Source organism: Nerophis ophidion, linkage group LG17, assembly GCF_033978795.1.
Source record: "Nerophis ophidion isolate RoL-2023_Sa linkage group LG17, RoL_Noph_v1.0, whole genome shotgun sequence".
NCBI classification, from domain to species: Eukaryota; Metazoa; Chordata; class Actinopteri; order Syngnathiformes; family Syngnathidae; genus Nerophis; species Nerophis ophidion.
Genome location: NC_084627.1, coordinates 20,892,942 through 20,965,030, shown reverse-complemented (window position 1 = coordinate 20,965,030; position 72,089 = coordinate 20,892,942). Strand labels below are relative to the sequence as shown.

Sequence of the window (72,089 nt, the reverse complement as noted above, 5' to 3'; positions counted from 1 at the left end):
GTTCAGAGAATCTGGAGAAATCACTCAACGTAAGCGGCATGGCCGGAAACCAACATTGAATGACCGTGACCTTCGATCCCTCAGGCGGCACTGTATCAAAAACTGACTTCAATCTTTAAAGGATATCACCACATGGGCTCAGGAACACTTCAGAAAACCACTGTCACTAAATACAGTTTGTCGTTACATCTGTAAGTGCAAGTTAAAGCTCTACTATGCAAAGCAAAAGCCATTTATCAACAACATCCAGAAACGCCACCGGCTTCTCTGGGCCTGAGATTGTCTAAGATGGACTGATGCAAAGTGGAAAAGTGTTCTGTGGTCTGACAAGTCCACATTTCAAATCGTTTTTGGAAATATTCGACATCGTGTCATCCGGACCAAAGGGGAAGCGAACCATCCCGACTGTTATCGACGCAAAGTTCAAAAGCCAGCATCTGTGATGTATGGGAGTGCATTAGTGCCCAAGGCATGGGTAACTTACACATATGTGAAGGCACCATTAATGCTGAAAGGTACATACAGGTTTTGGAACAACATATGTTGTCATCTAAGCGCCGTCTTTTTCATGGACGCCCCTGCTTATTTCAGCAAGACAATGCCAAGCCACATTCAGCACGTGTTACAACAGTGTGGCTTCGTAAAAAAAACAGTACGGGTACTTTCCTGGCCCGCCTGCAGTCCAGATCTGTCTCCCATCGAAAATGTGTGGCGCATTATGAAGCGTAAAATACGACAGAGGAGACCCCGGACTGATGAACGACTGAAGCTCAACATAAAACAAGAATGGGAAAGAATTCCACTTCCAAAGCTTCAACAATTAGTTTCCTCAGTTCCCAAACACTTATTGAGTGTTGTTAAAAGAAAAGGTGATGTAACACAGTGGTGAACATGCCCTTTCCCAACTACTTTGGCACGTGTTGCAGCCATGAAATTCTAAGTTAATTATTATTTGCAAAAAAAAGTAAAGTTTATGAGTTTAAACACCAAATATCTTGTCGTTGTAGTGCATTCAACTGAATATGGGTTGAAAAGGATTTGAAAATCATTGTATTTTGTTTATGTTTACATCTAACACAATTTCTCAACTCATATGGAAACAGGGTTTGTATTTATTGAATAATACCTCAGCAAAATATGAATGTAAGTTCATAAACTGTGAAAAGAAATGCATCAATGCAATATTCACTGTTGACAGCTAAATTTTTTTGGACATGTTCCATAATTATTGATGTTAAAGATTTATTTATGTGTGAAGAAATGTTTCGAATGAAGTTGATGAATCCAGATGGATCTCTATTACAATCCCCAAAGAGGGCACTTTAAGTTGATGATTACTTCTATGTATAGAAATCTTTATTTATAATTGAATCACTTGTTTATTTTTCAACAAGTTTTTAGTTATTTTTATATATTTGTTTCCAAAATACAATTTCATAAATCAGAAACCAATGACATTTTTTTTTACGTCTTTATTTCTTTTTTATCAACCAAAAATGCTTTGCTCTGATTAGAGGGTACATGAATTTAAAAAAAATTCACAGGGGGTACATCACTGAAAAAAGGTTGAGAACCACTGGTGTACACAATACCTCCAGGCCACCGTATTAAACATGACATCACTGCTTGTCTCCTAATGAGCCCACTTTCCGAGCATATGTTAGATTGAAAAGACGGCCCCTTAACAAGCTCAGATCATCATTAGATGGCGCTGTGTTTTCCTGCAAATCTCTTCTGGAAGTAATTAATCGCCGTCCAACGGAGGGTTAGATTGCAAATATTTACCCAAGTGGCCCCTTGGTGTTAATTATATCTCCCGGGCCCCCCCCCCCCTTCTGGATATTTAGAAGAAGCCCTTAAAAAGATGCAGCCTCCTGAATGGGGAAAATTAGTGTTTAGCCAATTCATTAATTAATGCATTAGTGTGGGCGGGAAATTAACCGCCCCCAAAAAATGTCTCCATTCAGGGAGGATTATGACGGGGGTGGTGGGTACGGGTGGAAAAAAATAAAAAAAAGACATTGTTGCCCTCCGATGTAATTACAAGACAGTGCAAATGCTCTTGTAATGAGGTGAAAGGCAGCCCCTTAACATCCATCCCTTTTAGTCCCCCCTCCCCGAGTTGAAAGCAGCACTGACAACAATGATAAGAGACGCAGGTAAAGAGGATTGAATGGCTCTCTTTCTGGGACTCCTGGGGGGCCGGCCTTCCCAGCACAACAACACTTGGCCCCCGATGAGAGAAGGGGGGCCGGCGTACTGAAAAGGACCCACGTTGTGAAAGTTTTGCAACAGTGATTGCAAACACACACACACGCACACACACACTCATTGAGTTATCTTTACTCGGGCTTTGTGCGGCCTAATTGGAGCTGATGAGCTCCTAATTGGTAGCTGTCTTACAAGGCCGGCCACTTAAAGCAATGGCGAGCTGAGGGAGGCAGCATGAGCAGAGTTAATGAGAGGCTTTGCCACAAAAAAAAAAAAAGCTTTCAAATGCGCCTCTTTTACCCAATAGGAGAAAAGGGAAAGTTGAGGATATCTTTTTTTTTTTTTTTTTTTTTTTTTTGTGCCGGTATCTGAAAGGACCCGGAGGAGGAGGCGGCACTTGTGTGCATAAAGGGGGGGGGGGGGGTCCGTGCGCTATTGTCGCGCTCGTTGCAAATAATGAGAGAGAGAGAGCTCCTCAAATGAATGTGCTTAAGGGGTAGGGGGGGAGAGGGGAGAGACAACAACTACGAGTGGTCCTTTCCAGGAACGGACCACACTGGACCGTGTTGAGGCGACGCACCCCCCATTGAGGTCGGACCCCTGGCGCTTTGTGAAGCCTGGAGCATGTTGGACTTGTGTGCACACTCCAGAGCCAGCGTCTGCTCATCATTGTTGCCGTCTTTCTAATGGGAAGGACTGGGGATACGCGGTCGGTAGACGACCACGACGCATCCTGCATGGCGGCTTCTCGCGCATTCCAACGCAAACGGAATCGGGCCACGATTCAGTTTGCCATTCCCGATCCCGCTCGAGGGACGTTTTGTTGAAGGGGAACATCATCAGCAGACCTATGTAAGCGTCAATATATACCTTGATGTTGCAGAAAAAAGACCATATGTTTTTTTTTAACCGATTTCCGAACTCTAAAAGGGTGAATTTTGGCGGATGAAACGCCTTTCAATTGTTCGCTGTCGGAGCGATGACCTTTCACCCGTGACATCAAAACAGGAAGCAATCCGCCATTTTTTCAAGCACATTATCAGAAGCAGAATCAGAAAAGTTTTTATTGCCATTGTTTGAGAACGGGTTCACAAACTAGGAATTTTACCTGCCGCAATCATGCAACATAAAAGACAGAATAGAGTAACATGAGCTGTAACTGAGCTATCAGATCCTGTTATTGTAGGGGAAGAACTGTTTAGATGGCGGGAGGTGTGGGTCTGGATGGACCGTAGTCTCCTGCCTGAGGGAAGAGGGGAGAATATTTTGTGTCCAGGGTGAGAAGAGTCAGCTGTGATCCGACCCACACGTCTCCTGGTCCTGGAGGAGAACAGGTCCTGGAGGGGTTGGAGTTTGCAGCCAATCACTTTCTCAGGTGCTTGGCTGCAATCGATGCTTATCCCGGACTGTGGCGCCGGGTAACCACACGGTGATGGAGGAGGTGAGGATGGACTCGATGATGGCTGAGTAGAACTGCCAGGAGCACCGCTAGGGATTTTGGGCCCCATGAAAAGAATCTTTCCAGGGCCCCCAACACATAATTTCATATAATTTTATCATCATTAGGAGCCTCTCTGGGCCCCCCTCTATCATGGGCCCCTAGAATCCGTTTCCTTTACCCCCCCTTTTCGGCACCCCTGAGAACTGCACCAGCATCTGAGTCGGCACTTTCAGTTTTTTCAGTTGCCGCAGGAAGTACATCCTCTGCTGCGCCTTCTTGATGAGGGAGCTGATGGTGGGCTCTCACTTGAGGTCCTGGGTGATGGTGGTGCCCAGGAAACGGATGGAGTCCACAGTGAAGACGGGGGTGGGAGAGTCAATCAGGGTGAGGGGGGATGGTGGGGCTGTGACTTTCCTGAAGTCCATGATCATCTCCACTGTTTTCTGGGCGTTCAGCTCCAGGTTGTTGAGGCTGCACCAGGACGCCAGCCGGTCCACCTCTTTCCTGTAGGCAGACTCGTCGTCATCCGAGATTACACACACCAAGTCAAGTTATTTTCCGTTTTTTCGACTGTTTTCCGTACCGTGGAGACATCATGCCTCGTCGGTGTGTTGTCAAAGGGTGTAACAACACGATCAGGGACTGATTCAAGTTGACTTACGTGGAGTGTGCTAATCACACATGTCAATGGTCACGGCATGCTAATCGATGCTAACATGCTATCTAGGCTAGCTATATGTACATATTGCATCATTATGCCTCATTTATAAGCTATATTTGCATCCAGCCTTTCCCTCCACCCACATTTAATGCCAAACAAACGCATACCAATCGACGGATTCAAGTTTCACCAGTGATCAAAAGATGCGAAAGTCTCTCATTTGTTCTGCACACTTTACCGACGATAGCGATGCTACGACAGAGATGGCACAGAGATGTGTGGATAACCTGCGACACTCAAAGCAGATACATTTCCAACGATAAAGTCAACGAAATCACAAAGGTGAGTTTTGTTGATGTTATTGACTTATGTGCTAATCAGACATATTTGATCATGGCATGACTGCAAGCCAATCGATGCTAACATGCTATTTAAGCTAGCTGTATGTGCATATTGCATCATTATGAATCATTTGTAGCTACATTTGCATCCAGCCTTTCCCTCCACCCACATTTAATGCCAAACAAACACTTGCCAATCGACGGATTCAAGTTGCACCAGTGGTCAAAAGATGCAATCGTTCGTTAGAAGGCGTTCGCCGAATTCGTCCTCGTTGCCGCTGTCTGTCATGATATGGCTCAATAGCTTCCCTTTCTTCTTCAATTTCGTTTTCGCTACCTGCCTCCACACTCCAACCATCCGTTTGAATACATGCGTAATCTGTTGAATCGCTTAAACCGCTGAAATCCGAGTCTGAATCCGAGCTAATGTCGCTATATCTTTCTGTTCTATCCGCCATGTTAGTTTGTATTGGTGTCACGCAGTGATGTCACAGGAAAATGGACGGGTGGATATAGCGATGGTGAAAATCAGGCACTTTTAAGCCATTTTTAAGGGATATTGCGTGATGGGTAAAATTTTGAAAAAAACTTCGAAAAATAAAATAAGCAACTGGGAACTGATTTTTATTGGTTTTAACCCTTCTGATATTGTGATAATGTTCCCTTTTAACCCCCCTGGGCAGGTTTTTGTTTGTGGCCCCATTACGGTCTTAAACATTGTCGAGAGGGCTTTCTTTGGCCATGTCTACACTAAGTCGTTTAACCCCTTATAAAAAAAATATTTAGCCCAGGGGTCACCAACGCGGTGCCCGCGGGCACCAGTTAGCCCGTAAGGACCAGATGAGTAGCCCGCTGGCCTGTTCTAAAAATAGCTCAAATAGCAGCACTTACCAGTGAGCTGCCTCTATTTTTTACATTTTATTTATTTACTAGCCAGCTGGTCTCGCTACGCTCGACATTTTTAATTCTAAGAGAGACAAAACTCAAATAGAATTCGAAAATCCAAGAAAATATTTTAAAGACTTGGTCTTCACTTGTTTAAATAAATTCATTTATTTTTTTACTTTGCTTCTAGAAACTTTCAGAAAGACAATTTTAGAGAAAAAATACAACCTTAAAAATGATTCTGGGATTTTTAAACACATATACCTTTTTACCTTTTAAATTCTTTCCTCTTCTTTCCTGACAATTTAAATCAATGTCCAAGTAATTTTTTTTGTTATTATTGTAAAGAATAATACATACATTTTAATTTAATTCTTCATTTTAGCTTCTGTTTTTTCAACAAATAATATTTGTAAAATATTTCTTCAAACTTATGATTACATTTCAAAAAAATTATTCTGGCAAATCTAAAAAATCTGCAGAATCAAATTTAAATCTTATTTCAAAGTCTTTTGAATTTCTTTTAAAATTTTTGTTCCGGAAAATCTAGAAGAAATAATGATTTGTCTTTGTTAGAAATATAGCTTGGTCCAATTTGTTATATATTCTAACAAAGTGCAGATTGGATTTTAACCTATTTAAAACATGTCATCAAAATTCTAAAATTAATATTAATCAGGAAAAATTATTAATGATCCATCCATTCATTTTCTACCGCTTATTAATGATTTTCCATAAATTATTTTTTACATTTTTTCAAAAAGATTCGAATAAGCTAGTTTTTCTCTTCATTTTTTTCGGTTGAATTTTGAATTTTAAAGAGTCGAAATTGAAGATAACTATGTTTCAAAACTTAATTTTAATTTTTTTCGTGTTTTCTCCTCTTTTAAACCGTTCAATTAAGTGTTTTTTCATCATTTATTCTGTACAAAAAACCTTCCATAAAGGAAAAAAAATGTACGACGGAATGACGGACAGAAATACCCATTTTTATATATATATATTTATTAAAGGTAAATTGAGCAAATTGGCTATTTCTGGCAATTTATTTAAGTGTGTATCAAACGGGTAGCCCTTCGCATTAATCAGTACCCAAGAAGTAGCTCTTGGTTTCAAAAATGTTGGTGACCCCTAGTTTAGCCTATGGCCCGTTTCAGCCACAATAAACCATCGTTTAAGGTCCCCCTCCTCGGACAATTTTTTACACGGGTAAGTGCGTCGTGTATTTCGTGAATCTCCGGCTCTTAGCTTTGTATGCAGTGACTTGTTATAGTGTCATAACATGGACTTTGGGGTTTGTTTTTCCGGAATGCAAAGGAAAGTTGGCGCGGGCAAGGCGTGAAGGTAGGGACGTATTTATTAAATGCTATAAAAAAAGGAAATAAAGGCACACAAAGGCGGAAGTAGAAAAACTTGGCTAATGAACAAAAACTTGCACAAAGGCAGAAACTATGAACATGAAACAAAACTCGATAACTGTGACATGAAGAAACATTTAAACGTGGCATAGCAAGAAGGATAACTTTGGAGTGTATTAGAGGTAAAGTCGCCAGGCTGACTACCCGGCAACTGCGGCTTGAATAATGCTGTGGTGATTAGTGAAAACAGGTGCGTGACATGGGGACAAGGTGAAAACTAATGAGTTGACATGGAAACAAAGCAAACAAGGAAGTGCAAAAACAGACTTAAACAAAACAGAACATAACTAAACCAAACATGATCACAAGACATGACATATAGCTGGTGAGGCAGTGACGTAATCAGAATCAGATTTACACAATATACAGAATGCGCGCTGCGCAGATTATTCGATTGGCAGCAGTTTATGGGTTATGTTTCATTTCTGCATTCTTGACACATACAAATTGTCGCCCACAAAATGTGCATTTCATTAAAAACGAAACAACCTTTTTGTGGAGAGACACAGCCGACGGGCCGACAACGGGCAGAAAGCAGCAGCGCGGGCCCACCTAGAGGGCAGGAGGCGGGGCATGCGGCGGCGAGGAGAGGCGTGACACATGCGGAGCAACACTGGAGCGGCAATCTGAGCCAGGTGCATATATTCCACACCTGCTCACAATCTGTCTATCTGCTGCTAGAGTACAGAAAGGGCGAGGGAGGAACGAGCGAGAGAGCAGCACGGAGGAGGAAACGACGGCCACCCGACCACGAGCACGACGATCGATCCACCCCGAGATGACAAACCCCCGCAGCGGACGCAAGCACCGGACACCGAAAGGCGTGCAACGGCGACAAGCAGGCAGAACTCGCGCACTGAAAAGTGGTGTGACCAACGGCAGTGCCGGCGCACTAGAAATGGGCGCGCCCGACTGGTCAGAAGACAGATTTAATGAGGAAATAAATCTGAATCACTACGATGAGGTGGCGACTTGTCCAGGGCGTACCCTGCCTTCCGCCCGATTGTAGCTGAGATAGGCGCCAGCGCCCCCCGCGACCCCAAAAGGGAACAATCAGTAGAAAATGGATGGATGGATGGAAATCTGAATCAATGCTCCTATGATGCGTCGTGTTCTGCCCTCACTGTATGTGTTGTGGTTATACAGCTTGGCAGACAGCTAACAGCCAATCCAAGACGTTCTACTAAAGTTCCAAAGCAGATGAATCCATTTAAATAAATGATAAATGGGTTGTACTTGTATAGCGCTTTTCTACCTTCAAGGTACTCAAAGCGCTTTGACACTACTTCCACATGTATCCATTCACACACACATTCACACACTGATGGAGGGAGCTGCCATGCAAGGCGCCAACCAGCACCCATCAGGAGCAAGGGTGAAGTGTCTTGCTCAGGACACAACGGACGTGACGAGGTTGGTACTAGGTGGGAATTGAATCAGGGATGCTCGGGTTCCGCACGGCCACTCTCCCCACTGCGCCACGCCATCCCATTTAGGCTCTTTATTGTTGTTGATCTTGCTTTGTCTTGCACTGGACTTTTATTTTTACAATTATCATTATTATTATTATTGTAAATTTGAAATACACACAATGACAATGTATAAGATGTATGATTCAATTAACAAACTGAAATGTAATGCACAATATGTAAACATTAGCTTTACACAAATATACAGCATTATTACCAAACAAATACTGCTGAGTGTTGAAACTATTTCGATGGTGGAAATATGCGACCGGCAGCCATTTTAAATCCTCAAACATTCATTGAAATAGTGTACAAAAATCGTTTTTCAATACACATCTTACTATCAAATTTAGCCACTTTCCACCTTAGTATGGAGTTACATAAACAAGTTAAACAGTTTACTTACAGACTTACCTTTTACAAGGCTTGTTAGAGTTAACACAACTCGTCTACTTCTCATTTTTTATGAACTAAACTAACATCGTAAAGCGGCAGAACCGGAAGTGCCAAACTATTGACGCGCAGCATTTCCCATCGCCACAAGGTGTCAGTAATGGTCCACAATCAAACGGGCATAACACGTCGTGTGTCAAGTGTCCCCGCAACCCACACGAGGACGGCTGGGAGTCCTTCACAATTTTTTTTTGTTTCGTCTTACCTTCACTTATAGATGAAGTCCATGCGCCGGTCCTTCTGGATAAAAATAGCCGTCTCTTTCTGGTAAAAGTCCTTCTTCACTTCCTTCAGTTTTAAAAGTCTTATAAGAGTTCAACATAGTTGTGTGATTAGCAGAGCTCCTACTCTCATCATTTCCACGAAATGCGAGCTGCTGTTTGGCGAGGAAGCAGGTCGCATTGATGACATCTTTTAAAATCTCTCGGTTCTCTTTTACTTTAGCCTTGTGGACACTAATGTTGAGTCGCCGCTGTTCATCCAAAGCCAAGTCTATCCTTGTCATCCCAAACGTTTTTAGCGCAATCTAGCTTTGAATATGAGCAGCCGACCGCTCATGTTTGGTGAGGCTTCTTTGGAAATTCTTTAGGTCACAAAATCCCATTTGAGTCCACACAGTTCCACAGGTTGAAAAAAGAAGGCAAGGAAAGCAGAAAAGGCGGTTTCTTGCAGAACATCCACAAAGCCAGTCATTTCAGGTATAAGTAACTTTCCGTCCTTCTGATTGAAACAAACCATTCAGCTCCGGCGTTGCTCTTCCTTTAGTAATTATCTCCTGCTTCGCTTGAAAGTCCACTTTAAAAAACTGTTTAAGTGCAGAAATGTAGTCATCCTTGTTGAAAGTCGGGGTGCACGAGACAGAAAAAATAAGTCGCTGCGGCACTTACCTGCTGAGGCCACCGTATGTCTGGGATCATCAGCGCCCCTATCTTAAGGCACGGGAACTGTTTGCCTCACCTCATACTTTTTTCAAAATAATCTTACTTATCTCATCGTATGGATTAAAACTTATTTCACAAATTATTTATTTATTTATTTTTATTGTGACTACTTATGGAGTATATTGTGAATTGAGAACAGGAAGCATACAAAAGTTTTAGCAACTGTTGTGTAAAATAAAAGGGGTGGGATTAAATAAGCTCTGCTTCTTCCTACTCCTTTTCAAACATGTTGAAAAGAGAAACCGAAAATTGTGATGTATCATGTTGTATGTTTGCATATTCCAAATAAACTCAAACTGGGCGTAGTGGGTAGAGCGGCCGTGTCAGAAACCTGAGGGTTGCAAGTTCACTTCCCACCTATTGACATCCAAAAAAAAAAAAAAAGCGCTGCCGTTGTGTCCTTGGGCAGGACACTTCACCCTTTGCCGCCGGTGCCGCTCACACTGGTGAATGAATGACTGGCAACGCTTCCATCAGTCTATGCCAGGGCAGCTGTTGCTATTGATGTAGCTTACCACCACCAGGTGTGAATGAATGAAGGGTTCCCACTTCAATGTGAGCGCTTTGAGTATCTAACAATAGAAAAGCGCGATATAAATCTAATCCATTATTATAAACTCAACTCAACTCAACTCAACTCAACTCAAGGGGCACTGCCATGCTAATGACCAATGTGGCCATAATGGTTCATGTGACTGCAACCGTTTACATAACAAAAGGAGGGCCTTCCAGCCGATCGGCTGACCTGTGGGCTTTATAGGTAGAAAAGCCAAATGGCTGCTCTCTGGGAGTTCTATTGTTAAAAAAACTCCACCCGGACAGCCCCGCAAAAGAGGACATATCCGGTGAAAAGACGAGGTATGGTCAGTATATTGTAGCCGTGTGTTGTGCCTTGGTGTGCGTGCGGTACGCTACTTAATATGTCCGTGTAAACTATAAACTCGTTCGGTACACCTCCGAACTGAACCGAAACCCCCGTACCGAAACGTTCAATACAAATACACGTACCGTTACACCCCTACTCATGTGTAGCTATTACAATTGTGATTGCATCAGTTGTAAACAATAGTATTTAGGATATTTTTGTAAACAGTCAGGACGGTGTCATCCACCACTCTGTACAGAGCAGCAGCCACACTCAGTTTAATGTTACTGTGTACTTGGATGTCCCGTGGAATACATTGTAGTTTTCTACAAGCATGCATTCCTAGTTTAGGAGTTATTTTGTAAAGCGGTTGTATTAGCTCTGTCTCTCTCTCTCTCACTGTCGCCATTGAGTACATTAGGTGTGACACAACACTGGATTGACTGGCCAAATATTTGTGCTGACTACTGGGATGAGCTTTTCACAGGCCCGCTGACCCAGTAACGTCCTGCAGGTCGTCTTTGTGCGCCACTAAATTGATCCATTAGCATTGCTTTTGTTACTCAAATCCCACATTTGCCGACAGAAGAGTGCGATTTAACTCCCTAATGAGGACTTCCTGGCACAAAAGCACAGAGGACTCTATTTTGTCTGCTCCTTAAATCCACAGTTTTAAACGCGCTCCAAGAGATGACAAATAATTTACGATGACAGAGCTCCACCCTTCTTCTGTCACTTGAAGATGCTTCCTCCTACTTGCTGACATTTCTGTTCAGGTTATCCTTGACCGAACAGGCTTCATGTGACATTAGCATTACTTTTTCAACCACCTAAAAATGGTTAATCACACCCAAAAGCTATAATCATGCACTTATTTCAACAATATATTCATCAATGTGGTGACATTATAATATTCACGGTTTGATATAAAGGTGCAACACAAAACAAAGTGTCTTGTATGATCACGTTTAACACTTTGTGGGTAGTGTCCATGTCAGATTTATACATTTGTCCCAAAAAGGGCTTCAAAAACAGATTTAAAAAAAATAATTATTTGATTTTAATAATAGCAGGTAAAAATATGAACGTATAAAATCAATGTGAAAAACAACTGCACAAATCTCAAAATTGTATTGTTAAAAGAGTCAAAGTTAAAAAGTACCCCAATAAAAGTATTTTCAAATGGAGTGTATTCACTGGTTTTTTTTCTGCTTTCAAAATCAGCATGAATGTGAAAAATTTATAAAATACGTAAACAATGACTTAAAATATTTACGTTTGAAAAAAAATATATAATCAATGCATTTCACTACAGATTTTTTTTTAATTGTTGCTGTTAAAAAAACTAAGCAAACATCTCCAAATTTAGGTTTTTTAGTATTATGTATTTTATAAAATAATAATATGGAAAAATCGGGGTAGGTCACCATTTATTGATGTATTTATTTTTGATGCCATGAAAACAGTTAAAATCTCCCAAATGTGTGTTTTTATTCCTCATCTTATTATTAGTATATTTTATATATATGTATGTATATACATATATATATATAAATGTGTGTATGTTTATATATATTTATATACATATATATATATATATATGTATATATATATATATATATATGTATATATATATATATATATATATATATATATATATATATATATATATATATATGTGTGTGTGTATATATATGTATATATTTAAATATATATATGTGTATATGTATGTATATGTAAGTGTATATATGTATATATGTACATATATATGTGTGGATATATATGTAAATATGTATATACGTATATACATATTTACATATATACACATATATATCCATGTTTTTATGTACATATACATGTGCATATATATACATAAATGTGTATATATATATATACATATATATGTGTATATGTATATATATACATGTATATGTATAGATACATATATGTATATATACACATATAGATGTGTATATATGTATGTAAATGTGTGTATATATATGTGTGTGTATATATATGTGTATGTATATATATGTATATATATGTATATATATATATATATATATATATATATATATATATATATATATATATATATATATATATGAGCATACAGTATACCATTATAATTTCCAAATTAAAAATGTGTTATATTTTGAATCCAAAAATGGCATTCAAAAATACAATGACGCATTTCAACATTTATTGATGTTTTTTGTTGCTAATAAGATCAGAAGAACATCGCCAAAATATGTACTATTATTTTTCGGACAAATATTTCTTTATTCTTTTAAACATTTATTTGTAACTTCTTACAAACAGAATGTTTTTGATCACAACAAAAATATTAAAATAGTGTGATTTTTTTTCTGTTACGCTTTTAATCAAAAAATTACATAAAAAATTAAAATGTATATTTTATCATTCATTTATATTTACGTTTATGTGGTCAGTGTCAGAAAACCTTCATTAGGATTTTTAAATACATGTTACAACAAAAAAGTAAGTCAAAGTAATACATAAGTTAACATACAAAAACAATTTTAGAGATGTATGTACGGTGATAACATATTTATTCCATTTTGTTAGTAGACATATTTTTTTTATTTTCTATTTTAATTAGTTATCTTGTTTTTCTTCAGGTTAAAAGTGATTTGAAATGATAACCAAGCCTATACAGTCAGGTCAATTTATAAGAGGGTAGAAAAGAAAACCCACGTCTGTCATCCAAGTTTGTTTTTTTAACTAAAATCCTTGCCTTTTGCGTGAAATTACATCAGTAAAGTACTGTATATAAAAGTGTATCAGTGCAAAGCCCCGTAGATCACTTCTTGCCATTTGCTGATCATGTGACGGAAGAGTCCCAATCCCCAGATTAGTGTCCCTACAATAGCTTGTTTTGTTGTGGAGCCAGCAGGGCCGCGCTGATGCTGGGCCCCCGCCGCCACGCCGAGGAAGTCAGTGAAAGTAAATAGAAAGCGAGTGGGACATGAATTGTGTCATGTCGTTTCTCCCACTGAGGCTTTCACCTCGCGGCCAGGCTGATGTCGCCGCCAGGTCACCTGCACAGGCCTGATGACCCCCCTTTGCTTTTGGGCTTCTTTACAAAATACATCCACTCTTTGGATGGACACATCATTACATAAAGACTGTCACTGTCTTACATGTACAGTATATCATATTAAAACGTATTGTCATAAATTAAGACATTAAGACGTACTGTCATACAGTACAGTATATGATATTATAACTTATTGTCTTATTGTAAAAGTATATAAAATTTAAACTTATTGTCATAGATGTACAGTATATGACATTAAAACTGTTATTGTCATGCATGTACAGTATATGACATTAAAACTGGTATTGTCATAAGTATGACATTAAAACTGTTATTGTCATACATGTACAGTATATGACATTAAAACTGTTATTGTCATAAGTATGACATTAAAACTGTTATTGTCCTACATGTACAGTATATGATATTAAAACTGTTATTGTCATAAGTATTACCTTAAGACTGCTATTGTCATGCATGTACAGTATATGACATTAAAACTGTTATTGTCATACATGTACAGTATATGACATTAAAACTGTTATTGTCATAAGTATGACATTAAAACTGTTTTTTTCATACATGTACAGTATATGACATTAAAACTGTTACTGTCCTACATGTACAGTATATGATATTAAAACTGTTATTGTCATAAGTATGACCTTAAGACTTTTATTGTAATGCATGTACAGTATATGACATTAAAACTTTTTTCCTCATACATGTACAGTATATGACATTAAAACTGTTTTTTTCATACATGTACAGTATATGACATTAAAACTGTTATTGTCATACATGTACAGTATATGACATTAAAACTGTTATTGTCATAAGTATGACATTAAAACTGTTATTGTCCTACATGTACAGTATATGATATTAAAACTGTTATTGTCATAAGTATTACCTTAAGACTGCTATTGTCATGCATGTACAGTATATGACATTAAAACTGTTATTGTCATACATGTACAGTATATGACATTAAAACTGTTATTGTCATAAGTATGACATTAAAACTGTTTTTTTCATACATGTACAGTATATGACATTAAAACTGTTACTGTCCTACATGTACAGTATATGATATTAAAACTGTTATTGTCATAAGTATGACCTTAAGACTTTTATTGTAATGCATGTACAGTATATGACATTAAAACTGTTTTTTTCATACATGTACAGTATATGACATTAAAACTGTTTTTTTCATACATGTACAGTATATGACATTAAAACTGTTATTGTCATGCATGTACAGTATATGACATTAAAACTGTTATTGTCATAAGTATGACATAAAAATTGTTAATGTCATAAGTATGACGTTAAAACTGTTAATGTCATAAGTATGACATTAAAACTGTTTTTTTCATACATGTACAGTATATGACATTAAAACTGTCATTGTCCTATATGTACAGTATATGATATTAAAACTGTTATTGTCATAAATATAACCTTAAGACTGTTATTGTCATGCATGTACAGTATATGACATTAAAACTGTTATTGTCATAAGTATATGACATTAAAATTGTTATTGTCATACATGTGCAGTATATGACATTAAAACTGTTATTTTCATAAGTATATGACATTAAAATTGTTATTGTCATACATGTGCAGTATATGACATTAAAACTGTTATTTTCATAAGTATATGACATTAAAACTGTTATTGTCATACATGTACAGTATATGACATTAAAACTTTTATTGTCAGAAGTATATTACATTAAAACTGTTATTGTCATAAGTATGACACTAAAACTGTTATTGTCATGCATGTACAGTATATGACATTAAAACTGTTATCGTCATAAGTATGACACTAAAACTGTTATTGTCAAACATGTACAGTATATGACATTAAAATTATTATTTTCATGCATGTACACTATAAGATATTAAAACTGTTATTGTCATAAGTATAACATTAAAACTCTTATTTTCATACATGTACAGTATTTGACATTAAAGACATACTATCATACATGTACTGTATATGACATTACAATTGTTATTGTCATAAGTATATGATTTTAAGACTTTTATATGACATTAAAACTGTTATTGTCATATATGTACAGTATATGACAATTCAAACTTTTATTGTCATAAGTATATGACATTACAACGTACTGTCATACATGTACAGTATATGACATTAAAACAGTTATTGTCATAAGTATGACATTAAGACTGTTATCGTCATACATGTACAGTATATGACATTAAAACTGTTTTTGTCATAAGTATGACATTAAAACTGTTATTGTCATTTGCGGACTATAGTTACTGGTTTGCAAAACATTCTTTCAACCCAAATAAGTGAAATTAGATAATTTCCCACTGCACACCAGACTGTATCTCTGCGCAGTCCGCACACCAGTGTGCCGCGGCACAGTGGTTGAAAAAACACTGCATTAGATAATGCCTGCGTAACATTAGTGGTGTGTGTACGACATATCGTAGTAGAATGATCTATTCAACTTTAAAAAATATATTTTATTGACCTGAATATTTTAAAAAACTCAGATAGAAAAGTATTATTTAAGACACTTAACTTATTCTATGATGACATTTTTGTCAAAGTTAGTTGTTGACGAACCCCAAGATGCAGAGATGGAGGCAGGCATGGAGTGAGAAAACATGATTTAATAAAAATAATACAACTACAACAAACAAAAAGGTACTAACACAAAGCGCGTACAAGGCGGCTAACAAACTAAGGGAGCTAGCATGGGAGCTACAAAATAAAAGAAGCTTAACATGGAAGTTAGCAAAAACAAAAAGGGTCTAGCGTGGAAGCTAGCGGGTAGCGAGCAGGAAAACAGAAGTCCTAACGTGTAGTACAAAACAAACTGAAAGCAGGGAACAAAAAACAGTAAGCTACAAATATCTAACGGATATAGCTTACCGCTACGCTGCAAATACAAGACACGGCACGGCACGACACGACGCGACAGGAGTGACAAGAGCGACATCGACAAGACAATAATCCAACCACTACACGGAGGACAAAAGCAGGTACAAATAGGAGTGGGCTGATTGACACCAGGTGTGGCCAGGTGCCAATCAGCCACAGCTGAGAGGATACAGCACACAGGGAGACAAACAGGAAGCTGAACCAACATAACAGCGCTGACAGGAACCAAGGACAGGAAGTACTAAACACACACAGAGGAAAAACTAAAACACAAACAAACTGTCAGTGGCAAGCCTGACAATTTTCATTATATTTCATATGGACATCAGTAATGCCATGAGAACCATCTGGGAGATACACAGAATTGTGCCACTGTTGGCGATTGGTTGTTTGTTTTTGACAACTGTGACATGTCAGCTTGTCCTTTAATGGGTCATGAATTAGAGGTGGGCCACACCAAAAATGCCAGTATCGATCTGATACGGACACATATTGATATCGATATAGTCTATATTTGTGGGTCATGCCCACCTATCCCATATTTTTATTAGTATGTAGTCCTAAATGTGCTTGCTGTTTTTATTCAAATCAATAAGCGTTGCGTCACCATCGCCACCGTCCCCTGATAACCTGCTCAGTGGCCTTGTGGTTAGAGTGTCCGCCCTGAGATCAGCAGGTCTTGAGTTCAAACCCCGGCCGAGTCATACCAAAGACTATAAAAATGGGAATCATTACCTCCCTGCTTGGCACTCAGCATTAAGGGTTGGAATTGGGGGTTAAATCACCAAAAATGATTCCCCGGGCGCAGCCACCGCAGCTGCTCACTACTCCCCTCACCTCCCAGGGGGTGATGGGTCAAATGCAGAGAATTATTTCACCACACCTAATGTGTGTGTGACAATCATTGGTACTTTAACTTTTAACTTTATAAGCAGAGTAGAGATGTGACGTTCACGAACCAATCAAGTCTTTTGAGCTTTTCTTTTAGGGCTGGGGTCGGCAACATAATCTGTCTGGAGCCGCAAAAAAATTAAAAGCCTTTATAAGTGCTATAATGAAGGCAACACATGATGTAAGTGTCCATATTAGTTATATTAGCCTACTATCAAAGGCTGACGCACATCTTCGTTGACAAATATGTTGTATTTAAATTCTTATTCTGCACATTTTTGCAACATTGGAAATCATTAGTAAAACAAGTAATATAAATGCAGACAATATTACATACAGACAATGTGTCATGTGACATGCAAATATAAATTAAATACACAGAGGACATAAGTAAAGGAAATTAAATGAGCTTAAATATAGCTACAAACGAGGCATAATGATGCAATATGTACACACCGCTAGCCTATATAGCATGTTAACATCGATTAGCTTGCAGTCATGGATTGACCAAATATGCCTGAAAAGCACTCCAATAAATCAACAAAGCTCACCTTTGTGCATTCACGCACAGCTTAAAACGTTTGGTGGACAAAATGAGACAAAGAAGGAGTGGCATAAAACATGTCTTCCTTTGGTAGCATTGGAGAAAGTTGTAGATGTATACAAACTACGATGAGTTCAAGGATCACTCAAATTAGTAGGACAAAACGGTGCTTGCCAAATACTCTCATCAGTGAAGCATGTATAACATAAACAGTGGGATTTCTAACAATTAGGAAGCTTTGCGTCATGTTTGTTCGACAAAAACCATATTAAAACAAAATAATAATTTTTTTCTTCATCTTTTTCCATTTTCAGACATGTCTGAAAGAGGTCCAGGGAGCCACTAGGGCGGCGCTACAGAGCCACCAAGCGGGTTGCTGACCCCCTGTCTTTTAATGCCGGGGTTTTTAAAAGGTGTAAATCTCTATTGTTTTACAGTTCTCTTTTATGTATTTTAAAATGTAAGTCTTAGTGTATTACTTTTTATAAACTGCTCTGTGACATGTGCTGTTGACCTCTTAGCCAGGTCACCCTTGTGAAAGAGATCTTGATCTCAATGGGTTTCTTATCTGCTTAAATAACGGTTCTATTAGGTCAGGGGTAGGGAACCTATGGCTCTTGAGCTAGATGTGGCTCTTTTGATGACTACATATGGCTCTCAGATAATTATATTTATATAGCGCTTTACTCTAGTGACTCAAAGCGCTTTACAAAGTGACACCCAATATCCAAGTTACATTTAAACCAGTGTGGGTGGCACTGGGGGTAGGTGTGTAAAGTGTCTTGCCCAAGGACACAACGGCAGTGACTAGGATGGCGGAAGTGGGAATCGAACCTGGAACCCTCAGGTTGCTAGCACGGCCACTCTCCTAACCGAGCTATGCTGAGTAACCGTGTAATACTCTTCCATATCAGTAGGTGGCAGTCGGTAGCTAATTGCTTTGTAGATGTGGGAAACAGCGGGAGGCAGAGTGCAGGTAAAAAAGTTGTCTAATGCTTAAACCAGGGGTAGGGAACCTATGGCTCTGGAGCAGGATGACTGCATCTGGCTCTCAGATAAATCTAAGCTGACATTGCTTAACACGGTAAGTAATGAATAATTCCGCTGGTAATCACAGTTTCAAAAATAACGTTCAATTCATAAAATATTCTCATGCATTTTAATCCAACCATCCGTTTTCTACCGCACCTGTTCACGATGTCGCATTATTGGTAAGAAGTATTATATTTATTATTGGTTAACTTTTAGAATAACATTGTTGTTAAAAGAATAAGAGACTTATTATACTCTACAAATGTTGGTCATACTTAAAAATGCACAAATTTAGTTGTATTCAGTGTTGAAAAATGTTATATGGCTCCTATGGAAATACATTTTGAAATATTTGGCTTTCATGGCTCTCTCAGCCAAAAAGGTTCCCGACCCCTGTATTAGGTGAACGACAAGAACCAATTTAGGAGCCGTTTTTATGAACGTCCAAATAGACAAAACTGGCAACTGTTCTAAAAATGAAACTTTGAAAAAAATATTTCTACTTTTAAGTGAATTTTAAAATGTACTTTTTTGTTTGATTCACTTTTATGGTTCATTGATCTGATTAAGATCAACTGTGCACTCACTACCCAGCAGGCACGAGACGTTAAAACCACATTGAGAACTTGTATTCAAATATAACGTTGAAACAACATGCTTTTTGATGATGTTTAATCAATGTTGGGTTCTGACGTTGATTTGACCGTTGAAATTTGGTCATTTCCCAACCAACAACGCAGATCCAACATTGGACATCAACGTTGTCTCAATTTAATAATACAACTATTTTGCGACGTTGTTTCACATTCAATTTTAAAGGAGCCATATGTAGCAATGTGGCCAGAAATGGTACTGCAACCACGGTCCAAATTCTGTAGTCCCCTCCCACTCTCCATGACTGAGGTTCCCAGATACGCAGGCGAAACGGAATCCTACTCCAAGAAACTTCAAATGGCAAACGACGAGTCCTTTCTCTTGTTTATACTTCTTGCAAGATGCCTTACTAAGTAATTATGCCACATTTTACTGATGTTGATCAGCCGTTGTTACGCAGCAATATTTTTGTCGGGAGTCAGGACAGATTGTTAGCATTACCCTGCTAAAATGTCTAGTTTGACTGCACAGATCACTATCTAAATAATTATATATATTATATTATATATAGCCAATTTAGTGTTGCCAATCAACCTAGAGTTTAAATGTTGTCTGTCTATCTGTGTTGGCCCTGCGATGAGGTGGTGACTTGTCCAGGGTGTTCACCGCCTTCCGCCCGAATGCAGCTGAGAAAGGCTCCAGCACCCCCTGCAACCCCGAAAGGGACAAGCGGTAGAAAATGGATGGATTGGTGGATGTTATATCAATCAATCAATCAATGTTTATTTGTATAGCCCTAAATCACGAATGTCTCAAAGGGCTGCACAAGCCACAACGACATCCTCGGTTCAGATCCCACATAATAGCAAGGAAAAACTCACAACCCGGTGGGATGTCAATGTGAATGACTATGGGAAACAACCTTGGAGATGGAGAGGACCGCAGATGTGGGTGACACCCCCCCCCCCCCCCTTTCTAGGGGAGATCGGATGCAATGAATGCCGAGTGGGTCTAACATAATATTGTGAAGGTCCAGTCCATAGTGGATCCAACATAATAGTGAGAGTCCAGTCCAGTGACGTGCTGTCAGGTGGCTTAACCATGAGATGTTCCAAAAAGAAGTAATAAAATAAAATAAGTTTTGCTATTTCTCTTTTGGTTTATGATTTTTATGTGATTTTGGTGTGGTTCCTGTATATTTTGATAATTTTCATGGTAAAAATCGCGAAAATTCCATGTTTCCTGATCAAAACATTGCAGCAGATGAGAAGTGAGGCAGACACAGGCGGTGCCTCCACAGCTACACACAGTGTGTATTGGGCGTGTGCATGCGAGGGGGCACATGCTTGTTGCCACGTGGAAAAGGCAGGTCATGAGGCAGCAAGTACCTCTGCCTCAAGGTAGGGGGCGACATATTGTCAACTTGCAGTTCAATGCCTCAGCAGTACTCTGACTCGCCACACTGGGAGAAGTGGGGGCGCTCAAGCTAGCAGACACAGGTCTCCAGCTTAAGCCAGCCTTTTTTTCTTTTCTTTTTTGTAACTGTATTTATAACAAACATGGCATTTTTATTAGAGTAAGTCAGCGTTTGTGGGTGTTTTTTGTCAGATGCAAAAATATTGTTTAATTTCTTGGAATGAAATTGAATTAAATGAATGTTTCTGCCAATATGGAGGATTATATATTGTATCCAAGATTAAATACTTCTCTAAACTGGACTTTAAGACAAAATGAATGCGATCATACAAAGTACGTTTTCATGGAGGATAGCTATTGCTGCTTCAGATACAAATACAGAAAGGTAAATTACACTCACAATACTTGATTTATTTTGTTAAAAGCAAATGGGACCAAAAAGTATTTAATAACAACTTTATCAATTACTTTTTGGACCCATTTATCTTATCATAATATCATTATGATAACGTTTTATGAAAGCGAATAACTCATTTTTTCCCCTGTAACTCTAATGTGCAACCTAAATCAACAATGACTAGAGCTGCACATATGAATTTAAATAAAAAAAGAAAAAAGTATGTATTCCTCACCTGGTGTTTAGTTCACCGCACGTCATTGGTCCAGTCCATGGTGGGGCCAGCAGGAGACCATCTCAAGCAGAGACGGGTCAGCAGCGCAGAGATGTCCCCAACCGATGCACAGGCGAGCGGGCACTTCATCCATGGGCACCGGACCTGTGCCCCTCCTCCACAAGGGAGAGGGGGGCATTGGAGAAAAGAAAAGAAACGGCAGATCAACTGTTCTAAAAAGGGGGTCTATTAAAAAAAACGTCTGTAAATTAATGTATATATTTGTATACGCTCTGTAGTGGGAAAGGGGTAGGATTAAATAAGCTTTGCTTCTTCCTACTCCTTTTCGGACATGATGTAAAGTGAAATGATATGAATTTGTGCGATGTATTATGCTGTAAGTGTGTTCATGTTCAAAAATAAACAAAAGAAAGAAAGAAGGAAAGAAAGAAAGAACGAGCCCGTCTTTTCAACCAGTGGTCCCCAACCACCGGTTCGAGGACCGGTACCGGTCTGTGACGCATTTGCTACCGGGCCGCAGAGAAACATAAAACAATTTATAAATGGCTGAAAACGACTTTACTTTCTGTCCCACTAAACAGAAAGTAAAGTCAATATTGTTTCTGTAGGAGGACAAACATGACACAAACCTCCCTAATTGTTATAAAGCACACTGTTTTTATTAAACACGCTTCACTGATTCGAATATTTGGCAATCGCCGTTTTGTCCTACTCATTTTGGCGGTCCTTGAACTCACCTTAGTTTGTTTACATCAGGGGTCACCAACCTTTTTGAAACCAAGAGCTACTTCTTGGGTATTGATTAATGCGAAGGGCTACCAGTTTGATACACACTTAAATAAATTGCCAGAAATAGCCAATTTGCTCAATCTACCTTTAATAAATAAATCTACACACTCATATATATATATATATATATATATATATATATATATATATATATATATATATATATATATAAATGGGTATATCTGTCTGTCATTCCGTCGTACATTTTTTTCCTTTTAGGGAATGTTTTTTTGTAGAGAATGAATGATAAAAAAAAACACTTAATTGAACGGTTTAAAAGAGGAGAAAACAGGAAAAAAATGATAATCTAATTTTGAAACATAGTTTGTCTTAAATTTCGACTCTTTAAAATTCAAAATTCAACCGAAGAAAAGAAGAGAAAAACTAGCTGATTCGAATCTTTTTAAAAAACTTAAAAAAAGAATTTGTGGAACATCATTGGTACTTTTTCCTGATTAAGATTAAATTTATAATTTTGATGACATGTTTTAAATAGGTTAAAATCCAATCTGCATTTCGTTAGACTATATAACAAATTGGACCAAGCTATATTCATTACAAAGACAAATCATTATTTCTTCTAGATTTTCTAGAACAAAAATTTTAAAAGAAATTCAAAAGACTTTGAAATAAGATTTAAATTTGATTTAAAAGATTTTCTAGATTCGTCAAAATAATTTTTTTGAATTTTAATCATAATAAGTTTGAAGAAATATTTCACAAATATTCTTCGTCGAAAAAACAGAAGATAAAATGAAGAATTCAATTAAAATGTATTTATTATTCTTTACAATAAAAAAAAATACTTGAACATTGATTTAAATTGTCAGGAAGGACGAGGAAGGAAATTAAAAGGTAAAAAGGTATATGTGTTTAAAAATCCTGAAATCATTTTTAAGGTTGTATTTTTTCTCTAAAATTATCTTTCTGAAAGTTATAAGAAGCAAGGAAAAAAAATAATTAATTTATTTAAACAAGTGAAGACCATGTCTTTAAAATATTTTCTTGGCTTTTCCAATTCTATTTGAGTTTTGTCTCTCTTAGAATTAAAAATGTCGAGCAAAGCGAGACCAGCTTGCTAGTAATGAAAAAAAAAAAAAAAAAAAATAGACGCAGCTCACTGGTAAGTGCTGCTATTTGAGCCATTTTTAGAACAGGCCAGCAGGTTACTCATCTAGTCCTTACGGGCTACCTGGTGCCCGCATTGGTGACCCCTGGTTTACATGTACAACTTTCTCCGACTTTCTAAGACATGTTTTATGCCACTTCTTTATCCGTCTCATTTTGACCACCAAACTTTTAACGTTTTGCATGAATGCAAAAAGGTGAGTTTTGTTGATGTTATTGACTTGTGTGGAGCTATAATCAGACATATTTTTTCTCAGCATGACTGCAAGCTAATCGATGCTAACATGCTATTTAGGCTAGCTATGTGTACGTATTGCATCATTATGCTTAATTTGTAGGTACGTTTGAGCTCATATGGTTTCTTTTAAGTCCTCTTAATTCAATTTAAATCTCATGACAGACTATCTGTATGTAATATGGTTTTTGTTTTTTTGCGGCTCCAGACATATTTCTTTTTTTATTTTTGGTCCAATGTGGCTCTCTTTCAACATTTTAGGTTGCAGAACCCTGCACTAGACACATCAATAAGCTTGTTTATAGATCCATCCATCCATTTTCTTCCGCTTATCTGTGGTCAGGTCGCGGGGGCAGCAGCCTAAGCAGAGAAATATGTTTAGAGATGTACAGTAAAAATTCCTCATAGGAAGTTGCCTTTTGTTATATTTGTTATGACTTTGTGACATGATACAATGCATTTTGCTGAACATATACAATATAAATGTGACAGATTGTAGTCAAAGGCTGATTTCCATCAGCAGGTTGATGGTAACCTGCTGGCGATCTCATTGCAAAGAAACAATTCAGCGTCATAGTGAGTTGTATTTTTCATGCACTTATATTTGCTGTAGTGTGTGAATGTGAGTGTGAACATTGTCTGTCTATTTGTGTTGGCCCTGCGATGAGGTGGCAACTTGTCCAGGGTGTACCCCGCCTTTTGCCCAATTGTAGCTGAGATAGGCTCAAGCACCCCCCGCGACCCCGAAGGGAATAAGCGGTAGAAAATGGATGGATGGATTTGAGGGTTCCCGGTTCGATCTCCGCCTCCGCCATCCTAGTCACTGCCGTTGTGTCCTTCGGCAAGACACTTTGACCACCTGCTCCCAGGGCCACCCACACTGGTTTTAATGTAACTTAGATATTGGGTTTCACTATGTAAAATCAATCAATCAATCAATCAATGTTTATTTATATAGCCCTAAATCACCAGTGTCTCGAAGGGCTGCACAAACCACAACGACATCCTCGGTAGAGCCCACATAAGTGCAAGGAAAACTCACCCCAGTGGGACGTCAGTGACAGTGACTATGATGACTATGAGAAACCTTGGAGAGGACCCGGGCATATTTGGGCAACCCCCCCACCCCCTGCCTAGGGGACCGAAAGCAATGGATGTCGAGCGGGTCTAACATGATTCTGTAAAAGTTCGATCCATAGTGGATCCAACACAACCATGAGAGTCCAATCCAAAGTAAAAAGCGCTTTAAGTCACTAGAGAAAAGCACTATTTAAATATAATCCATCCCTCCATTTTCTACCGCGTATTATCTTTGGGGTGGCGGGGGGCTCTGGCGCCTATCTCAGCTACAATCAGGCGGAAGGCGGGATACACCCTGGACAAGTCGCCACCTCATCGCAGGGCCAACACAGATAGACAGACAACATTCACACTCACATTCACACACTAGGGACCATTTAGTGTTGCCAATCAACCTATCCCCAGGTGCATGTCTTCGGAGGTGGGAGGAAGCCGGAGTACCCGGAGGGAACCAACGCATTCACGGGGAGAACATGCAAATTCCACACAGAAAGATCCCGAGCCCGGGATTGAGCCCTTGACTACTCAGGATCTTAGTCTTGTGAGGCAGACGCACCAATCCCTATTCCACCGTGCTGTCCGCCTTTTAACATATCCGGGCCATTTAATGATGACTTCACATGAAATGATTACATATGGCACTTTTAAAGGACATGTATGTATAATCAAAGTTGTATCAATGTCTTGTGTCTGCTAGGTAGGTGGATTATGCAATTTTGTATTTACATTTTTAATATCCATTTATTCATCGTCAACCGCTAAAGTCCTGATTTTTATTCAAATTTTACTTGCACTTTTACATACATTTTATCCGTACTTGTTTTATGTAATTTTTATCTGTGTTATTAAAATGCTATTTAGGTTAGGGAAAATTCTAAATAATGATATTACTGTTAAAGCATTGGGAAATCGGACTACCATTTACAGTAGAAAAAATACAATTATTGCCAAAATAATTATTGCCTATAAATTTTACCAGTAAAATCATTTATGTCCCATCTTAAAACTCATTTGTATACTCTAGCCTTTAAATAGACCCACCTTTTAGACCAGTTGATCTACCTTTTAGACCAGTTGATCTGCCGTCTCTCCTTCGTGGAGAGGGGGAAGGGCAAATATTAGGTGACCACAGCTGTTCGAAGACCACTCATCTGTGCATCAGTTGGGGACGTCTCTGCGCTGCTGACTTATCCACACTCAAGATGATCCACAGCTGGCCCCACTATGGTCTGGACTCTCACACTATAAACTAGATCCACTCGGCGTCCATTGCAGTCCCCTCCAAGGTTTCTCATTGTATCCCGTTAAGTTGAGTTTTTCCTTGTATTGTGAAGCAGACGCACTAACCCCTCTGCCACCGTGAAGCCCTATAAATATAATTCACATGTTTTATTTTATTTTTTATTTTTTTTTAAACACATATAATTTTACAAAAATATTTATTTGGCACGAGTGGAAAGCCAGGTCCCTGAAAATAATACCTACATTAAAGCGGTCCGTGGTGCTAAAAAGGTTGGGGACCCCTGTTTTAAACGGTTCTTTTAAAAAGAACGGCTCCCTAAGATCCGGCTCCCTTCAAAGAGCCACGGCTCCCACCACGAAGGCCGAGAGCCGAGAGTTGAGAGCCGAGAGTCGAGAGCCGACGTGTTCGCGAGCCGTCCAATGAGAAGCCGCCCTGTTGGCCCTCCAGCCATCCCGTCATGCTTGTGGGCTCAGCAGCGCTACGTCAGCACTGACACGGAAACATGGCGGCGTCCGGAGCACGGCGGCGGGCTGCTGGCGGGATGTTGACGCTCCTGAAAAGCTTCCTCGTCGCGCTGCTGTGTCACCGCGCCGTGGCGGATGTGACAACCGACCACGGGGCCGCCGCCGCGGGAGACGGAGCCCCGCACCGTCGATTCGAGTACAAGTACAGCTTTAAAGGACCGCACCTGGCTCAGCCGGACGGCGGCGTTCCGTTCTGGATCCACTCCGGCAGTAAGTGCGCCGACACAGCTCTCATCTTCTGGCGTGCTTTGATGGAGCTGCCCGGCTCCAACGGGCCTTTGCTCCCATTGCACACCTCGTTATTAGCCCGCTGCCACCTGGTTAGAATCACCCTTTGGATTGTTGCGTCACAAACTGATTGTGAATGAGACCAGTGAAAGATATCGATTTGTTTTAACTATAAAACTTATTTTTTTTCCTTTTTTACTAAGTACCACCTCAGAAAACACTTGGCTCTCCATGCACCACCATGAGGACCAACATTAAAATACAGTAGCGCAGTAGGCCTAAGTATTCAATGGAACAAGGCAGAGGTTTTATTCCAACAAGTAGTTACTTTATGACATCACATAAGAAGTAATGAGAAACCTCATTCAACACTTTAAAATGGCATATGTTTTTAGTAGAGATGTCTGATAATGGCTTTTTTTGCCGATATAGTCCAACTCTTAATTACAGATTCCGATAACAACCGATACCGATATATACAGCCGTGGAGTTACTAACACATTATTATGCCCAATTTTGTTGTGATGCCCCGCTGGATACATTTAACATTGAACATTAGGACCAACATTGAAATACAGTAACGCAGTAGGCCTAAGTATTCAATAGAACAAGGCAGAGGTTTTATTCCAAGAAGTAGTTACTTTATGACATCACATAGAAAGTAATGAGGAACCTCAATCAACACTTTGAAATGGCATAGGTTCTTAGTAGAGATGTCCCATAATGGCTTTTTTGCCGATATCATGATATTGTCCAACTATTAATTACCAAATCCGATGTCAACCGATGCCCAACACATTATTATGCCTAATTTTGTTGTGATGCCCCGCTGGATCCATTTAACAATGAACCATTAGGACCAACATTAAAATACAGTAGCTTTAACAATAAACCATGAGGACCAACATTAAAATACAGTAGCGCAGTAGGCCCAAGTATTCAATAGAACAAGGCAGAAGGTTTTATTCCAACAAGTAGTTACTTTATGACATCACATCGGAAGTTATGAAGAACCTCATTCAACACTTTAAAATGGCATATGTTCTTAGTAGAGATGTTCGATAATAGCTTTTTTGCCGATTTACCGATTCCGATATCAACCGATATCAACCGATACCGATATATACAGTCATGGAATTAACACATTATTATGCATTATTTTGTTGTGATGCCCCGCTGGATGCATTAAACAATGAACCATGAGGACCAACATTCAAATACAGTAGCGCAGTAGGACTAAGTATTCAATAAAACAAGGTAGAGGTTTTATACCAACAAGTAGTTACTTTATGACATCACATATGAATTAATGAGGAACCTTATTCAACACTTTAAAATTGCATATGTTCTTAGTAGAGATGTACGATAATGGCTTTTTTGCCGATATTTGATATTGTCCAACTATTAATAAACCGATATCAACCAATATATACAGTCATGGAATTAACACATTATTTTGCCTAATTTTCTTGTGATGCCTAACTGGATGCATTAAACAATGAACCATTAGGACCAACATTAAAATACAGCGTAGTAGTTCTAAGTATTCAATAGAACAAGGCAGAGGTTTCCCAAAGTAGTTACTTTATGACATCACATAGAAAGTAATGAGGAACCTCATGCAACACTTAAAAATGGCATATGTTCTTAGTAGAGCTGTCCGATAATGGCTTTTTTGCCGATATTCCGATATTGTCCAACTATTAATTACAGATATCAACCGATATCAATATATACAGTCATAAAATTAACACATTATTATGCCTAATTTTGTTGTGATGCCCCGTTGGATGCATTAAACAATGAACCATTAGGACCAACATTAAAATACCGTAGCGCAGTAGGCTTAAGTATTCAATAGAACAAGGCAGAGGTTTTATTCCAACAAGTAGTTACTTTATGACATCACATAGGAAGTAAGGAGGAACCGCATTCAACACTTTAAATTGGCATATGTTCTTAGTAGAGATATTCGATAATGGCTTTTTTGCCGATTTACCGATACCGATATATACAGTCATGGAATTAAGACATTATTATGCGTAATTTTGTTGTGATGCCCCGCTGGATGCATTAAGCAATGAACCATGAGGACCAACAATAAAAAACAGTAGCGCAGTAGGCCTAAGTATTCAATAGAACAAAGCAGAGTTTTTTTTCCAACAAGTAGTTACTTTATGACATCATATAGGAAGTAATGAAGAACCTCACTCAACACTTTAAAATGGCATATGTTCTTAGTAGAGCTGTCCGATAATGGCTTTTTTTGCCGATATCCGATATTTCAATATTGTCCAACTATTAATTATCGTTATCAACCGATACCGATATATACAGTCATGTAATTAACACATTATTATGCCTAATTTTGTTGTGATGCCCCGCTGGATGCGTTGAATAATGAACCATGAGGACCAACTTTAAAATGCTGTAGCGCAGTAGGCCTAAGTATTCAATAGTACAAGGCAGAGGTTTTATACCAACTATTAATTACCGATTCCGATATCAACTGATACAGATATATAGTCGTGGAATCAACACATTATTATGCCCAATTTTGTTGTGATGCCCCGCTGGATGCATTAAACAATGAACCATGAAGACCAACATTAAAATACAGTAGCGCAGTAGACCTAAGTATTCAATAGAACAAGGCAGAGGTTTTATTCCAACAAGTAGTTACGGGGCAGATATGTGCCTTATGAAGTGTTCATGTGTGAGGAGTGTTCAAAAAGAGTCCCTTGGAGAAGTGGCTTACAAGTTAGCAAGTGTCGCTCGCATCGCTGACGGTGACGTCATCACCATCATTGTTTACTGAAGCAGAGATGCTGATTGTGCGTTATGATAAACACGCATGCGACGCCAGGCTCTGCTTTTTATTGATAATTTTTTATTATCTATAGCAAGGGTGTCAAAAGTGTGGTCCGGAGGCCATCGGCAGCCCTCAGCTAATGTTTTGAAGCCCCACAGCACATTTTAAAACACTATTAAAATAAACAAAAACATAAAAAAAGTGGAATAAAAAAGCTGAAAGGTGAAATGTTATTTAGAAAAAGTTGAAATGTTGACTTATAAAACAAAGCTGATTTGTTTTCTTTAATACTACCATTGCTCAAAACATAATATTGAATCAAAATCAATATTTTTATGAATTGTTGACCTATCCAAGGCTCCGATTACCTCACATAAAATATTCCACTTTGAAAAACAATTTTTGTGGAAGGTTTTGAACATTTTGTGTGTTTGGCATAACAAAAACATAGTTTTCTTTGACAAAAAGAGCAGAAAACAAACAAACTAACATAAAAAAAGAACCTTTTAGAATTGAGGGATAGATCTGAAGTTGATATAGACTCTAGAGATTAAGCGCTAATCTTCGGAGTATAAGGCGCACCTGCCGAAAATGCATAATAAAGAAGGAAAAAAACATCTATAAGTCGTACTGGAGTATAAGTCACATTTTTGGGGAAAATTTATTTGATAAAACCCAACACCAAGAAGAGACATTTGAAAGGCAAATTAAAATAAATAAAGAATAGTGAACAACAGGCTGAATAAGTGTACGTTATATGACGCATAAATAACCAACTGAGAAGGTGCCTGGTATGTTAACGTAACATATTATGGTAAGAGTCATTCAAATGACTAACATATAGAACATGCTATATGTTTACCAAACAATCTGTCACTCCTAATCGATAAATCCCATGAAATCTTATACGTCTAGTCTCTTACGTGAATGAGATAAATAATATTATTTGATATTTTACGGTAATGTGTTTATGGAGACGGCGTGGCGCAGTGGGGAGAGTGGCCGTGCGCAACCCGAGCGTCCCAGGTTCAATTCCCACCTAGTACCAACCTCGTCACGTCCGTTGTGTCCTGAGCAAGACACTTCACCCTTGCTCCTGATGGGTACTGTTTGGCGCCTTGCATGGCAGCTCCCTCCATCAGTGTGTGAATGTGTGTGAATGGGTAAATGTGGAAGTAATGTCAAAGCGCTTTGAGTACCTTGAAGGTAGAAAAGCGCTATACAAGTACAACCCATTTATCATTTATTTATTTATTTATAATTTCACACATAAGTCGCTCCTGAGTATAAGCCGCAGGCCCGGCCAAACTATGAAAAAAAAACTGCGATTTATAGTCCGAAAAATACGGTATGCCCTGGCACACCATTATCATCATTTCATGACCCAAGCAAAAAACTTTTTACACTTTTATACTGAAAAAAATACACCCATCCATCAATCCATCCATCCATTTTCTACCGGTTGTCCCTTTACAACTTCCATCCATCCGTCCACTTTCTACCGCGTTTCCCTATTGGGGTTGCGGGGGGTGCTGGAGCCTATCTCAGCTGCATTCGGGCGGAAGGCGGTGTACACCCTGGACAAGTCGCCATCTCATCACAGGGCCAACACAGATAGACAACATTCACACTCACATTCACACAGTAGGGCCAATTTGGTGTTGCCAATCCACCTATCCCCTGGTGCATGTCTTTGGAGGTGGGAGGAAGCCGGAGTACCCGGAGGGAACCCACGCAGTCACAGGGAGAACAGTGAACTCAAGACTACTCAATACCTCCGTATTGTGAGGCACACATGCACTAACCCCTGTACCACCGTGCTGCCCCCTTTACAACTTATTAAATACAAATATAGAAAAAAATACCAGCAGCAGTAAAGTTTTGATCCATGAAGGAAAGAATAAATGTTTCTAACTGAATACATATGGATATAAACGTATGCATAAAAATGTGTTTTCTTTTGTATTTTTTTTTTTAATGAATTAAGTAACGTTAATGACAAACTTTATCCAAAACACAATATAGACTGTGAGATATAACAGGATAATGGATACATGTATTATCTGTTTTCAAAACGCTTACAAAAATGTGGTACACCAAAAATGTACTGAGGGACCCCATTTTTATGACTTGATGGGGTCCCTGGGACCCCATTTTGAGAATTCTTTGCGCCAACACTGATTTACCCATTGTACAAAATAGTCACCACATTACATGAGCTCGTTGGTTGACATGAGAAAAGTTATAGAAGCTTTATATTTTGTTTCATCCAACCTATAAAATACCTACAGTATAGTTTTGTGTTGACATGTGGAAATAATTTGTTAGTTTGATGTCACCAGTCATAGTTCTGCTCGCTCCTTGTCTCCTTGCTAGATGCTATTCCTAGTGCAGACCAAGTGCGCATCACGCCATCCCTCAAAAGCCAGAGGGGCACCATTTGGACCAAAAACAAGGTGGCCTTTGAACATTGGGAGGCTGAGGTGACATTCCGTGTGTCTGGAAGAAGCAGAACAGGAGCTGATGGTTTGGTAAGAAAATATACACACTGTATAAGGACATGTGTCTTTTTTGCCTCTTTAAACTGTAATTTGACCCCCTTAAAATGCTTCAAAGTGCAAGTTAAAGCTATACTATGCCAAGTGAAAGCCATTTATCAACAACATCCAGAAACGCCAATCTGTAATTTTACCCCCTTAACATGCTTCAAAACTCACCAAATTTTACACACGCATCATGACTGGTGAAAATTGCCATCCAATAAAAAACCAAACCCCAAAAATGAAAATTGTGCTCTAGCGCCCCCTAGGAAAAAAAACTGACAAAACTGCTTGTAAATTCTGTTAGGAATGTCGTAGAGTGATGAAACAAAAACTTCTATGTAGGTCTGACTAAGATCGGGACTCGGGACACGACGGCAGCGGCCAAAGGCGGACCCGACCAACGCTGCTTGCAGCTTTAATTGGATCTGTTGTTCTACTGAGGAACATATTTATTCTAATGTTGTCCTAAACTGTCTTTCAATCAAATATTATTTATATATCTTTCGATGTTTGTTGTTTAAACCCCTCCCATTCACCAACACAAGTGTTTAGCATTAGCCACCCCCATACTAATACTAGGCAGGGTCATGCATACAAACAGTAGATATGCCTGATTGTCTAGGGACTTGTATTTTGTCACATGACTTCTTCCCGGAGGTGGAAAAAAGCGGTGGTCAAGCAAGCCAACAATCTGAGTACACAAGGGGCTTAGATCTTCATGCAAAAAGCAGATACGAGCAAAAAATCTAATTAAAGGAATAGATCCCTATACTTTATCAAAAATGTATTTGTTGCGTGATATCAAGGATTATTGTTCCCAAACATATTCAACTATCTTGTGCTCCAGAAGTCATTTTACATGAAAAAACAGATGAAAACTTTTAAAACCATGGAAGTGTACAACTTCTCTGTGTGTGACTGGGTCAACGAAATTGGTATCAAAACTGTCCCAGAACGACATGCATGGATTTTGCTTGAGCAAGATTCCATTTTATGATTCAACTTTGCATCTTGCAAGGACGCGTCTGTGTAAACAAAGTAAAACCGCAACGATATAGCACCCGACAGCTGCCAACCGTGACTGCATATGCATTTAACAAAGTAAAATTTTTTGAATAATCACCAGATTTGATTTTTGTCCGTTGCCAAATGTACTCCTGACACATATTTGTACAAAATAAACAAGAGGGGAGATGTAGAAGTACCTTTCCTGACAAAGTATCATTCACCCTGTTTTATGGTTTGTTAAAATCTACAATACAATCAATATCAAGATAATACTTCAATTGGAAACACTAAGCGAGGAAAGTGTATTTAAAAATATATCAAAAATAAGTGCTCACAGCAAACTCGTGGGTTCTGACACTCTGCTCCCTTTGATCGGAGTGCGTGCCACTTTTCTCGTCGTCTTTCGTAAAATCTTGCACTCTTCTGCCCTTATGGATTACCTCTCGAGGAACTCTAATGAAATGTTTTTGCTTTTCGCAATTTGAGCGGTTCGTACAGTCGAAAACAACGCAGGCATTGCGCATTTTTCTTCAAGAAAGGCTAAATTGCGTTGGCTTGACCACCACGCATATTTAATGAGTCTGACGTGAATCCGAACAAGACTGTATTAAACACAGCAAGCTAGTTGTAGACTTATGACGACAGCTGTGGGCATGTTGTTTGTTGGTGAGATGTTGTAAAAAGAAGTGCAAGCGCGTCATAATCATTATTAGTTTTTGACTTAAGTAGTTTAGCAGGTGGTCGCAGGATTAGGTCTCTGCTTTTTGCAGATGATGTGGTCCTGATGGCTTCATCTGAACAATATCTTCAGCTCTCACTGGATCGGTTCGCAGCCGAGTGTGAAGCGACCGGAATGAGAATCAGCACCTCCAAGTCCGAGTCCATGGTTCTCGCCCAGAAAAGGGTGGAGTGCCATCTCCGGGTTGGGGAGGATACCCTGCCCCAAGTGGAGGAGTTCAAGTACCTCGGAGTCTTGTTCATGAGTGAGGGAAGAGTAGATTGTGAGATCGACCAGGGGATCGGTGTGGCGTCTTCAATTATACGGACGCTGTATCGATCCGTTGTGGTGAAGAAGGAGCTGAGCCGGAAGGCAAAGCTCTCAATTTACCGGTCGATCTACGTTCCTACCCTCACCTATGGTCATGAGCTTTGGGTTATGACCGAAAGGACAAGATCACGGGTACAAGTGGCCGAACAGAGCCTTCTCCGCCGGGTGGCGGGGCTCTCCCTTAGAGATAGGGTGAGAAGCTCTGCCATCCGAGAGGAACTGAAAGTAAAGCCGCTGCTCCTCCACATCGAGACGAGCCAGATGAGGTGGTTCGGGCATCTGATCAGGATGCCACCCGGACGCCTCCCTAAGGAGGTGTTTAGGGCACGCCCAACCGGTAGGAGGCCACGGGGAGGACCTAGGACACATTGGGAAGACTATGTCTCCCGGCTGGCCTGGGAGTGCCTCGGGATCCCCCGAGAAGAGCTTGACAAAGTGGCTGGGGAGAGGAAAGTCTGGGCTTCCCTGCTTAGGCTGCTGACCCCGCGACCCGACCTCGGATAAGCGGAAGAAGATGGATGGATGGATAGTTTAGCAGGTTTGTAGCGGCAATAATTAGCTAAAACTAACAGTTTGTACAGTGCAGAGACTGTTCAGCAATTTAAAAAAAGGAATTAATGTCTATAAAATTTCACTCAGTTATTAGCAAACGACACGCCATGAGAAAAGTCATTAAAAACCTCATGCGCCCCTCCAGGGTTGCATTTTTTGTCCCAGAATGCAATAGAAACACAAATTATGGCCATAATGTAAGTTCTATTGTTGCATTAATGAAACGACATGAGAAGAGTAATGAGAAAAGTACTTCAGTAGTTATTTTGGGCCAGCATACGATATAGCCACCAAATCTTGGAGAAAATCCTGATGTAATAATCTTGTTTCTCATGGTAGATTTAGGAACTGACATGAGGAACGCCTATCAAGGTGTCATATTTTTTCTCAAAATTCAATATTTTACACAGAAAAATTACTTTTAAATTTTTATTTTTTTGGTACCTTTAAGGTATTGTATGAGAAAAGTCAATGACAAAATGTATTCAATGCTTCAAGGTGTGGCGTTTGGATTAACTTACAATTTAGTCACAGTTTTGTTTGCATTGAACGTCCCTGTTATGGTAAAATCTCTTTAGTAACTTCCTGACATGACAGGAGAATTTTCATTCAAGGCAATTTTTTCCAGCATGCATTATGTATCGCAGGGGTCTCAAACTCGATTTACTTGGGGGCCACTGGATGCAGAGTCTGGGTGAGGCTGGACCGCAAGACAAGATTTCTTAAAAAAAATGCTGCATACTCCTCAACATGTCTAGTTGTATAATGACGTTTCAAATTGTATTCCTTGTGCACCGGAACTTTCTCTGTGCAAATAAGACACGTCAGGGTGCCCCTGTGCTCAACAAAGGAATATTGCATCTCCCTCTTTTCCTGGAAATGTCTTTGCTCATCATGCTCATCACTAACCTTCCTCTTCACTGCAGGCTTTGAAAAAGACATGTTTGGGGTTGTGGAATATACTTGTGTTTCGCTGACGCACGAGAATAATGTTATTTCCGCAATGTGTGTGGTTCAGTTTCCTCCCTACATCAACACGGCGGTCGGCGGATAATAGCGCAAAAAAGTGACGGCTCCCGGACTGTTATCCGGCATCATATAGAAATATATGCAGTGTTCATCATGTGAGGCAATGCAAAATAAACAATAAAAAAAACAAATAACGGTTTGAATTGGTCCAGGTTATCGGGTACTGTTATTACTGACGGACAGATGTTGCGGTGTGGTGTGCCTGCAGCCAGGCATGTAAGTAAACTCTTGTCTCCATGGCAACGTCTATGTCGCTTTCACTCATTTGCCGCTTTTCCACTAACACAGAGGTAGGCAACCCAGAACGTTGAAAGAGCCATTTTGGACCCAAATAACAACGCTGTCAAGCGCTATTCATATAAAACTTGCGGGCCGCACTAACATTAAACTTTCATATTAGGGTGGGGGCCCCAAAATAACGTCTCGTGGGCCAATTGGGGCCCGCGGGCCGCGTGTCTGGGACCCCTGATGTATCGTTAACGTCACTCCATCAATGCATTTTTTAGAACATTTGTACATTTGAATTCAATGTTTTTATTTTCTGTTAGCATAACGGCATCTTTTCTTCATCCATCCATCCATTTTCTACTGCTTGTTCCATTCAATTTTGAAGAATGGTATATATTTTTTCTCATTCCCACAGGCCATCTGGTTCACAGCTGTCCAAGGCCTCGACGGTCCAGTGTACGGCGCAGCTGACAAGTGGAACGGAGTCGGAATTTTCTTTGACTCTTTTGACAACGACGGAAAGGTCGGTGTCAAGTGAAAGTCCCGTTGCATTTAATGTTAGGATTCATTTTTGTTGTTTTGGTAAATTTTTAAAAAATATATTTTTTGCTCCTTATGACTAATACTAGTAGGTAGCTTTAGCAACAGAATGCAAAACAGCAATTGTTGTTATATTTGTCGTTATTAAAGCTGTTTTTGTCTTTTATACCAAAAACATCTGAAACATTGACCATGTAACATCATTTAACAAAAGTAAATATGGATGATTATTCTTATGGACTCCTCCTCTAATTCCATCTTATTTCGATCGTTGTTATTGTTTTCACTGGCAATTCTGTTGTGTTCACTTTTTGATTTACTTAAAAGGTGATTATGTAACATCTCTCGTCTAGTAGCCCATGCTTTATCATGCTAAGGTATGAGATTAGCTTGTGTTTTTCAAGTGGAAAAAAAAAAAAAAGATTATCATGTTTTGTATCCATTCCAGAAAAATAACCCGGCTATCATTGTTGTGGGAAACAATGGCAACCTTGTTTTTGACCACCAACAGTAAGTAATCAATTTCCTTTCCTCTGACGTTGCCGTCGGCGCCTCACATTTGAACAACTTAAAGAAGATTAGGAAATATGATTATATTTGCTTGAAAATGCATAATCCCCTATCTGTCCTAATCTCCCGTGAGCCAGCGAAAGCTTTGAATCACTCTTTCCCAGTTTCGTTAGTTGGATTTCGCACAAAAACAGGCGCACGGGCGATGTTGTTCACATTTTTCAATCACAGTTTTAAGATATTTTACTCTGTTTGCACTACTACTTGAGTGTTTGCAGACCAGTAGCAGGGGGGAAAAAAAATCAGCATTACAATAAATGCATTATCACTGATGACAATCACTCATTGACATGTTTTAATGATTAATCCTCTTAAAAAATGTATTAGCAACTAAGTTGGCCTGTCATGGGAACCACACTTCACACATCTTGCAGGCAATATCTTATTTTGTAATAATTTCTTACATTATTTATCTATGTTGGAATTTTGTGTAAACTGATAATAAAAAAAGGCTTATTTGTGTTTATTTTATTTATAGCAGCCAGTTGGGGCAAAACAAGTAGTTTCATTGTTGCCCTAAGTACCCATTATGCTTGTATTGAGGACTCCAGAAGTAGATTGGTTAGATGACATTACATACATACAACTATTTGTTTCTTAACAGAAGTTTTTTGTTCTTTATGAAAACAACAAAAAAGCTTTTTATTGTGTTGTTTATTTTGAACATAAATTTTACAACTTTACACAGTGCAATATTGCTTTTTTGATGTAAATTTAAAAATATCTGTTTTCTGATAATCTAGTAATGTCATGACTTTTCTGTAACATTAAATTTTTTTTAAATTAGAAGATTTTCCCTTTAATATGATTTTTTTCTTCATTTTCATCTCATTCAGTTGTTTGTTATAGTAACATCCCATCATTCTGCCTTTTCTCTCCCTAAAATATGACGTTATTATTGATTTTTTTTATTTGTCAAATCGCAAAAGTATATTTTTTAATTTTTATGATTAATTAGTAGGGATGTCCGATATTATCGAACCGCAGATTTTATCGGCCGATAAATGCTTTATAACGTAATATCGGAAATGATTGGTATCGGTTTCATAATTATGGGTATATCGGTTTCAAAACGTAAAATATATGACTTTTGAAAACGCCGCTGTGCACACGGACGTACAGAGCGTTACAGAGCGCCAATTAACCTTAAAGGCACTACCTTTGTGTACCAGCTCAGTCACATAATAACTACGGCTTTTCACACACAAGTGAATGCCACGCATACTTGGTAAACAGCCATACATGTCACACTGAGGGTGGCTGTATAAACAACATTAACACTGTTACAAATATGGGGCTTCACGGTGGCCGAGGGGTTAGTGCGTCTGCCTCACAATACGAAGTTCCTGCAGTCCTGGGTTCAAATCCAGGCTCAGGATCTTTCTGTGTGGAGTTTGCATGTTTTCCCCGTGAATGCGTGGGTTCCCTCCGGGTACTCCGGCTTCCTCCCACTTCCAAAGACATGCACCTGGGGATAGGTTGATTGACAACACTAAATTGGCCCTAGAGTGTGAATGTGAGTGTGAATGTTGTGTGTCTATCTGTGTTGGCGCTGCGATGAGGTGGCGACTTGTCCAGGGTGTACGCTGCCTTCCGCCCGATTGTAGCTGAGATAGGCGCCAGCGCCCCCCGCGACCCCGAAAGGGAATAAGTGGTAGAAAATGGATGGACAAATATGCGCCACACTGTTTACCCACACCAAGCAAGAATGACAAACATATTTCAGGAGAACATCTGCACCGTAACACAACATAAGCACAACTGAACAAATACCCAGAATCCCTTGTAGTACTTAACTCTTCCGGGACGCTACAATTTAAACCCCCCCTACCCCCTTCCCCACCTCAACCCTGACCTCCCAATTTCGCCCACCTCAACCTCCTCATAGTCTCTCTCAGGGAGAGCATGTCCCAAATTCCAAGCTGCTGTTTAGAAGCATGTTAAAAAGATAATGCACTTTGTGACTTCAATAATAAATATGGCAGTGCTATGTTGGCATTTTTTTCCATAACTTGAGTTGATTTATTTTAGAAAACCTTATTACATTGTTTATTGCATCCAGCGGAGCATCACAACAAAATTAGGCATAATAATATGTTAATTCCACGACTGTATATATCCGTATCGGTTGATATCGGTATGGGTAATTAAGAGTTGGACAATATCAGAATATCGGATTTGGTAAAAAAGCCATTATCGGACATCTCTATAAAATGGTTATCTATGCTAAGTCGCGTCAAGTCAAACTTTATTTGTACATCACATTAAAACATTCTAGATTGATTGAAGTGTTGCACAGAGCACATAAGACTAGGCAAGAAAAAAACAGTGGATAATACAATATACAGTGATAAATTAAAAGCAATGTTAAGAGAAAAACTGTTCAAGCAAAACAAGATACAAAAAAACAACATGCTTTCTTATTCTTTGTCGAATGCCAATGAAAATAGATGAGTTTGCAGCAAGGTTTTAAAGTGTATTGGTGCAGTCCTAATGTGCTCAATTTACACGTAGATTCTTACCATAAGACCTTGGTTGTGTAAACACTGTCTCATACATTATCGTAGCCGTTTTTTTATTGTGACGTTAATGTTGGCAAAATATTGTCATAGGCACTCTGATTCCAAAGCGGTAACACAATAAATTGTGTTGGCAGTGATGGCAGTACACAAGCCCTCGGGACGTGTTTACGAGACTTCCGCAACAAGCCGTATCCCGTTCGAGCCAAAATTACATACTACAAGAAGACCTTGACGGTAACGTAGCGACATGCATGATTGTTCCTCTTCCTGTTATCAGCAGCCACTCAGCCCTCTTGGCTTTTACAGGTTATGATCAACAACGGTTTCACTCCAGACAAAGAGGACTATGAGTTCTGCACCAAAGTGGACAACATGATCATACCCGATGAGGGATTCTTCGGCATCTCGGCGGCCACCGGAAGTTTAGCAGGTAGGACTCAAAGGTAAAACTTCAAGAAAGGAAATTACGGTACATGAACAACATTTTTATTTTGATATTATGACTACTTCTCGATGAAAAACATGAATCTATTCTTGTCTTATTACATTTTCATCTCAAGTCTATTCTTGTAACATTATGACTTTTTATTGTATTACTGTGGAACCCAGAGCTGTACGCTTAGCTTTTTCACTTGTAAAACAGGTGCTACTAAATAAATAAAAAAATAATAGCACAGAAAAGTTTTTGTAGCGCAGAAAAAATGTAGCAGCAGTATGACATTTCTCAAATATCACAATTTCATTATTAACACACAAACAAGATACACATGCGCATTCATACATATCACGGTTCGGCAACCCACGGCTCCGGAGCCGTATGCAGCTCTTTGGTCACTCTGGTGTGGGTCAGCTGTTAACTTGTCAGCCTTCCCGAAATTACCGGGGGATTTCTGACCTCAATGTCTTTCCTTAAAATTGTCTGAAGTATGCGTACTGCGATTTTCACTCAGTCAGCAACATTGAGGCCGGGCCGTGATGGAAATGCCCATAACATTTTCTAATACATGTAGTTGTGGCCGCTGTTACACAACACTAAGTGCGTGCCGGCCGGTCACGTATTGTGTGAAACCTATAATACAATCCTCAAGCGATTGCAAGGCATGCTTGTTCAACAGCCATACAGGTTACACTGAGGGTTGTGATATAAACAACTTAAACACTCTTACTAATATGCGCCACACTGTGAACCCACACTAAACAAGAATGACAAACACATTTCGGGAAAACATCCGCACTGTACCACAACATAAACACAACAGAATTAATACCCAGAATCCCATGCAACCCTGACTCTTCCAGGCTACATTATACACCCCGCTAGCACATGTACATATTCTCTCTTTTGTAATTGTATTGCATGTTCAAAATAAACCGAAACTAATTAACCCTTCTAGTTACAAGCTTGCAGTGCAGTTTGTCTCAAGTTTTAAGGTGGTGAAAAAAATGTTGTCTTTTTCTGACCATTTCCTCCAACTAAGACTTTGTTTATTTCGTGTTGTGAGCAACTGGATCCCTGCTCCCATATGTGCATGACGGAGAAGTAGGAGGACACACAGCGCTGTACAGCACACAGAGTGCTACTACTGTGTCAATCACTTTGACAATCACAGTCCATTTGGTTATGGTTACGGTTTAAGTTTATTTCAAACATGCTATATAGATACGCGAACATTTTAGTCTATTGTAATCAACTTTGGATGGATTTATTTTGGGAGCACAATGCGATGAAATGGTTTACATTGGTGTTTTTTTGTGTGTGCTACCCTGAGATCGGTAGGTCGTGGTTTCAAACCCCGGCCGAGTCATACCAAAGAGTATAACAATGGGACCCGTTACCTCCCTGCTTGGCACTCAGCATCAAGGGTTGGAATTGGGGGTTAAATCACCAAAAATGATTCCCGGGCGCACCGCTGCTGCTATCCACTGCTCCCCTCACCTCCCAGGGGGTGATCAAGGGTGATGGGTCAAATGCAGAGAATAATTTTGCCACATGTAGTATGTGTGTGACAATCATTGGTACTTAAACTTTTTTTTTTTTTTTTTTACTTTAATGTCAACATGAGTCAGGCAGTCCAAAAACATTTTTCTCATGTTAGGACTTTGTTTCCTTGATATTACGACTTTTTAATATCCTGACTTCACTCTTTATTTGATAATTGTATTTTACTCTCGCTTTCTTAAAGGTGCAATGGTTCACAAAATGCAAATATTTCAGTTTTGTGACACAGTTTTCTGTTCAGTTTGGTATCTTTTTAACAGCTCCAGAATACCGTTTATCACAATAGTCCACTATTTTCATTTAGCAGTTGTTTTCTTACAAAAATATCTAATAAAATAAAAGTTTAAAAATCTTTGACCCTTGAATTTAATACAAACATTCTTTATTTATGCAATACATCATTGGACAAATTTGCCCGTAATTTAAATCATTATCTAACATAATATAATTTAATAATCATAATATATAATAATAAAGTATAACGTAAAGGGATCAAATACATTTTTCCCACTGCACTAAGTTTTTTCTCTTTGAATTCTTATAACATTTTACATTTTTAGTATTAGTAAGACTGTTTTGTTATAACAAAACCCCCTTTTATTCCATTTCTAATTATTTCTCATCATTCACCCATTTTTATTGAAAATATACTTTATATTACAACATTTTTGACAGTTTTTCTTCTAACCTTTAACTTTTTCTTGAATAATTTTCTACTGTATTATATTCTCTTGCAGTATTATGACTTTTTTCAAAACATTCCAAGGTTATTTTCTTGTAATATTATTGTTATATTTTATCCATCCATCCATCCATCCATTTTCTACCGCTTATTCCCTTTCGGGGTCGCGGGGGGCGCTGGCGCCTATCTCAGCTACAATCGGGCGGAAGGCGGGGTACACCCTGGACAAGTCGCCACCTCATCGCAGGGCCAACACAGATAGACAACATTCACATTCACACACTAGAGCCAATTTGGTGTTGCCAATCAACCTATCCCCAGGTGCATGTCCTTTGGAAATGGGAGGAAGCCGGAGTACCCGGAGGGAACCCACGCATTCACGGGGAGAACATGCAAACTCCACACAGAAAGATCCCGAGCCTGGATTTGAACCCAGGACTGCAGGACCTCGTATTGTGAGGCAGACGCACTAACCCCTCTGCCACCGTGAAGCTATATTGTTATATTTTAGTTTGCTAAATTTGGTATTTTTTTTTACAATGTCAAACTTTCTACAAAATATACTGGAATATTTTTTGGGTAGATTTTGCATTTAAAAATGTTTGCGTCGAAACAGTAACGTTTCAACTTTTTTTGTTGTTTACAATAATTCTATTTTAAACATTTTCTTGCAAAATTACAGCTTTATTAGATTTGCTAAAAAATGTTTAATGTTCTCCACACATTACTAGTTAATGTTTGTAGTATAAAAAAAAAACATTTGACAAAATGATTTGCTTTGGCCCCCTACAGCAGCCCGTTTCGGCAGCAAAGTCATTGACTAATTGCTACCAAACAGTGAATCTCTAATCTAGACAACATCTTGTTTGATACAAACAATAAACAACATATTTCTGTTCTTTCCTCACCAGATGACCACGACGTCTTGTCCTTCTTGTTGTTCAGACTCACAGAACCAGGCCATACGCCGGTAACTGCCATTCCTTAGAACACCATTGCCAGTCCAGTGTGTACACACTTTAGTGTGCGCGCATGAATTGTTCAAAGCCTCTATTGAATTCACTAAAAGTGTTTGTATTGTATATTTTTTTGTCTCTCCCCCACTTGAAGCCCCAACCTGAGACTGAGATTCCTAAAGAAGAGAAGGACAAGTACCAGGAGGAATTCCACAACTTTCAGCAAGAGCTAGACAAAAAGAAAGAGGAGTTCCAGAAAGAGCACCCTGACATCCAAGGAGAAGCAAGTTAGTATTCGAACAAAAGGCACAGTTAGATTAGATTAGATGTATGCACATTAAATATTTATTATTACCAAGAGACATAACATTTGTGTTATTTAATACAATATCCCTATTATAACCAGCAGTGGACATTTATTTTAGTTTTTAAAAATGTGTCTTGAGTAAGAAACGAAAAAAACAACACAAATGTCTACTGCACAAGACGCTGGTTCTTAGGAGGATATTTGAAATGTGTATTTTTTTTTTTATATTACTGTGTATCGTCCACAGTCGACGACTTGTATGAGAGCGTCAACGACCGAGAGATCCGCCAGGTGTTTGAAGGCCAGAACCGTATCCACCTGGAGATCAAGCAGCTCAACAGGCAGCTCGCTATGATACTAGACGAGCAGCGACGCTACGTGTCTGTTATCACCGAGGAAATCTCCAAAAAGGGATCGAACATCGGATCAGGCGGGGTGAGCGTCTTTACAATGCAAACTTCTTGTGTGATCGGATGGATTTCTATCTATCTATCACATTTGCTAAGGATAGAGTAGGGGTTGGCAACCCAACATGTTGAAAGAGCCATATTGGACCAAAAAGACAAAAAAATAAATCTGTCTGGATCCGCAAAAAGTTAAAAGCCGTATGTAAGTGTTATAATGAAGGCAACACATTAAGTGTCTCAGAGGGTTAGATAACTCCTGGACATTACTGGCTTAAAACTGCCAAATGTATAGATGTGTGCGCTCAAGTTAAAGGAAAGGACAGGCTGTCTTCTTCTAATGGACTTATTACAATCTTTGCAAGCTGGGTAACGTTTGCTGTGGTCTGGAACAAAATGGTAACGTTTGCTGTAGTCTGGAACAACATGGCACACAATCAGAAGTGCAGCCAATATCACATACAGACAATGTGTCATGAGACACGCAAATATGAATTAAATACACAGAGGACAAAAGTAAAGGAAATTAAATGAACTCAAATATACCTACACATGAGGCATAATGATTCAATATGTACACACAGCCTACCTAAATAGCACGTTAGAATGGATTATTAGCACTCCACGAAATCAATAACATCAACAAAGCTCACCTTTGTGCATTCACATACAGCATGAAACGTTTGGTGGACAAAATGAGACAAAGGAGTGACATAAAACATCTTTTTGTGGCAGAGACGGATGAAAGTTTTACACGTAAGCCAACTACAGTGAGTTCAAGGACCGCCAAAATTAGTAGGACAAAACGGCGCTGGCCAAATATTGTCATCAGTGAAGCATAAACACAAACATATTAAACAGTGGGCTTTCAAACAATTAGGAAGGTTTGTGTTATGTGTGTCCTCCAGAAACATTATTAGCTTTGCTTCTTCCTACTCCTTTTCGGACATGCTGTTAAGTGAAATGATATGAAATTCTGCGATGTATTATGCTGTAAGCGTGTTCATGTTTGAAATAAACAAAAGAAAGAAAGAAAACAACAAATATATTTTCCCCCCATAATTTTCCATTTTTGAAAAAGTTCCAGGGAGCCACTAGGCCGGTGCTAAAGAGCCACATGCGGCTCAAGAGCCACGGGTTGCTGACCCTCGGGATAGAGCTTAGACAAAATAATACAACTCTGAAAGTCACATGGAAACAGCCAGAAAATCCCCACTATATGTTATCAAGATCTAAACATGACCACTGCAAGTCCAGTTTTGGCTAGACGTCAGTCAAGTCTGACAACCACCTGTTCTGCTCACTGTGATTACAGTAAATAAGTGTGTAATGACCCTACATCCAAGTGTTAGGTCCCTATTGATGGCAGGACTGATCCGGGACTGTAATGTATATTGAAAATGATTGGTAGTCTGTTTACTCCTTGTGTCATGTGTCCAAACATTGCTAAATACTAGGGTTAGTTTTGTAAAATAAAGAATGACATTTTTTACTGTTTTACAAAATTAAATCTTCATTCTGGCAACACATTACTCTGGAAAAATGTCTCTAAAAATTACGACTTTATTTTTGTGATACTGTAATTGTATTCTTATTCATTGATTTGTTAGACTTCACGATATTGCACTTCTTTTTATGGGAAAAAAATGTTTTAACCAATACTTTTATTTTTTTAACGATGTTTTCGTCTAAATATTGCAAACTTGTGCTCGTCACAATACGACTATTTTCATGTAATAATACAACCATAATCTTGTAATTTTACTGCATTTTTGTAATTATATTGTATTTTTGACACAAAAATAATGACTGACTCATTGTAATCATTATTTTTGTGTCAAAAATACAATATAATTACAAAAATGCAGTAAAATTACAAGATTATGGTGACTGACTCATTGTAATGGGCTTCACGGTGGCGGAGGGGTTAGTGCGTCTGCCTCACAATACGAAGGTCCTGCAGTCCTGGGTTCAAATCCAGGCTCGGGATCTTTCTGTGTGGAGTTTGCATGTTCTCCCCGTGAATGCGTGGGTTCCCTCCGGGTACTCCGGCTTCCTCCCACTTCCAAAGACATGCACCTGGGGATAGGTTGATTGGCAACACTAAATTGGCCCTAGTGTGTGAATGTGAGTGTAAATGTTGTCTGTCTATCTGTGTTGGCCCTGCGATGAGGTGGCGACTTGTCCAGGGTGTACCCCGCCTTCCGCCCGATTGTAGCTGAGATAGGAACCAGCGACCCCGAAAGGGAATAAGCGGTAGAAAATGGATGGATGGATGGACTCATTGTAATTGTAAAATAATTTTCTGGACGCTTGATGTCCACAGCCTTTTTGTGAGCCGTGTTTTTTTGGGCTCAGGATGTGAAGAAATGTATTATTAATTACTGTGATATGAAGAATGGGTAGAAGTAGGGTTGTATGGTATACCGGTACCAACAAAGTATCGCGGTACTAACGAATTGAAAACGGTACTATACTGCCATTAAAAAATACAGTTGTTTTTTTTCATCCTCATGCTGTGCTGCCGTGCGGTGGTGACCACAGAGCCGAGTCGCATGATCTTGTCTGTCAGCACGCACACACAGTGCACATACAAGCAAAAACAGAATGGACAGGAAAACTTGTACAAAACAGCAATTCCACTGATTAGTAAAGACGATGCGTGAAGCAGTATGTTGGCTTCAAAACTAACGATATAGGTGAAGCTTTAATAACACAGAAGCGCCACGCTGCAAGCTCTGCTTTGAAACATGCCACGCTAAAGATGACGTTAAAGTATCAATATTTACCTTATTTCTTCAAACTAAGGTAGATATTTCAATGACAAGCATCCAGAACTGCACAAGGAGTTTAAAGAGTGACAGGTCATGTAGTTAACTAGCTCACTTTTTATTCCCATTTAGATACATAGACGCACACACAACTCGGTGGCTAGTTGCCAATTATTAGCTGAGTTAAAACCGTCCACATAGTGTAAAATAATGCAAGTGAAATGACAATCTTGTAAAAATTCCTCCAATTTGGGTTTTTTTCTTTACCAATGTGTGTTTTACCTGCTCCATGTCTAATCCGACTAGTTTTACTTATAGTATTGTCCTCAGTGTTTACTAATGAATGTATTTGTTGTAAAGCACAGATCAAATTTGGCAACCATAAATCATGAAGCCTTTAATACAATGTCAATAAATCTTTTTATTTTATTTTAAACCTAATCCTAAATTTTGGCAGGCTATATGTAGTATGAAAAATTATTCTTTGAGTGCGATAAGAAAAGCCCAATTTGTGTATTGCCTTTTCATTCTAATCTTCTAAAATTGTACTTTGAGTTCAATAAGCAATGTCTGTAATGTACCTTAATAATGTATCCAATAATGACATTTTTTGTGGTCCCCTTTTACTTTGAAAAGTATAAATATACATTTTGGTAACGGTACCAAAATACTGGTATCAGGAAAACCCTAGGTAGGGGTAAATAAGCTCTGCTTCTTCCTTCTCCTTTTTAGACATGTTGAACTGTAAACAAATTATGGATTCTGGTGTAAATTTGTAAGACTGTTTGAAATAAATTACTACTACTACTACTACTGTACGAAATACTACTGCTACGATCAACTTTTTTTTTCAAATTTAGACTTAAAAATGTGTTTTGTAAAATTAAAACCTCATGTCATACATGTAACATTACAATTTTTGTGTTACTTAAAAAAAACAAATATCGGCTCACATTACATGTTTGTTCTCATAAATAAATGTCCTAGTTTCCTCTCATCAATGTTATATTTGGAAAGAATTGTTGTTGACTGAGTCTATAACCTTATTTTCCGTTCAACCCTCACACCGTGTTGTTTTTTTGTTCTTTTAGGTGGATTTAGCCACCCAGCAGCTTTCCACTGTGGTCTCCTCCCAACAGGATCTTCTCAGGAACCTAAATGAGTTTAGGTGAGTCTCTTGTTTTTAACATCCAGAAAACCAAAACTGCAAACACAAACAAGGCACACACACAAAAAAAGCCTAGCGGTTAAACCTCTGAAATCATATTTAATCTCAGGCTGCAACATCTCAGGTGCCTGACAGGCTGATAATCTCTTGCAGCGAGAAGATCATGCTTACATGAGATAGACGAGAAAGTAAGTCTGTTTTTCAAGGTACATATACAAGGCATGATACGTGCACTAGTACTCTTCTCTAAGCTTCTTATACTACAAATGTCTCATACTTTTAAAAAAAAGTGATTTATTTGCATTAGAGTGACTTAGTCTGATCACAAAAAAGAGGCTTTTATAGCCGTGTGATTTTACAGATGAGAACTGGATTTGCTGATAATAAAACAAATGACCTTTACTTTCTTTATCATTTAAGACTTTTCTCATTACTCAATACTTTTTTCTTTTAATCTTTGATTTTTTTCCTGTAATAATATGGCTTTTACACAAAAAATACCTTATACATGTAATGTACAACGTCCATTTGTGCCAGTGAGTGTTAAAAACAGCACATTGGGCACCGAAATCTTGGAATTTTTCATTTTAATATTGCTTGTCCATCTGTGATGGCCCTGCGATGAGGTGGCGACTTGTCCATAGTGTACCTTGCCTTCCACCCAAATGCAGCTGAGATAGGCTCCAGTACACCCCGCAAATCCGAGAGGGACAAGTGGTAGAAAATTGATGGATTAATATTGTTAATCTGGGTACTATTAGCATGGTAGTTGCCTGCAAGCCATTCGAGCGCTAGTTGCCTCCACGCAAACAGCATTTAGATATTAGCAGCCCTAGTTGCCAGCTAACAATTAGCACGCTTGTTGCCAGCCAGCCAATACAGTGGAGCCTCGATTTACAGACTTAATTGGTTCTTGAACATGGTTCGCAAACCGAAAAGTTTGTATGAATTAGTGTTCCCTTTAAAATCAATGTAAACATGACTAATTGATTTTATCTTTGACAAAAGTCCCCATGTACCGTATTTTTCAGAGTATAAGTCACACCTGCCGAAAATGCATAATAAAGAAGGAAAAAGACATATAAGTCGCACTGGAGTATAAGTCGTATTTTTGGGGGAAATTTATTTGATAAAACCCAACACCAAGAAGAGACATTTGAAAGGCAATTTAAAATAAATAAAGAATAGTGAACAACAGGCTGAAAAAGTGTACGTTATATGACTCATAAATAACCAACTGAGAAGGTGCCTGGTATGTTAACGTAACATATTATGGTAAGAGTCATTCAAATAACTATAACATATAAAACATGCTATAAGTTTACCAAACAATCTGTCACTCCTAATCGATAAATCCCATGAAATCTTATACGATTAGTCTCTTACGTGAATGAGCTAAATAATATTATTTGATATTTTACAGTAATGTGTTAATAATTTCACACATAAGTCGCTCCTGAGTATAAGTCGCACCCCCGGCCAAACTATGAAAAAAACTGCGATTTATAGTCCGAAAAATACGGTATGTATGTATATGTGTGTGTGTATATATAATAAATAATATCATTTTACAATTTATAGTAAGATAATTACAGTTTTATTTACCAGTATGTAACTTAATAAGATTTTTCTTTTAAGTAAAAATAAAAGACCAACATTTTTATGGTACTATTACAATTTTATCCTCTTCGAATTAAGTCGATTGTCTAATATTACAAGTCTTGTACCTTCACATCATTGTGTGTTTTACTATCTTTTTACACCATTTTTATTGCAATAGTGCGACAGTCTTCTTTGAACTTGTAACACTTTTGTCACATTACTGCTATTTTGCCCCAAAAAATACTAATAACTTTTTCTTAATTTCTTAAAGTGGCAACTTTTTTTCTGTTCGTTTTATTACATTTTTCCCAAACAAAGAAAAGCACATCAGTTATTAATAAATGATGTCTCGCTTTGCATCCGTAGCCGTTTGATTGTGTGTTAATTGGGGCGCGCCATCTGCCTGAAAAATTAATCAGAATGACAAGATATTAAAGATTTGAATTTATATAACATTAATCTGTCATGTATCATAAAAGAAGCAAGCTGTCTGCGTGGCCTAAATCCAAGATGCATACTGATGATTTTCTTTATTATATTGGTGACCCCCAACTCTTACCCTAAAGTGAGGACTACGGCTGTCACGTGGAGGTCGCAGCGTCCAAGTGGCGTGTCGCTCATTTGATTGATGGCAGTAAAAGGCCCCTAAAGCCTGTAATGTGCTAATGTCAGCGCGTGATCTCGGACTTGCTGGATTATTTTGACCCGTCGTCTTCTGCGCTCATAAATGGGTCACTTGTACGAGATGAAGATTATTATTATTATTATTAAACGCTCACTTACTTTCTCAAGGGAGATTTTTTTTTGGAGGGAAACAAATTAAATTTTGGTTATTTGTCGCCGCCCCCGCTTGGCCGTGTGGCCCCAGCAAAGAAAAGGCCCCTTCATTTTAGTGGCGAATCAGCTTAGGCGTCTTTAAATACATCTGTCATACACGACCAAAACATGATTTCCCTCCAAATCACGTCTTGTCACGATCCCCACCCTCCTTCTTAGCACCGCTGGAGTTCCTTTCATTTGTCCCTTTTTTCCTCTTCCCTAATCGTCTTAAACGTTGTCTAAGATGATAAGAGAAAGTTATTGCTTACTCCCAGACAGTAATCAACTTGAAGAAATTTCATTTTCTTTAGAAATTTGTGTGGGCAAGTCTTTTATTGGACTGTTATATGCTGATAAAAATAAAGGATTAAACGCTCACTCACAAGCTCCATTATATCGTTTTTCCAATAAATTAAAGTAAACGAGATTAGAAAAATTAATTGTCATTATTTCCAGTCAATAGTTTTCAAATGGGTCTGCAACAATATTTTATTTTATTTTTGTTTTTATTTTGATTTATTTAACAGGAAAATGCTCACTTTTAAGTACACTTATTACCTTTTTCAATGAATTAAAATGTCCTGTATTATTATGATTGGGATGAATATAATCTATTTATTGTCATTGTCATAACAGCTAAATAAAATTATGAAAATAATAAAAAAAAAAAAAAACATATTAATCCTAAATATACAAGCAAACGCTTCTGCAAATTCTTAGTAACCACTTCTGCAAATTCTTAGTAACCTCAAAACAATCTATAGAATTAAAGCAAGCCGTCACCCTCGCTCATTCCAGAAGGAGCAAATGCCACGCTTCCATCGTTGCTATTAATGCGACTGTTCCTTTTGCTGGTTATCAACATCAGTGAGTATTAATAACCACCACCTTGCATGCTATAAATAAATAAAAAAATGAACGGAAAAAATTCACAAAGTCAAAACCCCTCAATAGCTATGCTCATTATCGAGCACATGCGTACAGTTAATGTGTAAGCGCCTCCCGCCAGTTATTAATGACAAAAAAAAAGAATGACTTGAAAAAAAACACTAAATCAAAACTAGGCGATACACTCACTTTTGAAGAAGCACAATATAATTGCTAAGTACAATAATAACTCCTTTCATTTTATTATAATTATGAACATTTTACAAATAATAATAATCCTAAAAACAATCATAACAAACAATAATATTGTAGTATAACATTGAAATGCTATTTATTGTTTTAATTTACATCCATCATTCTTCCACTTATCTGAGGTGGGGTTGCGGGGGCAGCAGCCTCAGCAGAGAAGCCCAGACTTCTCTACCTCTTCGTCCATTTTAAAATATTTTTTTATGAATTATCAGAATCATCTTTGTTGGCCAGGTGTGGCAATATTTATTTTACAAATCTAATCTCTTGATAAGCAAACGCTTCTTTGGCACATTCTCAATAACAGCCACCTCCAAATATTCTACAAAGTCAAAGCGCACAATACGATCACTCGCTCATGCAGGAGCAAAAGCACGCCCGCAATATTGTGGAGTCATGCAGGTAATGCGATTAGTTATCAACACCAGTTATTATTAATAACCACCACCTTGCATAATAGAAATAAATACAATTCATTTAAATATTCCACAAAGTCAAAACCCTTCAATAGCACATGCATCCATGCAAATATGTGTCATACAATCGATGTGTAGGATTCTCTCGCCAGTTATTAATAATAGCCACCTTGCATAACAGAACATAATCCACTAAACAAAACCATGCAATACATTTGCTCACAAATACACAAACTATAGGCGTGATGCATTTACCTCATGTAATTAATGCATATTCTCTTCCCACCAGTTAATAAAGGGGAACTGCACTTCTCGGGTGGAATTTTGCCTCTCGTTTACAATAATTATGAGACAAGACAACAAATATATTTATTTTTAATGATTTTGAATTCGTAAACAAACATAAAAAACGCTTACAATGGAGCCAAGAAAAAACATTCAAAAAGCACCAACAATACTCCATTCACATTTCCTGACTTGAATATTGACCAAGTATTAGTGATATTGTTATTATAATCGCTAACGCAGACAGACTATTTATAGAGGCTCTTTGATCACTAGCGTAATTATGTAGATTTTTTGTCGATCATAAATCATGCCTCTCACCTTGATAGTAGAGGGATGAGGATGCATTCCGACAAGTTGGTACACTTTGACAGCCAATTTAGACCCGACGAGAAAGACCCAAAAAGACGCTTAGTTTCACCACCACGCTTCTGACCCCCTTTTCGCAAAAGACTGAGTCGTTTCTCTTTCAAACAGGATATAACATTCGTACACTTTGACAGCCAATTTAGACCCGACAAGACACTTAGTTTCACCACCACGCTTCTGACCCCCTTTTCGCAAAAGAGTATGAGTCGTTTCTCTTTCAAACAGGATATAACAAGATTCTATCAGTCGGCATTCTAATGACAGCAGACATTGTACAGTAAGTAATGTTTTTTATTATGTTTGTTGGCTCTTATAAAGTCTGCAATGAGTTATAATCAGTGATGTTGTTGGGGAAAAAAAGCGTTATTAAAATTAATGTGCCGCGAATGATCAAAATTAGGCCGGTAAATGCTTTAAAATGTAATATCGGAAATTATCGGTATCGGTTTCATAAAGTAAAATTGATGACTTTTTAAAACGCTGCTGTACGGAATGATACACGGATGTAGGGGGAAGTACACAGCGCGAGTCACATAATATCTGCGGCTTTTCACACACACAAGTGAATGCAAGGCATATTTGGTCAACAGATATACAGGTCACACTGAGGGTGGCCGTATAAACAACTTTAACACTGCTACAAATATGCGCCACACTGTGAACCCACACCAAACCAGAATGACAAACACATTTCGGGAGAAAATCCGCACCGTAACACAATAGAATAAATACCCAGAGTCCCTTGCAGCACTAACTCTTTCGGGACGCTACAATATACACGCTCGCTACCCGATACCCCCACCTCAACCCCCTCATGTCCCATATTCCAAGCTGCTGCTCTGAGGCATGTTAAAAAAAAAATAACGCACTTTGTGACTTAGATAATAAATATGGCAGGTGCCATGTTGGCACTTTTTTTCCATAACTTGAGTTGATTTATTTTGGAAAACCTTGTTACATTGTTAAATGCATCCAGCGGTGCATCACAACAAAATTAGGCATAATAATGTGTTAATTCCACCACTGTATATATCGGTATAGGTTAATATTGGAATCAGTTATTAAGAGTTGGACAATATCAGAATATCGGATATCGGCAAAAAAGCCATTATCAGACATCTCTAATCAAAATACGTAAATATCAAATGTTATTATAAATGTACCCGTTACTTAATATATTACATATATACTTATATCATGAATATAAAACTTTTAATGGATGTGTTTGGATATTTTTAAGGGACGTATAGGCAGAATAAAGCGGCTCCATTAGGCCTCATTGCAAGCTGACTTTTCATCACATTTCTTTTATTATTTACAATGCATTAAAAAAAGAGACGTGTTCTTTGTTGTGAATGAAAAGCAACATTTCAAATGAAAGTGTATTTTTGCTGTAATACTAACTGCCTCCATGCAAAAAGGAAAATACAGACTATATTGTGACTTGACTGCCTACTGATTTGTAATTCATACAACCCTCCATGTGTTGTACTTGCATTTTAAAATGTTTATCATTATGTCATTTTTATATTGTGTATTTTCAATTCTGTGTCATTTTATTGCGTATGTTAGATCAGTGTTTTTCAACCAGTGTGCCGTGAGATACAGTCTGGTGTATCGTGGGAGATGAGCTAATTTCACATTTTGTATTAAAAATATTTTTTTGCAAACTAGTAATTATAGTCTGCAAATGATGTGTTGTTGTTGAGTGTCTGTGCTGTCTAGAGCTTGGCAGACTAACCGTGTAATACTCTTCCATATCAGTAGTGGCAGCCGGTATAGCTATTTGCTTTGTAGATGTGGGAAACAGCGGGAGGCAGTGTGAAGGTAAAAAGGTGTCTAATGGTTAAACCAAAAATAAACAAAAGTTGAGTGCCCCTTGGAAAAGTCATTGAAGCTTAGGAAAGACTATGCAGAACGAAACTATAAATGAACTGGCTACAAAGTAAACAAAAACAGAATGCTGGACGACAGCAAAGACTTACTGTGGAGCAAAGACAATGTACATCCGAACATGAAATGACAATCAACAAAAGGATTATAACAACTGAAATATTCTTGATTTCGGAAACAAAGTAGATGAGGGAATTATCGCTCAAAGGAAGACATGAAACTGCTACAGAAAAATACCAAAATAAGAGAAAAAACACCAAAATAGGAGCGCAAGACAAGAACTAAAACACTACACACAAGAAAACAGCAAAAAAAGTCAAAATTGGTGAGGGCGTGATGTGACAGGTGGTGACATTACACCTATACTTTGAGACAAGAGCTATAGTGATGCATGTTTGGATACGGTTTAAAGTAATTTTTAAGGTCAACAGAGTTTCGTTTTTGAATAATTTCTGCTGGCAGTGTGCCTCCGCATTTTTGGGTCTAAAAAGGTTGAAAAACACTGTGTTAGATGCACCATAAAAGGACTACAGATAGAAATTAGCATAGTGCTAAATCTGGTGCAGCCATCTTCATAATGTACATTGTCCTTCAATTAAACAAATACAAAAATCCACAAAGTCCTTTCTTACTCGAATGCAAATTCCATGCAAAAAAAAATGAGACTGAAATAAAACAAGTTAAAGATAACTGAGTCAAATGTTAATGTTTTATTCAAGACCACAGATTTAAAGGCCTACTGAAACCCACTACTACCCACCACGCAGTCTGATAGTTTATACATCAATGATGAAATATTAACATTGCAACACATGCCAATACGGCCTTTTTAGTTTACTAAATTGCAATTTTAAATTTCCCGGGAGTTTTTTCTTGAAAACGTCGTGTAATGATGACGTGTACGCGTGACGTCACGGGCTGTTAGGAAATATGAGCGCTGCACACACACACAGCTAAAAGTCGTCTGCTTTAACGGCATAATTACACAGTATTCTGGACATCTGTGTTGCTGAATATTTTGCAATTTGTTCAATTAATAATGGAGAAGTCAAAGTAGAAAGATGGAGTTGGGAAGCTTTAGCCTTTAGCCACACAAACACACGGTGATTCCATGTTTAAAATTCCCGGAGGTGAAACTTTACTATGGATCACAGCGGTCAAGCGAACATGGATCCCGACCGGATGTCAACCAGTAGGTTTTGTTGAGAAAATTGTGGTAAAAAGTCGCTTCTTACCGGAGATCAGCTAAGCTTGCGCCGTCCATAAAACTGCCGTCGACTTCCCTGAGACACTGGCTTTAAGACACCCGTGGAGACACACCTCTGACTATCAGGTACTATTAAACTCACTAAAACACTAGCAACACAATAGAAAGATAAGAGATTTCCCATAATTATCCTAGTAAATGTGTCTAAAAACATCTGAATCCGTCCCAATGCAATCGCCTTGTTTTTTGTTTTTTGTTTTTTTCTAGTCCGTCGCTATCAATATCCTCAAACACGAATCTTTCATCATCGCTCAAATAATGGGGAAATTGTCGTTTTCTCGGTCCGAAAAGCACTTTTTGTTGGAGGCTCCCATTAAAAACAATGTGAATATGTGAAGAGCCATCAACATGTGACGTCATCGTCTGCTACTTCCGGTAAAGGCAGGGCATTTCTGTTAGCAACCAAAAGTGGCAAACTTTATCGTGGATGTTCTCTACTAAATCCTTTCAGCAAAAATATGGCAATATCGCGAAATGATCAAGTATGACACATAGAATGGACCTGCTATCCCCGTTTAAATAAGAAAATCTCATTTCAGTAGGCCTTTAGTATCGAGTTCTTAACTGTGACACATTTTTTTGAAGTTCTCCCCTCAAACACGGGGAGCGCTCTGTCCCAGCAATGCTAATTCCTGCCTTTAGCCTCGCAGCTACTTTAGCGTCGGCGGTCTGTTTCCTTAACCTCTTCAGCTCGTGTAATCTGATGTCGGAACATGTTTTTATAAGGGATTAATTTGGCAATCATGACCTCTTTTATCAGATGGTAATTTTCTGTTTATTGAAGTTTGGCAAGACAGAGCCTCTGGTGAATGGGGATTAAAAGATTACACTGGGGGACAATTTGTAGCCCTGGAGGGGGGAAAAAAAAAAAGTGGTCGAAAAAGGCGATCTCCTCTTCTTGTTTAAAGTTTATTTGTGCTTTTTTTTTTGACGATCTGTGCAGAAACTCTTTCTACGAGTCGCTGAAGCAAATGGGCTCCTCCCAGCAACAGGTGGGCACGGCGGGCGGCACGACGTACGAGAACATTCAACATTTCAACGACATCAAGGAGCACCTGCACTCGGTGCGGCGGGACTTGGAGCACCTGGTGCAGCGCGGCGCTCAGGTTGGATGGCAGAACTCTTTTTTGTTGTTTTTTTTTTTACAGGTAGTAAGATACCAGTTTTATCATGTGTGGACCATTCTAGAACGTGGCGGAGAAGGCCATAAAGTGCCCTGAGTTTCCTGCAATGCCTTCCTGCTTGTCCACCGTCCATTTTATCATCTTCATCGTGGCGCAGTCGGTTCTCTTCCTGTGCTACATCATGTACAAGTGAGGGAGACTCCATTTTTATTACACTTTGACATGAGCTGCTAACTAGAGATGTCCGATAATGGCTTTTCTGCCGATATTGTCCAACTCTTAATTACCGATTCTGATATCAACCGATATAACAGTCGTGGAATTAACACATTATTATGCCTAATTTTGATGTGATGCCACGCTGGATGCATTAAACCAGGGGTCACCAATGTAAGGACCCGTAAGGACCAGATGAGTCGCCCGCTGGCCTGTTCTAAAAATGGCTCAAATAGCAGCACTTACCAGTGAGCTGCCTCTATTTTTTAAATTTTATTTATTTACTAGCACGCTGGTCTCGCTCTGCTCAACATTTTTAATTCTAAGAGAGACAAAACTCCCAAAAAATTCTAAAATCCAAGAAAATATTTTAAAGACTAGGTCTAAACTTGTTTAAATAAATTCTTTTTTTTTTTTACTTTGCTTCTTATAACTTTCAGACAGACAATTTTTGAGAAAAAAATACAACTTTAAAAATGATTTTAGAATTTTTAACCACATATACCTTTTTACCTTTTAAATTCCTTCTTCTTCTTTCCTGAAAATTTAAATCAATGTTCAAGTATTTTTTTTTTGTAAAGAATAATAAATACATTTTAACTTAATTCTTCATTTTAGCTTCTGTTTTTTTTACGAAGAATATTTGTGAAATATTTCTTCACACTTATTATGATTAAAATTCAAAATTATTCTGGCAAATCTAGAAAATCTGTAGAATCAAATTTCAATCTTATTTCAAAGTCTTCTGAATTTCTTTTAAAAATGTTCTGGAAAATCTAGAAGAAATAATGATTTGTCTTTGTTAGAAATATAGCTTGATCCAATTGGTTATATATTCTAACAAAATGCAGATTGGATTCTAACCTATTTAAAACATGTCATCAAAATTCTGAAATGAATCTTAATCAGGAAAAATTACTCATGATGTTCCATAAATTCTGTTTTTAATTTTTTCAAAAAGATTCGAATTAGCTAGTTTTTCTCTTCTTTTTTTCGGTTGAATTTTGAATTCTAAAGAGTCGAATTTGAAAATAAACTATGTTTCAAAATGTAATTTTCATTTTTTTCCTGTTTTCTCCCCTTTTAAACCGTTCAATTAAGTGTTTTTTTCATCATTTATTCTCTACAAAAAACCTTACATAAAAGAAAAAAAAATGTACGACGGAATGACAGACAGAAATACCCATTTTTATATATATGTATATGTATATATATAAATTTAATCTTTAAACGTTAACTGAGCAAATTGGTTATTTCTGGCAATTTATTTAAGTGTGTATCAAACTGGTAGCCCTTCGCAATAATCAGTACCCAAGAAGTAGCTCTTGGTTTCAAAAAGGTTGGCGACGCCTGCATTAAACAATGTAACAAGGTTTTTTGAAATAAATCAACTCAAGTTATGGAAAAAAGTGCCAACATGGCACTGCCATATTTATTATTGAAGTCACAAAGTGTATTATTTTTTTTTAACATGCCTCAAAACTGCAGCTTGGAATTTGGCACATGAGGAGGTTGGGGTGGGCGGGGTTGAGGTGGGGGGTGATATGGGGTAGCGGGGGTCTAAATTGTAGAGTCCCGAAAGATTCGTGCTGCAAGGGGTTCTGGGTATTTGTTCTGTTACGGTGCAGATGTTCTCCCGAAATGTGTTTGTCATTTCTGTTTGGTGTGGGTTCACAGTGTGGCGCATATTTGTAACAGTGTTAAAGTTGTTTATACGGCCACCCTCTGTGTGACCTGTATGGCTGTTGACCAAGTATGCCTTTGTCATTCTCTGATGCACTAGCAACACAGACACATATAAATGAGACACATAGATCATGTCCGTGTGTGTGTGTGTGAGTGTGTGAGTGAGTGACAGAAAAGCTGATTGTGCCGGCACCCAAAGGCAGTGCCTTTAAGGTTTATTGGCGCTCTGTTCTTCTCCCTACGGCAGGGGTGTCAAACTCAAATACAGAGTGGGCCAAAATTTAAAACTGAACAAAGCCACGGGCCAAGGTTGAACAAATTAACCTTTTAATAGGGACCCAAACAAGTTTTATTTTGAATATTGAACAAGCAAGGCTTATATAACTTTATAGTGACATGTAAAATCGAGTTTTAAATAATAATAAAAATAATAAAAAAATATCAATGGCATATCAAATAAAATAAAAATAAAAATGTAATGCCTCTTTTGTATTTGCAGCCCTCTGAGGTAAATATCAAAATAAACATTTTCCACAGGCTAATGATAAATTTGCTAATAAAATAGCAATAATGAATAAATCAAACATTCAGGCCTTGAATTCAAGTAGCAAGAGAAAGTGTATGAGTAAAACATTAATTATTGCTTGGGGTTCGGGGGGTGGGGGGTATTGTGTTACGGTGCGGAGGTTCTCCCGAAATGTGTTTGTCATTCTTGTTTGGTGTGGGTTCACCGTGTGGTGCATATTTGTAACAGTGTTAAAGTTGTTTATACGGCCACCCTCAGTGTGACCTGTATGGCTGTTGAACAAGTATGCCTTGCATTCACTTGTGTGTGTGTAAAAGCTGCATATATTATGTGACTTGGTTGGCACGCTATTTCTATGTAGGAAAAACGGACCTGACGAGAGGTTGTAGAGGACGCTAAAGGCAGTGCTGTTAAGCCACGCCCCCAATATTATCGTCCGGGTGGAAATCGGGGGAATATTTGCCCCGGGAGATTTTCGGGAGGGGCACTGAAACTTGGGAGTCCGGGAAAATCGGGAGTATGAATGCGGTGTTGCAGCGACACCGCCGCTGTATAATACCGGCGGGCCAGCTCTAATGTTAATTTCATATTGCCTCAAGGGCCAAATGAAATTACAGGGCGGGCCAAGCCAGAGTTTGACACCCATCCCCTAAGGTCATATTTTACTTTTTGAAACCGATAATTTCCGATATTACATTTTAAAGACGACAATATCGGCAGTCTGATATTATCGGACATCTCTGCTGCTAACGTCTCTTTCTTCCTCTTTTGCACAGAAGCCAACAGGAAGCAGCTGCCAAGAAGTTCTTTTGATGACTAAAATATCCATTTTGGAGGATTTTGTAGTTTTGTTTTTGCTTCAAATTGTTTTTGTTTTTTAATTTTTCTAAGTTATTATACCTGGTGGAAAAAAATCATGACAAATTTAGTTCTAGTAAATTGTTTTCATAATCTTAATTTGGTGCGGTAAAAGTTGTTTACAAGGAAGGAAACAGCGCGACGAAACCTGACAGTATTTTCGCTTTGTCACACATTTTGGATTTTTGTTTGATGAAGTCTGCTTTTGTTTGTCTCCAAGGCTAATGATTTTTTTTTTTTTTTTTTTGAAAAGTGCAATTTTGTAAGAAAACTCTGCAATGCTAACAATAACAAACCTCTGTTTCACTTTTTTTTTTTTTTTTTTTTTTTCGAAAAGTGCGATTTTGTAAGAAAGTTGTCAGAATCTGACGTATCTGCTGGAGGAAAAAAAATCTCTTAAATATATAACAAAAACTGCTGTCTACTCATTGTTTTTTTCATGAACAGACGTAACCAGAGGATAGACCAGTGGTGCCATAGCTGGCTCGCCAAAGTCTTTCATTTGATCCACCAAACATCACACAAATAATGAAGCATTCAGTATTGCAGAACCCTGCTTATTGGTGGAGGCTGCATAACTCAGTAAGTAACAAGGGGACCAGGGTTCGAACCTTGTTCAGGGTGAAAGGTAGCATGTGCTGTTACTAATTTTGTTTATTCAAATATAATTGCTACTATAGTTATATCTACCATTTATATTAGCTTTATTTTTAGACACAATATGTATATGCATTTATATGTTTGTTGTCTGTCTATTTGTGTTGGCCCTGCGATAAGGTAGCGACATGTCCAGGGTGTACGCCGCCTTCCACCCGAATGCAGGTGAGATAGGTTTCGGCACCCACCGTAACCCCAAAAATGGACAAGCGGTAAAAAATGGATGGATGTTTATACATATGCAGTTGTGCTCATAAGTTTACATACCCTGGGAGAAATTGTGATTTCTTGGCCATTCTTCAGAGAATATGAATGATAACACAAAAACTTTTCTTCCAACTCATGCTTAATGGTTATGTGAAGCTATTTATTGGCAAACAACTGTTTACTCTTTTTAAATCAAAATGACAAAAGAAAGTACCCAAATTACCGTGATCAAAAGTTTACATATCCCAGTCACTTTGTAATGATAACATGCACAAAAGTTGACACAAAAACAGGTTTGAATGGCAAATCAAGGTTCCAATCCTCACGTATGTGTGTGTGTGTGTGTGTGTGTGTGTGTGTGTGTGTGTGTGTGTGTGTGTGTGTGTGTGTGTGTGTGTGTGTGTGTGTGTGTCTGACCATTGCATCTTTCATCCAGTGCTGCACAGATGTTTCTGAATTCTGAGTCATAGGGAAGGCAAAATAATTGTAAGGTAATTGCATCCATCCATCCATCCATCATCTTCCGCTTATCCGAGGTCGGGTCGCGGGGGCAGCAGCCTAAGCAGGGAAGCCCAGACTTCCCTATCTCCAGCCACTTCGTCTAGCTCTTCCCGGGGGATCCCGAGGCGTTCCCAGGCCAGCCGGGAGACATAGTCTTCCCAATGTGTCCTGGGTCTTCCCCGTGGCCTCCTACCGGTTGGACGTGCCCTAAACACCTCCCTAGGGAGGCGTTCGGGTGGCATCCTTACCAGATGCCCGAACCACCTCATCTGGCTCCTCTCGATGTGAAGGAGCAGCGGCTTTACTTTGAGCTCCTCCCGGATGGCAGAGCTTCTCACCCTATCTCTAAGGGAGAGCCCCGCCACACGGCGGAGGAAACTCATTTCGGCCGCTTGTACCCGTGATCTTATCCTTTCGGTCATGACCCAAAGCTCATGACCATAGGTGAGGATGGGAACGTAGATCGACCTGTAAATTGAGAGCTTTGCCTTCCGGCTCAGCTCCTTCTTCACCACAACGGACCGGTACAACGTCCGCATTACTGAAGACGCCGCACCGATCCGCCTGTCGATCTCACGATCCACTCTTCCCTCACTCGTGAACAAGACTCGTAGGTACTTGAACTCCTCCACTTGGGGCAGGGTCTCCTCCCCAACCCGGAGATGGCACTCCACCCTTTTCCGGGCGGTAATTGTAAGGTAATTGGACTGCATAAAACAGGAAAGGGTTATAAAAAGATATCCAAGGAATTGAGAATTAAAATGACATCCTTTTAAGTAAAACATTTTAAAAATATATATGTATAAATAAAAACGCTCCTGCATGAAAATTGCATTTTTGTCTAAATATTGGGGTCTTTTTATGCAAGCAAGTAATACTATCTGATTTATAAAAATAATCCACGTTTAAAAGTGTAATTAAAATAATTATTTCACTGCACTTATTAAATAAACATCTGTACTTTACACCCTTAAATGGGAACTGTACTTTTTTTTGGGAATGTTGCCTTCGGTTCACATTAATTATGAAAGACATGACAATGGATGGATTTTTTTTAATGCATTCTAAATATTAAATATCTGCCTCCCCCTCTCCTTGTGGGGGGGGGGGGGGGCACAGATTAGGTGACTACAGATGAAGCGATCGCTCTTCAAAGTCGGGACCCGAGAAGGACCACTCATCCGTGCATCAGTTGGGGACATCTCTGCGCTGCTGACCAGTCTCCTGCTGACCCCACTAAGGACTGGACTTTTACTATTATGTTAGATCCACTATGGACTGGACTCTCACTATTATGTTAGGTCCACTATGGACTGGACTCTCACTATTATGTTAGATCCACTAAGGACTGGACTTTTACTATTATGTTAGATCCACTATGGACTGGACTATCACTAATATGTTTGATCCACTATGGACTGGACTCTCACTATTATGTTAGGTCCACTATGGACTGGACACTCACTATTATGTTAGATACACTATGGACTGGACTATCACTAATATGTTTGATCCACTATGGACTGGACTCTCACTATTATGTTAGATCCACTATGGACTGGACTATCACTGTTTGGTTAGATCCACTATGGACTGGACTCCCTCACTAATGTGTAAGATCCCCTATGGACTGGACTCTCACTATTGTTTGATCCACATTGGACTGGACTGTCACTATTAGGTTAGATCCACTATGGACTGGACTATCACTATTATGTTGGATCCACTATGGACTGGACTCTCACACTAATGTTAGATCCACTATGGACTGGACTCTCACTATTAGATCCACTATGGACTGGACTCACTATTATGTTAGATCCACAATGGACTGGACTCACTATTATGTTAGATCCACTATGGACTGGACTCACTATTATGTTAGATCCACTATGGACTGGACTCTCACTCTTATGTTAGATCCACTATGGACCAGACTCTCACTATTATGTTAGATCCACTATGGACTGGACTCTAACACTATTATGTTAGATCCACTATGGACTGGACTCTATTATGTTAGATCCACTATGGACTGGACTCTCACTATTATGTTAGATCAACTATGGTCTGGACTCTCACTATTATGTTAGATCCACTATGGACTGAACTCTATTATGTTAGATCCACAATGGACTGTACTCACACTATGTTAGATCCACTATGGACTGGACTCACTATTATGTTAGATCCACTATGGACTGGACTCTCACTCTTATGTTAGATCCACTATGGACCAGACTCACTATTATGTTAGATCCACTATGGACTGGACTCTCACACTATTATGTTAGATCCACTATGGACTGGACTCTCACTATTATGTTAGATCAACTATGGTCTGGACTCTCACTATTATGTTAGATCCACTATGGACTGAACTCTATTATGTTAGATCCACTATGGACTGGACTCTATTATGTTAGATCCACTATGGACTGGACTCTCACTATTATGTTAGATCAACTATGGTCTGGACTCTCACTATTATGTTAGATCCACTATGGACTGAACTCTATTATGTTAGATCCACATCTGCGGTTCTCTCCAATGTTTCTCATTGTCATCCCATTGGGTTGAGTTTTTCCTTGCCCTGATGTGGGATCTGAGCCGAGGATGTCGTTTTGGCCTGTGCGGCCCTTTGAGACACTAGTGATTTAGGGATATAGAAGTAAAAATTGAAATAAATGTAAACGAATGTCTTCTTACTAAGGCACTTTTCTGCCCTTAAAATCAGATAAATAACCATTCAACAAACGGCAAGAATACTCTTGTTTACATTTCGTGACATGAACATTAACCAAGTATTAGTGATGTCATGATTATAAGCGCTAACGCAGACAAACTATTTATTGCGGTGACATGATCACTTCCTGTCTCCCCTTGTTTACATCATTGAGTCGTCTGCTGTATCCTCGCTTCCTTGCTCCCTGGAAGTTTATTGTAGAGCATAAGTCATGCATCTCACCTGGAATGTAGATGGCTGAGGATATAATCTGACAAGTTGGGACACTTGACAGCCATTTAGGACCTGGAATTGACGAGGATAACACGAAAAGCAACCCCCCATCTTGTTTCTTTGCAAAGATTATGAGTCACTCTTCATCTAAACGGGAATACATGAACATCTTAGTAGTCGGCATCCTAATGCCAGCAGAAATTGTACAGTAAGTGATGTTTTATTATGTTTGTTGGCTTTGATAAAGTCTGCAGTGAGTAGTAATCAGGGATGAAGGAAAAAAGCTAACATTTTTATGCATTTAAAAAAAAAATTCCACGTATGCTTGAAATAATCAAAACATTAATGTGCCCATTACAACATTGCATACAGTTGTGGTCAAAAGTTCACATACACTTGTAAAGAACATAATGTCATGGCCGTCTTGAGTTTCCAATCATTTCTACATCTCTTATTTTTTTGTGATAGTGATTGGAGCACATACTTGTTGGTCACAAAAAATAATTCATGAAGTTTGGATCTTTTATGAATTGATTATGGCTCTACTGAAAATGTGAGCAAATGTGCTGGGTCAAAAGTATACATACAGCAATGTTAATATTTGTTTACATGTCCCTTGGCAAGTTTCACTGCAATAAGATGCTTTTGGTAGCCATCCACAAGCTTCTGCTTGAATTTTTGACAAATTTGTGTTTTTTTTTATTGCACAAAATAGTTGAGTTGTTTTTTTTGTTTTTTTTCTTCTCAAAATCGTTTTTTTACTTGCAGAAAAATTTGTTTTTACTTGCAAATCGTTTTTTGTTGAAGAAATGTGTTTCTATACTTACAAATCGTTTTTTTTACTTGCAAATAAAAACATGTTTTTAAACTTTTGCGTTGTTTTTACTTGCAATTTGTTTATTTTACTTGAAGAAATATGTTTTTTTTTACTTGCAAATCGTTTTTTTAATTGAAATGTGTTGTGATACTTGGGAATCGTTTCTTTTTATTGAAGAGAAGGTTTGTTTTTCTTTGCATATTGTTCTATTACTTGGAGGAAATCGTTTTTTTTACTTGCAAATTATATTTTTTTAATTGGACAAATGTGTTTTTACTTGCGAATGTTTTTCTTCAAAAAAAAAAAGGTCAATTGAAGGAATTATTTTATACTCTGGAATCATTTTTTACATGCAGAACATTTCATTAACTGAAGAACTGTTATGGTTTTGCAAGGGAGTGACGGTAAACGGAACCCAGGTAGTAGTAATGTCCACAAAGATTAATTTTTATATAAAGTATGTAATATATATATATATATATATATATATATATATATATATATATATATATATATTTATATATATATATGTATATATATAAAATAATAATAAACAATACTGATGAATAAACCAAGGAAATGAAGTGTGACAAAAGCTCAAGAGTGTATGGTGTAAGACTCTGTGCAGATTAGCTGGAGTGTGTCTTACCAAAGTGTTGACAAGAATGAAGGAACGAGGAAGTCCATGGAGCAGGCAGGATCAGGGGACGAGAGAGAGGTGTCATAGTTGTGGGGCGAGCGAGGAGTCGAGGAACGAGGAAGGCAGTCAAAAAACCAAGAACCACGGGGGAGACAGGGAGGATCCGGACGCACAAGACGTACAGCTTGACTCAGGGATGTAACACAGGGAAGGTAAAGCTGATTATACTCCGGCGCCGGTATGACAGGTCGTCCAGGCTTATGAAGGCAGGTCCTTCATTATGGGCAGGTGTGGTGATTGTGAACGATTGCAGCTGGCGGCTGCTGCAGGGCGGCTCGTCCCTGGATGTGCGCGCCCGTGGGCGTGTCCCGAGGTGCGCACTGACGGATGAGCGGCGCTGGCAGGAGTCTGAGCCATAACAAGAACATTGTTATTTTTTTATTGCGAACTGTTTTTTATTATTGAAGATATTTGTTATTTTTGCTTGCGAATGTTTTTTTACTTCGAAAAAATTGTTTTTATACTTGCGAATCATCTGTTTACTTGCAGAATTGTTTTCATTTTTAATTCTAATTTGCAAATCTTTCTTTTAATTAAAGAAAATAATTGTTATGCTTGCGAATCATTGGGTGTGAGTAAAAACATGTGTGGGTCTTTGGGAGGTTTTGGTAGTAATCTCACTCTATAGGTTTTAGAGCGTATGATGTGTAAACATTTTTTATCCATTTTAGCATTTGGGCCTAACAGAATTGTGGCAAATTGGGTGATTAATTTTGTGAGGCATTCTTTAAGGTTAATTAAGGACACTATATTGTACAAAACCCGTGAAGTTGGCACATTGTGAAAGTCGTAAATAAAAACAGAATACAATGATTTGCAAATCCTTTTCAACCCATATTCAATTGAATACACTGCAAAGACAAGATATTTAATGTTCAAACTGAGAAACTATGTTATTTTTTGCAAATATCTCGTGGAATTTGATACCTGCAACCTTTTAAAAAAAGCTGTCACAAGTGGCAAAAAAGACTGAGAAAGTTGAGGAATGCTCATCAAACACTTATTTGGAACATCCCACAGGTGAACAGGCTAATTGGGAACAGGTGGGTGCCATGATTGGGTATAAAAGCAGCTTCCATGAAATGCTCATTCACAAACAAAGATGGGGCTAGGGTCACCACTTTGTGAACAAATGCGTGAGCTAATAGTCAAATAGTTTAAGAACAACGTTTCTCAATGAGCTGTTGCAAGGAATTTGGGGATTTCACCATCTATGGCCCGTAATATTAAAGTTAAAGTTAAAGTACCAATGATTGTCACACATTGGGAAGTGAAGGGAGCAGTGGGCAGCAGCAGTGCCGCGCCCGGGAATCATGTATGGTGATTTAACCCCCAATTCCAACCCTTGATCTCTCAGGCAGTACTGCATCAAAAACTGACATCAGTGTGTAAAGGATATCACCACATGGGCACAGGAACACTTCAGAAAACCACTGTCAGTAACTATTGTTTGTCGTAAGTGCAAGTTAAAACTCTACTAGGCAAATCCAAAGTCATTTATTAACGGCCAGAAACGCTGTCGACTTTGCTGGGCCCCAGCTCATCTAAGAAGGACTGATGCAAAGTTTAAAAGTATTCTGTGGTCTGACGAGTCCACATTTCAAATAGTTTTTGTAAACTGTGGATGTCGTGTCCTCTGGACCTAAAAGGAAAAGAACCATCCGGATTGTTCTAGGCGCAAAGTTCAAAAGCCAGCATCTGTGATGGTATGGGGGTGTATTAATGCGCAAGGCATGGGTAACTTTCACATCTGTGAAGGCACCATTAATGCTGAAAGGTACATACAGGTTTTGGAACAACATATATTGCCATCCAAGCAACGTTATCATGGACACCCCTGCTTATTTCAGCAAGACAATGCCAAGCCACGTGTTAGAACAGCATGGTTTTATTGTAAAAGAGTGTGGGTACTAGACTGGCCTACCTGTTGTCCAGACTTGTCTCTTATTGAAAATGTGTGGCGCATTATGAAGCCTAAAATACCACAAGGGAGACCCCGGACTGTTGAACAACTTAAGCTGTACATCAAGCAAGAATGGGAAAGATTTTCACCTGAAAAGCCTCAAAAATTGGTCTCAGTTCCCAAACATTAGTTTTTAAAAGGAAAGGCCATGTAACACAGTGTTAAAAATGCCCCGGTGCCAACTTTTTTTGCAATGAGTTTCTGCCATTTTATTTTGAGTTAATAAAAAAAAAAAAAGTTTCTAAGTTCGATCATTAAATATCTTGTCTTTGGAGTCTATTCAATTGAATATAAGTCATACTTGCCAACCCTCCCGGATTTTCCGGGAGACTCCCGAAATTCAGCGCCTCTCCCGAAAACCTCCCGGAATAAATTTTCTCCCAAAATTCAGCTGGAGCTGGAGGCCACGCCTCCTCCAGCTCAAACATGCACAGTTCGAAGCTTGAAAAGGAGGATTGCAGGCGGATCTGACGGCACTTAAAGTCATTTTTAAAAACGACTGCTAATCCTCTTCCTTTTCGACCGGACGACCGCGGAGAATTAAAGTAGGAACACGCCGGAGGCAGAAGTTCATTAAGTCATTAAGAGGGGCGGACTCACCGGCTCTCAGCCATGTTTCCGTCACACAGAGGAAGTCAAGTCCGCGGGAAGTGTAGAAATCCTTCAGGATAAACGTTTTGTTTGTCAAAGATCTTGCGTTCACAAGACCGAACCTGGCGGGGGCCAGCACGTCCAAGGGCGCAGCTAATCCAGGTGGGGCCCTACACACAGCCTGCAGGTGGCGGGGGAGAGGAGCCACGAGGCGGTAAAGGAAGGCAGGAATCGGGCCAGGTGAAAAAGCTGACTGGGGCGTCGAAAAACCAACGTCGAAGTTGATCATATCAGTGGGAGAGGGGCAAAGATCCAACAGTGTTTGGCGGTCATACACAAGCAGTGAGCAGACAGAGACGAAAATAGACGCAAACAACACAAAAACGAACAGAGCTGACAGCGAGAGACGGCAGGGCAAAGCACATACTGGCGCCATCTTCTGGAAACTCGGAAGTGACGCTACTCAAATAGTGATAGCTAAGTGTTTTTTTTTAGTAACCAGCAAGCATAGTAAAGTTAGTAGAACAACTGTGTTTTTATTACTGTGTGTTTGATAGGTGCCGTCTGAAATTCAACTATTTATTTTATTTATATATATAATAAAATAAATATATATAGCTAGAATTCACTGAAAGTTAAGTATTTCATACATATATAAATATATACATAATAATATACATGAAATACTTGAGTTGGTGAATCGGCTGTAAATACACTCTTAACCACGCCCCCACCCCAACCCCCACTTACTGAAATCGGAGGTTTCAAGGTTGGCAATTATGATATAAGTTGAAAAGGATCCGCAAATCATTGTATTCTGTTTTTATTTGTGAATTACTTAACGTGCCAACTTCACTGGTTTTGGGTTTTGTACATTGTAGAAATGCTTGGATTTGTATACAGACCCATCATTTTTTTCCCCATTAGTTGTTAAAAACCGCAATGGAAACTTGGAAATGACACCATGTTGCTGATCTGGCCTTGTTTTTTATAGTTTTAAGTAGCTGCCAATCAATCATGATGTCATCCTACCCTAACTTAAAATGAACCTCTGATCCAAACCCTAATCCAAACCTCCACCTTAACGCTATAGTCACTGACCTTTAACCCTACCCTACCACTTACTCCATCAGCTGATGATGATGATGACAGTGACGGGTATGCTCCCTCCCTCGCCCGCCTGTCAATAGGGTTGTAGAGTATACGCTTTGTGTCCTGGGCATGACGTTAAAGTGCATCCGGCAGTGAAGGCTCCTCTATGGGGTCTCGGGGGCACTAGGAGGTTAACCCCTTCACTACTGTTACCCCAGATGGCACTTGGCAAAGGTCTAGTACCTGACTGCCCCTTAGTCAGGGATACGGTGAAGACGTCAACGGTGGAGCAGGCGGAAGACGGTAGATTTAAGAACTACCACAACGGCTTAATGGCGGGAGAAGGCTGCAGCAGAAAAGGGTCCCCATTCGTCTTGGACTCCGTGCCACTGGACCCTGACCCGATTCCGTCAAGCATGGTGTGGTGACTGTGCACGAGTCTCCCCACCTTAAACTAAGTCACGCACAGGCATCCTCCATAAAGGGATACACCCCGACCAGAGGATCGTCATACTCGTTCGAGTGACCGCCGATGTCGGAATACCGGTATTAGTATAGAACCACGATACTATTGAATCATATGCGCTACTCTACCGCCTCTGAAAAGTACCGGTCCCACGTCGTCGTCTTGTCATGACATTGCTGGGTTTTTTAACGAGCCGAGGAGTATGTTCGGCAGCGCACAATCACAGAGTACTTACAAGCAGACACAGGCTGTAGGCAGAAAAGGGAGAACGGACGCATTTTGGCTTAAAAACTAACGATAAAGATGGAGTTATAACACTGAAACGCCCTCAGGTAGAGGTGCTTTAAGACATTTTTTAGCTACTTCTAAATCACTAATCCTCGTCTCCATAGCGACAAATAAGTATCATCCCTGCAGGACGAGGAATAGCTAAACATGCTTCACTACACACCGTAGCTCATTGGCGTCAAAATATAAACAAACACCATTTGTGGATCTACACCTAGCATCCACTGTAATGATATCAAGTACAGGCATGTATCTAGTCGATACTACTATGATTACATCGATAATTTTTGGCATCACAACATCTTCTTTTTTTTATTTCAAATGTATATTATTTTTATAAACTGAGGAAATATGTCACTGGACACATGAGGACTTTGAATTTGACCGATGTATGATCCTGTAATGACTTGGTATCAGATTGATACCCAAATTTGTGGTATCATCCAAAACTAATGTAAAGTATCAAACAACAGAAGAATAAGTGATTATTGCATTCTAACAGAAGTGTAGATAGAACATGTTAAAAGAGAAAATAAGCAGATATTAACAGTAAATTAACAAGTGGATTAATAATCATTTTTTACAGCTTGTTCCTCATAATGTTGACAAAATAATAGAATGATAAATGGCACAATATCTTACTGCATATGTCAGCAGCTAAATTAGGGGCCTTTGTATGTTTACTTACAACTAAAAGACAAGTTGTCTTGTATCTTCACTATTTTATTTAAGGACAAACTTGCAATAAGAAACATATGTTTAATGTACCATAAGATTTTTTGGGTAAAATAAAGCCATTAATGCAATTTTTGAGAGCATAATACTACCACCACCATGCTTGACGGTAGGTGTGGTGTTCCGGGGATTAAAGACCTCACCTTTTCTCCTCCAAACATATTGCTGGGTATTGTGGCCAAACAGCTAATTTTTTTTCCATCTGACATCACATGTACAAAGATAAAACCGTCTGGAGGAAAGTTCTGTGGTCAGATGAAACAAAAAATTGAGCTCATCTGCTCAGAGGTTGGGTTTTGGGCACAGTCGGGTGTTCCAACAGGACAATGACCCCAACATTACGTTATTGGCCTTCTCAAAGTCCTGACTTAAAGGCCTACTGAAACCCACTACTACCGACCACGCAGTCTGATAGTTTATATATCAATGATGAAATATTAACATTGCAACACATGCCAATACAGCCTTTTTAGTTTACTAAATTGCAATTTTAAATTTCCCGCGAGGTATCCTGTTGAAAACGTCGCAGAATGATGACGCTTATGTTGACGCGTGCTTGTGAAGTTATTGGTTGGAGCGGACATTTTATCCCAGCACCACTCACGGCCAAAAGTCATCTGCTTTAATCGCATAATTACACAATATTTTGGACATCTGTGTTGCTGAATCTTTTGCAATTTGTTCAATTAATAATGTAGACTATAAAGAAGAATGCTGATGGTGGAAAGCGGTGGATTGCAGCTGCCTTTAGCAACA

The 72,089-nt window shown here is 38.7% G+C and overlaps 1 protein-coding gene across 1 annotated transcript; it reads left to right on the top strand.

Moving 5' to 3' along the window:
• The first annotated feature begins 26,726 nt into the window (after positions 1 to 26,726).
• lman1 (lectin, mannose-binding, 1) lies at positions 26,727 to 60,781 on the top strand. The gene is made up of 13 exons (XM_061876530.1): positions 26,727 to 27,002; positions 32,209 to 32,363; positions 36,656 to 36,763; positions 37,229 to 37,290; positions 40,007 to 40,106; positions 40,179 to 40,302; positions 43,465 to 43,523; positions 43,664 to 43,796; positions 44,064 to 44,251; positions 48,083 to 48,159; positions 56,891 to 57,053; positions 57,136 to 57,260; positions 60,276 to 60,781. The coding sequence occupies exons 1-13, from the start codon at positions 26,771 to 26,773 to the stop codon at positions 60,310 to 60,312; spliced, it is 1,563 nt and encodes a 520-aa protein (XP_061732514.1). The 5' UTR covers positions 26,727 to 26,770; the 3' UTR covers positions 60,313 to 60,781.
• Positions 60,782 to 72,089: the final 11,308 nt, after the last annotated feature.

Coding starts and splice junctions, on each gene's coding strand:
- lman1 (XM_061876530.1), top strand. CDS start 26,771: ATGGCGGCGTCCGGAGCACGGCGGCGGGCTGCTGGCGGGATGTTGACG. Junction 36,764..37,228: donor CTTTTGACAACGACGGAAAG/GTCGGTGTCAAG, acceptor TATCCATTCCAG/AAAAATAACCCGGCTATCAT. Junction 57,054..57,135: donor TGGTGCAGCGCGGCGCTCAG/GTTGGATGGCAG, acceptor GGACCATTCTAG/AACGTGGCGGAGAAGGCCAT.